The sequence below is a fragment of the Nomascus leucogenys genome, chromosome 22a (genome assembly GCF_006542625.1).
Source record: "Nomascus leucogenys isolate Asia chromosome 22a, Asia_NLE_v1, whole genome shotgun sequence".
Classification (NCBI taxonomy): domain Eukaryota; kingdom Metazoa; phylum Chordata; class Mammalia; order Primates; family Hylobatidae; genus Nomascus; species Nomascus leucogenys.
In genome coordinates, this window is record NC_044402.1 from 116,255,281 (window position 1) to 116,327,369 (window position 72,089).

General features: G+C 40.1%; 1 long non-coding RNA gene and 1 pseudogene across 1 annotated transcript; one reads left to right on the forward strand and one right to left on the reverse strand.

Annotated features, from left to right (window-relative positions):
- The first annotated feature begins 26,343 nt into the window (after positions 1 to 26,343).
- On the forward strand, positions 26,344 to 29,225 carry LOC115832435. Its single transcript, XR_004027936.1, has 2 exons — positions 26,344 to 26,563; positions 27,277 to 29,225. It is a non-coding gene; the product is annotated as an uncharacterized LOC115832435 (long non-coding RNA).
- Positions 29,226 to 40,726: 11,501 nt separating this feature from the next.
- Positions 40,727 to 40,799, reverse strand: LOC115832599 (annotated as a pseudogene).
- Positions 40,800 to 72,089: the final 31,290 nt, after the last annotated feature.

The window sequence follows — 72,089 nt, forward strand, 5'->3', positions numbered from 1 at the left end:
CAAATTGTAAAGACCATCGAGGCTAGGAAGAAACTGCATCAACTAATGAGCAAAATAACCAACTAACATCATAATGACAGGATCAAATTCACACATAACAATATTAACTTTAAATGTAAATGGACTAAATGCTCCAATTAAAAGACACAGACTGGCAAATTGGATAAGGAGTCAAGACCCATCAGTGTGCTATATTCAGGAAACCCATCTCACGTGCAGAGACACACATAAACTCAAAATAAAGGGATGGAGGAAGATCTACCAAGCAAATGGAAAACAAAAAAAGGCAGGGGTTGCAATCCTAGTCTCTGATAAAATAGACTTTAAACCAACAAAGATCAAAAGAGACAAAGAAGGCCATTATATAATGGTAAAGGGATCAATTCAACAAGAAGAGCTAACTACCCTAAATATATATGCACCCAACGCAGGAGCACCCAGATTCATAAAGCAAGTTTTGAGTGATCTACAAAGAGACTTAAACTCCCACACAATAATAATGGGAGATTTTAACACCCCAATGTCAACATTAGACAGATCAACGAGAGAGAAAGTTAACAAGGATATCCAGGAATTGAACTCAGCTCTGCACAAAGTGGACCTAATAGACATCTAGAGAACTCTCCAACCGAAAGCAACAGAATGTACATTTTTTTCAGCACCACACCACACCTATTCCAAAACTGACCACATAGTTGGAAGTAAAGCTCTCCTCAGCAAATGTAAAAGAACAGAAATTATAACAAACTGTCTCTCAGACCACAGTGCAATCAAACTAGAACTCAGGATCAAGAAACTCACTCAAAACCGCTCAACTACATGGAAACTGAACAACCTGCTCCTGAATGACTACTGGGTACCTAACGAAATGAAGGCAGAAATAAAGATGTTCTTTGAAACCAATGAGAACAAAGACACAACATACCAGAATCTCTGGGACACATTCAAAGCAGTGTGTAGAGGGAAATTTATAGCACTAAATGCCCTCAAGAGAAAGCAGGAAAGATCCAAAATTGACACCCTAACATCACAATTAAAAGAACTAGAAAAGCAAGAACAAACACATTCAAAAACTAGCAGAAGGCAAGAAATAACTAAAATCAGAGCAGAACTGAAGGAAATAGAGACACAAAAAACCCTTCAAAAAATTAATGAATCCAGGAGCTGTTTTTTTCAAAAGATCAACAAAATTGATAGACCACTAGCAAGACTAATAAAGAAGAAAAGAGAGAAGAATCAAATAGATGCAATAAAAAATGATAAAGGGGATATCACCACCAATCCCACAGAAATACAATCTACCATCAGAGAATACTACAAACACCTCTACGCAAATAAACTAGAAAATCTAGAAGAAATGGATAAATTCCTCGACAAATACACCCTCCCAAGACTAAACCAGGAAGAAGTTGATCTCTTAATAGACCAATAACAGGCTCTGAAATTGTGGCAATAATCAATAGCTTACCAATCAAAAAGAGTCCAGGACCTGATGGATTCACAGCCGAATTCTACCAGAGGTACAAGGAGGAACTGGTACCATTCCTTCTGAAACTATTCCAATCAATAGAAAAAGAGGGAATCCTCCCTAACACATTTTATGAGGCCAGCATCATCCTGATACCAAAGCCTGGCAGAGACACAACCAAAAAAGAGAATTTCAGACCAATATCCTTGATGAACATTGATGCAAAAATCCTCAATAAAATACTGGCAAACCAAATCCAGCAACACATCAAAAAGCTTATCCACCATGATCAAGTGGGCTTCATCCCTGGGATGCAAGGCTGGTTCAACATACACAAAGCAATAAATGTAATCCAGCATATACACAGAACCAAAGACAAAAACCACATGATTATCTCAATAGATGCAGAAAAGGCCTTTGACAAAATTCAACAACCCTTCATGCTAAAAACTCTCAATAAATTAGGTATTGATGGGACATATCTCAAAATAATAAGAGCTATCTATGACAAACCCACAGCCAATATCATACTGAATGGGCAAAAACTGGAAGCATTCCCTTTGAAAACTGGCACAAGACAGGGATGCCCTCTCTCACCACTTCTATTCAACATAGTGCTGGAAGTTCTGGCCAGGGCAATCAGGCAGGAGAAGGAAATAAAGGTTATTCAATTAGGAAAAGAGGAAGTCAAATTGTCCCTGTTTGCAGATGATGATTGTATATCTAGAAAACCCCATTGTCTCAGCCCAAAATCTCCTTAAGCTGATAAGCAACTTCAGCAAAGTCTTAGGATACAAAATCAATGTACAAAAATCACAAGCATTCTTGTCCACCAGAGAGCCAAATCATGAGTGAACTCCCATTCACAATTGCTTCAAAGAGAATCAAATACCTAGGAATCCAACTTACAAGGGACGTGAAGGACCTCTGCAAGGAGAACTACAAACCACTGCTCAATGAAATAAAAGAGGACACAAACAAATGGAAGAACATTCCATGCTCATGGGTTGGAAGAATCAATATCGTGAAAATGGCCATACTGCCCAAGGTACTTCATAGATTCAATGCCATCCCCATCAAGCTACCAATGACTTTCTTCACAGAATTGGAAAAAACTACTTTAAAGTTCATATGGAACCAAAAAAGAGCCCTCATCACCAAGTCAATCCTAAGCCAAAAGAACAAAGCTGGAGGCATCATGCTACCTGACTTCAAACTATACTACAAGGCTACAGTAAGCAAAACAGCATGGTACTGGTACCACAACAGAGACATAGATGAATGGATCAGAACAGAGCCCTCAGAAATAACGCCGCATATCTACAACTATCTGATCTTTGACAAACCTGACAAAAACAAGCAATGAGGAAAGGATTCCCTATTTAATAAATGGTGCTGGGAAAACTGGCTAGCCATATGTAGAAAGCTGAAACTGGATCCCTTCCTTACACCTTATACAAAAATTAATTCAAGATGGATTAAAGACTTACATGTTAGACCTAAAACCATAAAAACCCTAAAAGAAAACCTAGGCAATACCATTCAGGACATAGGCATGGGCAAGGACGTCATGTCTAAAACACCAAAAGCAATGGCAACAAAAGCCAAAATTGACAAATGGGATCTAATTAAACTAAAGAGCTTCTGCACAGCAAAAGAAACTACCATCAGAGTCAACAGGCAACCTACAAAATGGGAGAAAATTTTCGCAACCTACTCATCTGACAAAGGGCTAATATCCACAATCTACAATGAACTCAAACAAATTTACAAGAAAAAAAACAAACAACCCCATCAAAAAGTGGGCAAAGGACATGAACAGACACTTCTCAAAAGAAGACATTTATGCAGCCAAAAAACACATGAAAAAATGCTCAACATCACTGGCCATCAGAGAAATGCAAATCAAAACCACAGTGAGATACCATCTCACACCAGTTAGAATGGCCATCATTAAAAAGTCAGGAAACAACAGGTGCTGGGAGGATATGGAGAAATAGGAACACTTTTACACTGTTGGTGGGACTTTAAACTAGTTCAACCATTGTGGAAGTCAGTGTGGCGATTCCTCAGGGATGTAAAACTAGAAATACCATTTGACCCAGCCATCCCATTACTGGGTATATACCCAAAGGACTATAAATCATGTTGCTATAAAGACACATGCACACATATGTTTACTGTGGCACTATTCACAATAGCAAAGACTTGGAACCAACCCAAATGCCCAACAACGATAGACTGGATTAAGAAAATGTGGCACATATACACCATGGAATACTATGCAGCCATAAAAAATGATGAGTTCATGTCCTTTGTAGGGACATGGATGAAACTGGAAACCATCATTCTCAGTAAACTATCGCAAGGACAAAAAACCAAACACCGCATGTTCTCACTCATAGGTGGGAATTGAACAATGAGAACACATAGACACAGGAAGGGGAACATCACACTCCGGGGACTGTTGTGGGGTTGGGGGAGTGGGGAGGGACAGCATTAGGAGATATACCTAATGCTAAATGACGAGTTAATGGGTGCAGCACACCAACATGGCACATGGATACATATGTAACAAACCTGCACATTGTGCACATGTACCCTAAAACTTAAAGTATAATAATAATAATAATAAAAAGAGGTGTGATTTCTACTAAAATTATTTTTATTTCCTTTTTGTCACTTGACAATATTATTTTTATTGTTATGTTGATTTGAGAGTCGGCCACATGGGATCTTGTGATTATTTGGCCTTTATATGGTAAAATTAAAAGAGATAAATTTGTCATTTTCTTTTCTTAAAATACATATATATATTTTACAGGTAGACAAGCTGCAAAGTTTCATAAAGTCTCAACAATGGCCATCATGGAAACTGGAAAAGTTAGAAGAAATAGACCAAGCCTGGAGAAATTTACTGAACTCTAGGGCTCCCTTCCAAGTATGGTGATCAGTAATCCAAATTAAACTCACTAAGGTGTCCTGAAAAACATGGGGTCAATAAAAGATAATGTCAATCTGGAACACACCCTCTGAATTGGGACTAAACCCCAAGCTAATGAACGGAGAATGAGCAACAAGTTATAGCTCCAGGGGCCTGGTAAGAGTGAAGAAGGGAAAAGTCTACAGAAAAAGTAATAGTTCAGGGAAGACTTTATATTAGCAGGAGCAGAAGAAGGGATGAAGTTAAATCCATCCACCGGGACTGGGCAGGCTTGCTGGTGATTAGAGGAGAAGACTGCTGTTCAGCCATTCTGCTGCTTTGTATAGAGGCTACTTACACAGCTTCAGACTTAGGATTGGGTTGCCAAGAAGGTGGGGACATGCAGACACCAAAATGTGCTGCGTCTCTCTCTGTATCCTCCTACCCACATGATGTCCACTGCCCTTTTTGCAGAACTGCATTCTGGTTTGGCAATATCCCATGTCTTGGACTTTTGCCAATTGTCTCTTCTTTGCCTCATTTAAAGCTTTCTCTCTCTCTCTGTTTGTTTTTTTTTTTTTTTTAGATGGAGCCTCTGTTGCCAGGCTGGAGTGCAGTGACATGATTTCCATGATCTCACTGCAACCTCTGCCTCCCAGGTTCAAGTGGTTCTCCTGCCTCAGCCTCCTGAGTAGCTGGGATTACAGGCGTGCACCACCACACCCAGCTAATTTTTTTATTTTAGTAGAGATGGGGTTTCACAATGTTTGCCAGGATGGTCTCGATCTCTTGACCTCGTGATCCACCCACCTCAGCCTCCCAAAGGCATTCTATCTTTATTCCCCAATATAGTCCCTCAATGTCTTGCCAAAGGCCTGGTTAGAAAGATAAAAAAAAAAAAAAAAAAAAAAAAAAAAAAAAAACAGAAAAGAAACGAGTGTGAAGGCTGATATCCCTGTGGGTTAATCCTCCTAGATAACACTGACATTTTAACAAATGCTTTTAGTGCTAAAGAGGAAATATGTGGGAAAGTTTTTAGGCATGGGCCAGGTGAATGGAATGCTGTTTATCAAAACATTTATTAGATGTGTGTATTTCTCAAATGATGCCATGCAGATTGTTGCCTAATTTGTAGATCTGTTCGTGCATCCTCCATCTCTCTCTCTCTCTATTGCTCTTTCTCTCTTTCTGTTTGTCCCTTTCTTTCTGTCTCTCTCTCTCTGCCTCTATAGCTCTATTGCCCTAACTCTCTCTTTTCAGTGAAATATACTTCTCCCCTGCCATACAAAAGTATTGTGTTACTGGATATTCTTCAGGATTCCCATATAGATTTTATGATAACAATTCTCTGAAATGTGTAGATTTGCTCAATTCTGTTATACAGTCAGATGTGTGTAACTATTTTATGCATGCGTAAAAAGAGTGAGTATTCTCCCAATTGTTGGGTGGAGTGCTTATTAAATCAAGTATATTAACTGTGTTTTCAAATCTTCTGTATCTTTTTGACTTTTTGTTCTTTGATATATGAATTGTGGATGGAGGCATGGTAAAATCTCTCACCACAACAGATTTTAAATTTTCTCCTTATATTTCTGTAAATTTTTGTTTTATATATCTTGAAGTTATATTATTCAGTGCATATAAGTTTATATCTGACATTTCTTTCGTGTGAACCAAAATCTCTTATCATTATATGTTAACACTATTTATTGGCAGTAATATTATTTTGTCTGATAATTATATAGTTACACCTGCTACATATTTATAGTATTTGCCTAATATATTCATTACTTATTGATACATAACAAATTGCCCTTAAGTAGTGGCTCAAAACAATAATTCACATTTATTATCCTCTCAGACACTGCGAGTTAATAATTCTGGAGAGACTTAGCTGGGCATTTCCAGCTTGGGGTTGGAGTTAAGGTGTTGGCCGAGAATAGTCATTTGAATGCCTGATTAGAGCCAGAGCATGTGCTTTCAACATGATTCACTCACATGACTGGCAAGTTGGTACTAGTTGTTGGCAAGAGGTTTCAGCGGCCTCTCCACAGGCTGCTTGAGTGTTCTTACAACATGGTGGTTAGATTCCTTTAGGCAAGTGATCCAAAACAGACAGTCAAGTGGAATATCTTTTTCATGATATCACTTTACCAGTTCCACCACTTTTTGTTAGAACGGTCAGACTCAAGGGGAGAGAAACTAGATGCTACTTTTTTTTTTTTTTTCTTTTTTCCTTAAAACAGGGTCTTGCTCTGTAGCCTAGGCTGAAGCACAGTGGTGCAATCACAGCTCACTGCAGCCTCGACCTCCCAGGCTCAAGTGATCCTCCCACCTCAGCCTCCTGAGTAGCTGTAACTACAGGCATGTGCCCCCACATCTGGCTAATTTTTGTACGTTTTGTAGAGAAGAGGTTTCACCAGGTTGCCCAGGTTGATCTCAAACTTCTGGGCTCAAGCGATCACCTGCCCCAGGCTCCCAAAGTGCTGGGATTACAGGCATGCGCCCTGGTGCCCAGCCCCTAGATGCTACCTTTTGAAAGGGAAAGTGTCAAATAATTTGCATATGTCTTTTGCAACTACCATAATGGTCTTTTGATATTCTTTTACTTTCCATCTTACTGTGTTCTTATGTTTTAGGTACACCTCTTGTAAATGAATATAGCTGGAATTTTATTCCAATGGAATAACTTTTATCTTTTAACTGGAAAATGTAGCCCATTTATATTATTTGTTGACTACTAATGAATTAGGATTTATTTTAACACTTTTTTCTTAAATGTTTTATTTTCTTCATATTTCCTGTATTTCTTTTTCTCTCTCCCTCCTTTCTTGCCACCTTTTGAAATTATTTTTCCCTACACTTAAAAATTTCCTCTCTGCTCATTTTGCAGCTATACATTCTATTTATATTCTCTTACTGGTTACTCTATGCAACTGAGCATGCATATTTAACTTCAAATTCTTAAGTAAATCAATATCTTCCTTATAAATTTATGTTCATTAGAACTTTGTCTGTAGGATTTAAGAACTTGGTTTTAAGCAAACTTTTCCAGAGATCTGTATTTGCTTCCTCCTTAAGGCAGCACCAATATAAGACCACTTTCAAGTTGGGGTTGGGGACCACGAATATAGTGTGAATTCAGCACAGAAATCTATTAAAGAGACTGTTGATTAGGAATTCTCAGAAGAGACATACTGTTTTCATTAGTACAAGTTTCTATATTTTTGTTTTTGCTTTTTTGCATTGTTGTTCTCTCTTGTTTTAGTTCATCCTTTAACTAAAGGTGTTCTTTGAGGGTCAGAGGTCTTATGTAAGAAGAAAAAACTTTCCAATCTGACTTCTCCGTAGTGTGAACATTGGTCTCAGCTGCCTCTTTCCTCCCCAAAATTGGCCCATTGAAATCTGTAGAATACCAAGGATTGCCATTGCTTATCTCTTTAGACTTGTGACTTCTTGCTTTTTTTTACTTTTAAAGACTTCCTTATTTTCTTGTCAGCTTAGCCATATGCTTAAAAGAATTTTTAAAACTATGTTAACTAGGGAAGTTTCAAAATACTTTGCAAATAGAACTAACATTGAAGCCATACTGACAAAAGGGTGGTAGAAACTTGCAGCCTGAATTTAACCAGGCTGATTGTTTGCTAAAACAAAAATATTGACATTCTTTATAGGATTCAAATAAGACCCAGGGCCTAAGAACATAATATTTAAAATTCCAAGGATACAATTCAAAATTACATGGTCTATGAAAAAACAAAACAAAATCTCAATTTACATGGGAAAACGACAGTCAACAGACATCAATCCTAAAATGACACAGATGTTGGAATTGTTTGAGAAAGACTTTAATCAACTACTATAAAATGCTCCAAAAAGTAAGGACAATACACACACTCCTCTGGCTGAGGAGATGTGCTGGGCCCTGCCCACTCCCACTGCATTGGGTAACTGTGATGACTCTTAGGAGCTCAGCTTACAAAGCCCAGGACAAGATTCCCTGTAAGACCATTTTCAGTTCTAAAGTTCAATGAACTAAATCTTAAAGGCATGAGAGTGGAAGGAATCATGCCATTCCTTCATGACTTACAGCAGAGGCATTCCTGGAGAAGAAGGAAAAAAGACCTCTCAACCACCATTCAACTGTGTCATAATTACTGTATAAAAATGTCTATATACCTCAGAAGGAAAGAAGACAAGGATGAATTATAAATTAGAGTCTGTATCAGTCAGGATACTTTCTACTGAAGTTAACAGGGGATTCCACTAGAAACGGCTAAAGAAATGGCAATTTGTTATTTCCTATAACAAGAAGGCAAAGATGAATCAGCGACTAACTGACCTTGTCAAGGACCTGGGTGCTTCCTCCTTTCCTTGCTCTGCCATCCTCAGCAGAGATAGTCTTATTTTGGCAGGCAGGCAAGTCTTATGTTATTGCAAGATGATTCAGTAATCTCTTGTGCAAAAATGATCACATCCAGTGAAGAAGAGGAGCACCGCTTTCCATGTGGCCTTTCTGGAAAAGAAAAAAAAAGGCTTTAAAGGAGAAGTTCCATGACTTCTACCATTTGCAATAAAAATGGGAACTGGGCTGGGCACGGTGGCTCGTGCCTGTAATCCCAGCACTTTGGGAGGCTGAGGCGGGTGGATCATGAGGTCAGGAGATTGAGACCATCCTGGCTAACACGGTGAAACCCCGTCTCTGCTAAAAAAATACAAAAAATTAGCCGGGCGTGGTGGCAGGCGCCTGTAGTCCCAGCTACTCAGGAGGCTGAGGCAGGAGAAGGGCGTGAACCCGGGAGGTGGAGCTTGCAGTGAGCCGAGATCGCACCACTGCACACCAGCCTGGGCAACAGAGAGAGATTCCGTCTCAAAGAAAAAAAAAAAGAGAACTGAAATCCAACTAAGCCCCCAGCTACCGACTAAATAGACACCTTAACTCCTGTCTTTTTAAGGTCCTGTCTTTGTAAAATATATCAGTCAGGGTCTCAGCAACAAACAGATGGCATATCAGATTAGGATAATCTGAGAAGAGTTTCACAAAGGAACAACTGTATTTTAAAAGATAGAAGCAGAGGCCGGGTGCAGTGGCTCACGCCTGTAATCCGAGCACTTCGGGAGGCTGAGGCGGGCAAATCACAAGGTCAAGAGATGAAGACCATCCTGGCCAACATGGTGAAACCCCGTCTCTACTAAAAATACAAAAATTCGCTGGGTGTGGTGGCACACGCCTACTAATCCCAGCTACTAGGGAGGCTGAGGCAGGAGAATCGCTTGAACCCGGGAGGCGGAGGTTGCAGTGAGCCAAGATCACGCAACAGCACTCCAGCCTGGCAACGGAGCAAGACTCCGTCTCAAAAACAAAAAAAAGATGAGCAGAAGGTTGGGAAAACACAGAATACAGTTCAATAGTCCAGGGCTTCCACAATTCTCTCCACTCCCACACACACACTTGAAGAGAAGAGAAAGGGATGGAGGGAAGATTACTAGAACTGGAAGGAGAGAGTCATAGAGCAGGAGTCAGCAAACTTTTTCTGTCAAGGACAAGAGAGTAAATATTTCAGTCTTTGCAGGCTTTGTTTCCCTCTCAATTGCTCAGCTCTGCCATGGTAACGCAAAAGCAGCCATAGACAATATGTAAACGTGTGAGTGTAAACTTTATTTACAGATACTGGAATTTGAATTTTATGCAATTTTCGTGTACCATGTGAGGTGGAGGTTGCAGTGAGTCGAGATTGCAACACTGTACTCCAGCCTGGGAGACAGAGCGAGACTCCGTCTCAAAAAATTAAAAAAAAAAATTAAAATTAAAATTAAACAATTTTTTTCAACCACTTAAAAATGTATGTAGTTGACAGGCCATGAAAAACATGGTGGGCTGGGTTTGGTTCATGGGTCATGATTTATCCATCTCTCCTGTCAAGAGGAGCTGTGAACATCAGCCAAGGGAAGCAGCCACCCTTAGGGACACTGTAGGGGAGACGCCACAGGAATAAATATGCTGACCTCATTCTCTTCTCATTAAAAAATTCAACCAGAAGCCAAACAGTAAGCAAACCCATTAATGTGCTCCATATAGGTTATCCTCCCAGGCAGAGAGCTGGGTGGAGAAGGGTAGAGAGAGCATCTGGAGGGTTGAACAGGAGACACCCGGCACAGCACTTTCCATGTTGCCAGTTTACTACTCTCTGTTTTCTTTAGTAGCTCATAAACTCGTAGAAGAAAACAGAGCAAAAGGGTGTTTGCTGTGCTTTATTCTTTGGGGGCAATAAGGCAGAGAGACAGGAGTAAGACTGTGTCCTATCCTGAAACCAGACAGGACAGCTCCAAGGGACAAGATAGGATGACATCAGCTCTAATGAGAAGTGGAAAACAAATCAAACCCTTGGCATCTCAAGCAAAGGGAAAAGGAAAGACAGGCACTGGATGGGGCCTGCTAGATGTTTCTGATGTTGAATAAGGGAGTGGGGGGAAGCTACATGTTGCTCCTGTATAAAATCGTTTCTTGATAACCCTTAATAACCCAGGTACCATCTACCTCTCCTTTGAAGCTCTACAGAATTAGGGGCCTATTTTATAGCAGATTTTGGGCTATAATTTTTTTTTTAGTATATATCTTATTTCACTATATTTATTAGAAGTTTCTTGCATGCAAGTGGTAGAATACAACTCAAATCAGCTTAAGTCTTAAAATGAAAATTAAAGGAAGGATTCTGAGTTATAGTCTAATGAAGGGTTGACTAGGCCAGGTGGGGGGCCCATGCCTATAATCCTAGCACTTTGGAAAGCTGAGGCAGAAGGATTCCTTGAGCCCAGGAGTTGGAGACCAACCTGGGCAACATAGTGAGACATCGTCTCTGGAAATAATTTTTTAAAATTATCTGGGCCTGGTGGCACACACCTGTAGTCCCAACTATTCAAGAGTCTGAGATGGGAGGTTGAGCCAGTGAGGTAAAGGCTGCAGTGAGCTGAGATCGCACAATTGCACTCCAGCCTGGATGACAGAACAAGACCTTGTCTCAAAAAAAAAAAAAAAGAAAAGAAAAGAAAAGAAAAGAAAAGAAAAAAAGAAACAAAAGAAAAAGTTGACTAAGCCTAGAATGGCAAGGAGCAGACAGCTCTCAAATTCCCGGAAAATGGGGATATGCACACTACCAAATCCTCTCTATCTCATCTGTGATTCTTTCTCTTTGTTAATATAATTTTCTCAGTGCAGAACAACTTTCTCTCTAAGGTATATAACCTGGATCCCAGTTTTACATCATGTAGCCAAAATTCTCAAGAAAAGGAATCTGCCCTCATTTGGATCACGTGATCATTCATGGACCAATCAACCATGGTTGAGTGGTAGCTGGGAGTTTATTAAAATATTTCTTTTTCTTTTTTTTTTTTTTTTTTTGAGACAGATTCCCGCTCTGTTACCCAGGCTGGAATGCAACTGCGCAATCTCAGTTCACTGTAACCTCTGCCTCCTGACTTCAAGAGATTCTCCTGCCTCAGCCTCCTGAATAAGTTGAGACTACAGGCACCCACCACCACGCCCGGCTAATTTTTGTATTTGTAGTAGAGACGGGGTTTGCCATGTTGGTCAGGCTGTTTTCAAACCCCTGACCTCAGGTGATCCACCCACCTCGGCCTCTCAAAGTGCTGGGATTACAGGCATCAACACCTGTCTCATAGGTGTCTGTTCCTCATATTTCTGCATGTGAGAACTTGAGGGCAGGACTTTTCCTATTTTGTCTCCACAGGACCCAGCACAATGACTTGCACATGGCCCTCCATCAGTATTTTTGGAATGAAAAAATTACTTTTGCCAGTGACATTTCCCTTAGATCAGTGGAAACTTACATGCTCTGGATAATATTTCAAAATTTTCGTATTAGTTAAGATTATCTCATAACTCTTCTCCTATTTTTAAAACTTTAAAAATCTTATTAATGCAGTTGACTATAATCATTAAAGCACAATTTTTGAAATAAAGCAAACTCTGATACCAAATTCTGGATCAAACCAAGACAAAAAGGAGAATAGCTATCATGTCAGATTACCCTCCGATTTGAGTGTTCATGATTTAATTACCAGATGGCTACCAACTGATTATTAAATCAGTTGGGTGGAGAAGGATTGGACTGGGTTTATACCTAGCCAAATCCTTTCACCTAACATGACAAGTAGAAGTAAAACTAAGATAACCCCAAAAACCTCAACTAGATTTTAAGTCTGTAGATTGGATTTATACCTATCCAAATCCTTTCAGTTAATGTGACAAATAGAAGTAAAACTAAGATAATACCCAAAACCTCAACCAGATTTCAAGTTCAATGTGTTTTCTCTGTAATCACCTTATTGTCTGCTTCAGTGGATTTTGTCTCATTGACCAAAATTCCTCTTTGGCCTCATCATGACTTCAGTGTCTCAGTTCTGATTCTATCTCTCACACTATTGGCCCCCTTCTCACTTAAATTGCCTTCTACGAAATGGAAGCCAGAGTCAGTCTTTTCAGTGTTTTCAGTGGGGACGTCTTACATTCCAGAATCCCTTCTATCTCTCCATTTTCCATCCATAACAATTTCCCTGATTCCAGTTCTACAACATTTTATGCCAAGCGTCCAAGCATTGTCAGAGAAAATTCTAAAATTGTTTTTATTTATTTATTTATTTATTTTTATTATTATACTTTAGGTTTTAGGGTACATGTGCACAATGTGCAGGAAGATCAACAAAATTGATAGACTGCTAGCAAGACTAATAAAGAAGAAAAGAGAGAAGAATCAAATAGACACAATAAAAAATGAAAAAGGGGATATCACCACCGATCCCACAGAAATACAATCTACCATCAGAGAATACTACAAACACCTCTACGCAAATAAACTAGAAAATCTAGAAGAAATGGATAAATTCCTCGACAAATACACCCTCCCAAGACTAAACCAGGAAGAAGTTGAATCTCTGAATAGACCAATAACATGCTCTGAAATTGTGGCAATAATCAATAGCTTACCAACCAAAAAGAGTCCAGGACCTGATGGATTCACAGCTGAATTCTACCAGAGGTACAAGGAGGAACTGTTACCATTCCTTCTGAAACTATTCCAATAGATAGAAAAAGAGGGAATCCTCCCTAACACATTTTATGAGGCCAGCATCGTCCTGATACTAAAATTGTTATGTACAAATGCATACCAAATAATTTGAATGTATACTTTTAAAAATTTTATTGCAGCCTGTTTTTTTTCCTCACCAAAATTTTTACCTACCCTGGTTTTAAATCTTTCTCCCCCGCCCCACCCCACCAAATAATCTGATTAAGTGGATTTTAGTCATCTAGGATTAACTTCCTCTTTTTAAAATCTTAACTTTAAAATTGCGCTTTCTCAAAGAATGATGTGCCTTTTGGTTTTACCAAAGACTACTGTTCTCTTTGTAATTCTATCCTGTTCTCCTAATCCAAGACTTTGTGTCTTAGCTCAGGCTGCCATAACAAATGCTGCAGACTAAATGGCTTACACTACAGAAATTTATTGTCTCACAATTCTGGAATCTGGAAGTCCAAGATCTAGGTACCTATAGCATTGGATTCCTCTGATGCTTCTCCCCTTGGCTTGCAGATGGCTTTCCTCTTGCTGTGACCTCACATGGTATTTACTCTGTGTCTCTGCACACTCCTGGTGTTTCTCTATATATCCTAATCTCCTCTTCTTGGACACCAGTCAGATTGGATTAGGGCCCACCCTCATGTCTTCATTTTAACTTAATCACCTCTTCAAAGGCCCAATCTCCAAATATAGTCACAGCCTAAGGTTCTGGAGGTTGGGGCCTCAACATATGAGAAAATGAAAAATTACTACTCGAAACTGCAATTTCTTCTGAAGGGATTAGCACCTATAAAAAGAAATGTCAGGACTTCTTCCAGGCCTTTGCTATTTACATAATAGAAACTTTGAGCAGATTTATGGGTTTTGGACATGAGCAAGCGGGCCAGGAACTGAGTTGTATTCATCTTCAACAAATATTTACTCAATGCCTATAACGTGGTGTCGGGAATTGAGAGGGGAAAGACCAAAATTGTTCTTCAATTATAGAGCCAAAAGAATTTGGAGTTCTTGAATGCAGCTTGGAAGGGAAAGAATGAGGAAGATGAAACGGAGCCAACATAGGATGGGAAAGTTCAGGATGCTGCCTAGGCCGGGAGTGCTGGTGATAACATCCCTAGAGGTAGAAAGGCCAGAAACTCTTTCTGAGCGGCAGCAATTTTAAGTTGCTTTCATTTTTAAGATATAAATGCTTCTATATCTGCAAACTTTAAGACTACTGCATTTGTGGGATCAGCATGTGTTTAAATCAAGGAAAAGTGCTGAATTTCAATTTCATGTCTCCACTGAGCCACTGTGGAGGGAAGACAACCCAATCAGCATGGTGGAAAGTTTTCTCACATAGCTCACATGCAGTAGAAGCAGAATGCTGGAACCAGAGGTAAGCATAAAAGCATAAGACACCTATGAATTCACAAAATTTTGAGGAAGGAATTGGGCATTCAAAAGTTTTATTAAAAAGCATTTAAGTCATGCAAAAAAAATAAAAGGATAAATACAATAAATTTCCTGGTACACACACCAGCCAGCCTAAGAAACACATTATCAATATGTTTGAAGCTCCCTGTGTTTCTTCAATATTGTTTCCCTCCCACTCCACTCTAGATATAACCCCCATCTTCAATTTGATGTTTGTCACCCCCAAAGGCATTGGATGCCCCACAAATAGCAAAATGAAGTTCAGTTCAATCTTGTCTATGTCTAAGACAATTCTGACATGTGGTTTATGAATACATAATTTGTGCATCCCTGATGCCAGGCAGCTACTTGGTATATAATATGTTCCAATCAGATAATAAATACACATCAACACATTTACACACACACACACACACGTATACCTTTACGTAAAGCATTTATACATAAAAACGTAGTTATAAATATAATATACTTAAATATCTTGACTATTTCAAGGTATTCAAGCTATCTGAGGTTTATTCAATTCTATTTCATTTTAACAACTAAACACAGATCAATACATTATCTGTTTTTATAAAAACAGTCTTCTTGGGGCTTAAAAAAATTTAAATATGTAATATACTCTGTGATTTCCCTGAAAGCCACAAACCAATTTTCTTCTCAGCACTAGGCACTCAATTACAACATTTAAAATTAAAAGTTCAAATTACTGTGGGTTTTCTGCTCAGTTGCAATTAATTTTGAAACTTACGTTTAGAAGGACACGTTTTTCTCAAATCTCAACGTTTTCTCAAAAACAATGAATAATTGTATAAGCACGATTATTCATTGTTTGAGATAATCTAAGACACCATTTTTCTTTGTGAACATTGAATCGTTTTATTAGAAGATATCACATTTAGAATATTGGGCTGAAGGACAGGAAACATGCGAAATTCATGTATTCTCAAGTTTGTCCAGCGTGTTTGGAGAAAAGTACTTAATTCTCTTTCTTTTAAAAGATAATACCAGCAACCAATGAACTATATCTTTAAACACTAAAGCGGGAAATAAGCTATGTCCTTATCTGAGGAACGTGTGTTGCGTGATTGCTGATAAACACAGTGCTGTTTCTGGAGGCGATTTGCAAAGTCAGAGCTATATGCACCCATAAAGCATCACTGCATCCAAAGGAATCTGAACAGCCAAGCTCCAAAATGAAGGGCAACTTCATCCCTGCTGTCTCTGCTGCAACATGGTAGAGCAGTAAAGTCTTACAAACTCACCCCAGTTAGGAAACTGATGAACACTTGAGGGACTACGGAACGTTCGGTACTGCACTAGGGATGCTGAGAACCACAGACATATTAAGCAGGCATGATCTTTCCATAAGACACTCATAGGGCCATTGGAGGAATAAGGCACCTGTAAAGGAGGGAGCCATCTTTGAGGTTGGAATGGACAGGCAAGGCGTAGGCTTTAGGGTCTGTTTTAGTCTGTTCCTGTTCTCAAATATTTTATTATAGTAGCGGGACCAGACTGAGACAAACTCCAAACCCAAAGAACATAAATTTGGCCTGACACAGTGGCTCACACCTGCATTCTGAACACTTTGGGAGACCAAGGAGGGAGGATCTTTTGAGCCCAGGAGTTCGAGGCTACAGTGAGCTGTGATTGTGCCATTGCACACCAGCCTAGGCGACAGAGCAAGACCCTGTCTATAAATAAATAAATAAACAAACAGAAATGTATTACCCACAGTTCTGAAGGCTGGGAAGTCTAAAATCAAGGCACTAGTAGATCTGGTGTCTAGTGAGGACTCATTATCTACTTCATAGATGGCTCCTTCTTGCTGGGACCTCACACGACAGAAAGGGTGAACAAGTTCCACTGAGTTTCTTTGATAAGTGCACTCATCCCATTCTTGAGTTCATGACCTAATCACCTCCTAAAGACTCCATCTCTTTAATACTGTTGCACTGGAAATTAGGTTTCAACATATAAATTTTGAACCAATATTCAGACCATAACAGGTTTTCCAAAATATTAAGGGAGAAAATAGGACACTAATGTAGGATTTCAGGGTGGATTACTTTTAGGTAGAGATAAGAATCACTATATACAAAAGCATGATGTTTGTGTCAGGAGAGGATAAATAGATTTGCCTGGCTGGAATAAAGGATTCTTGCAGGGCAGTAGAGAAAAACAGGTAGAATGGGAAAAGTATGTTGGAGCCAGAACATAGGGTCTTCAAGGCCAAATCAAAAGTAAACAATAGGGAATCTTCCCTGACCCCATTTTTTTTCTTTTTTTGGGTGAAGAGAGGAACATGATTTTTTTTTTTAATTAAGGCATTGTATACAGAAAAGCCACAGTAGAATGAAGATGTGTAAATCCTATTTTTCAGGTTTCTTATTTTTCTTATGTTCTACTCCTGGATAGTGTTGTCACCTCCTTTTGATACTTTGAGACCCGAAACTAAATCATCTTCAGCTTCTCACTTTAACTTCTACTCCATGCCAAGTCCTCATAATCTAGTTTTCAGGTATTTTGCACAGTATACAGCACCTAGCATAATCATCTCTTAGTAAGTGCATGTTGAATCAACACCTGAGTTGGACAATGGGCTATGTTTCTGATCTCCTTTCCCTCCTTTCCTTCTCTCTACTGCTTACTCTGTTCTGGCCCTTCTATTTGGACTTTTGTACTTGTTTCTCTCCTCTCCGAACCATCCTGCATATGGCAACCAATGTGATTGTTCTCCATCATATGTCAATCACATCACTACCTTGTTAATAAAACAAAACCCAAAATACAAAAAGTCAATTGATTCTTACAGGAAGAAAAAGTACAGGATCTATAAGAGGACAAGTTATTCTGGGATATGGTTCCATCCCATCTTTCTCACCTCACTGCTTAATATACTCCCCTGCCTCTTCTATGTCCAATCCAATTAGTGTCTTCCCTAATTACAATGAAAGTTTTGTCATTGATTTTCATGAAAGTTAAGTAAGTTTAAACATATAAATTGCTTACATCTGTCCCCAGCACATAGTAAGTTCTCAATAAGTATAAATGGTTGTTATTATTAAGTCTGAGTATTTTCCTGCCTGGTTTCCTAAGTACTCTCATCTTTGCCAACTATTTACCAACTTAACTCTTTCCGATAAAATTCTACTTCTTCTTAAGGCCCTATTCCAATACTGTCCTCAAAGGCTAAGAAAACTTTCCTAATTGCCTAGTCCGAATCTCTCTTTATTTCACCTACCCATAGCTGTATAAAGCTCATGTAACACTTAAAGCAGTCTACTGAACAGTGGCAGGATAAACTTACACACACACACACACACACACACACACACAAACACACTTTCTATGGAGCAAAGATCATGAAGTATCTATATAAAGCAGATGTCACTGGTTCAAATGGCCATAAAGACCATTCTGAGAATGTGGGTTCATCCCTATAATGTGAGCAGAAAGGAGCAAGAAGAGAATTAGAAAAATAATAGCAGAAATATTATTTCATAAGAAATAAGGCTGAAGTTATCTTAAGGGTAAGGAAAAGCTTTGCTCGCTTGCAACTAACCTGTATTATCCTCAGAAAGAAAAATACTCAACTGTGGTGAGGTTATGCATGCTCTTCTGTAATTCATTAGGAAATCAGATGAATCCTAATTTTCCACCACACTGATGCAAACATTGAGCTGCCTTCTTCCTTCATCCCACCAGGAGATCTCAGCTCATCCACCGGCCCTTTGGAATGAGCAAAACCGAGGTAGAGCCAACTAGCTTTTGCCCCAAATCTGAAGTGTAGAGTTTTATAAACCAAAAGAAATAATTTCCTTCATGTTGGAAAATGAGAGGCAGGTGAGGGGGAGAGAGAGGTGGGACACAGAACTACAAGATGAAGAAGATGGGAAGAGGGAAAAGTCAGAAATAAGATGAATTTAGAACCCTTCAAGCTCCATGGCCCTCCTCAGTGTGGTACAAGGGACAAGTCAATCAGATGAAATAAAAATTCCCAGCCCTGATCTGCATTGCTCCACAGTGTCCACTCAATCTTTAAGCAAAACAGTTTTATGAATCTTCCTTTAGTTCACTTTGTGTCCAGTCTGAGGAGGGACACAATAAGTGAATGATACTCAGTCTCCGACCAACATACAGAGTGCCTGCAAAGTTGGGTTAAGCAGCCCCATGGTCTACCTTGCTGTGAATTTTGAAGTGCATCCATGTGCTGCAGAGGAAGAACCACAAACAAGAGGCCTTCTGGGCTTCCTGCTCTGGAGAGCCTTCCCTGGCAGCAGTGGGAATAAAGGATCTCTACAGCTGAAAAGTCTTTCTTTTATTTTATTTTATTTTTTTTTGAGAGAAGGCCTTGTTCTGTTGCCCAGGCTGGAGTGCAATGGCATGATCATGGCTCTCTGCAGCCTTGACCTCCCGGACTCAAGCCATCCCCCCCACCTCAGCCTCCCTAGTTGTTAAGACTACAGGTGTGCACCACCATGCCCAGCTAGTTTGTTTTATATTTTTTATAGAGACAGGGCTTTGCCATGTTGCCCAGGCTGGTCTCTGGCTCCTGGGAAATATTATCTTTTTAATCTTTGATGTTCCACACCCATGCATATCATGGGTCTCAGGACCTTCCCCAGTAAATGTTATTTTCATTGAACTGATTCTGAGAAGGTCCCCGGGAGATAAAGAGCAGGGTTAAGGTGGGCTTGGTAGGGGGGAGGGAGCTTGTTAAACACAGACCCTAGAGACATGTCCATATACTATGAGATTACACCAAGTCAATATTATGAATCAGACTTTGCTTGTAAAGGCACAGCTTTGGAACTTGCAGTGTGGCTATTTGCGCTTTTCATTTCATCTTCTAACTCCAGAAGGAAAAGGAACTGTCTGTGTGGGTTTCCTGTTAGATGTATTACAATACCACATTCCTTTGGAATTGCCTCACATTCTTGACATAGTGGGAAATGGGAAATTCACCTCGTGAAGCAGAAACTCACATCTCCTAAAACTATCATCAAGGAGCCCTAAGTGCCCTTAGAATTCACTTCCAGAGTTTCCCCCATGTACTGGCCAGGGGTGTGCTTGACATGAAACCAGACACGGGAAGTTCTCTGAGGTCCTGCTTTGTTTCTGTCAGATTACAAATTCCTAGAAGACAAGAGCCATGTTTCTGCCTAAGTCTGTGTGCTTAGTAAATGCTTGATCACTTAGTTGGTGCTGTTAAGATTTTCTCAGACATTTGTCAAGCAAATACAGCCTTTCCTGCAGTCAGGTACTTGTTTATGTGATCTGACTTCAAAGGCCAGAAGGGGGAAAAAAACGATTGTTGAATAATTCTCAGTTGATGAGTAAGAAACTCCTCAGCCCCCTACCTTCCCATCCATGCAGCTATAAGACTTAAAATACAAACAATAGTCACTCTTTTCTTGTCTGTTAAATGTAAAATGTTTGCTTTGGAAGGTTGAGACTTCCCTAAATCACACAGAAAATAATTCTATTCAATTTGGATAATAAACATTTATTTATCCCTTTCTATTTGCAAGGCATGTACAAGGTTTTTGGGGTGATAGGGCCACCTACAAGTCTTGAGCTCATAGCCTAGAAAGCCTGAGGCTTGGTGGTGTGTATCCTGACTCAGCTGCTTCCTAGCTGTGTGACTTTAGGCAAATTAGTGAACCTCCCTGAGCCTGTCTGCCCAACATGTAATATGAGAATAATAATAATTCCCACTGGCAGGACTGCTGTGAGGATTGATTAGATAACATCTGGACTTTACACAGACATTTACCCACGGTCAGGACTTGATGATTGACACTATTATTACTATTTTTATTGTTCTGGTATTTGCATTTGTTCTCCGTACTGTAATGACTGTTGAAAAAGGTTTCCTGAGATATTAGCAGTGATTAATCCCCTGGGTCAAACTGCATTTGCAGAGTAGCTGCTCAGTCATCTGTCTGGGCTCCAAAGACAAAAGACAGAAATTTTTGGCACTAGGGTCTAAACCTGGGAGGAAGCACACCATGCTGAACAGTGCTGGTGAAGGGTCACAGCCATTGGATATTAGGAAGGCTCTGGGTGTTGGGGTAAAGAAAGTACTAGAAGTACTTTTTCACTCAGAAAGTACTAGAAGTCACTGAGGAGAGATCTATCAATATTGCCCCTTCGCTTCAGTCCAGCAAGAATCACTCTGGAACAAGGATTGTCAAATATAAGCACTTCCCCTACTCCTCTACTGAGTTCCGGATGTTTGAGAGAAGCACAAATAGTTGCTTTGTGTCGTTTCTGCCACTGCCTCCTTCCTTTTTCTTACTTACAGGGAATTCTGTAGGAGTGCAGTTTGAGGTCAAAATACATAAGCATTTAAGACATTGCTTTGCTTCAAATCCTTGAACAAATATTAACTTATTCATCATCTCATTACTCCTAAGAGTTGGGAAAGCAGAGCCCAAATAGAGGTTAGAATGTTATAATCCCATCAGTAAATTACAGTGCTTGTCATATTTACTAAATGAAAGCTTTAAGGTTTTAAGAAGCTTTTCTAAATGTGATCTCTCCATCCCTATCATAGGATTTGCTCAAAATGGATTTGCAAAGAGAAAAAAAATTCAATGTCACACTGCCATGATAAGCCAACCAACCATCTCATAGATCAAAGGAGAGAGGCAGAGAAAGAAAAGGAGGAGGAGGAAAAAGAAGAGGAGGGGGGAGGAGGAGGAGATGGAGGAGGAGGAGGAGGAGGAGGAGGAGGAGGAGGAGGAGGAGGAGGAGGAGGAGATGGAGGAGGAGGAGGAAAGGAAAACCAAGAGGAGGAGAAGCCCCTTCTTACTTTGGATTAATGTGAAACTAAATAGTTTACTACATTTTAAGTGGGAAAATGTTAGTTGAAAAGATATTTGTCAACCACAAACATTTGAAAGGGAAGCATTCCAAAGATTTTCACTGTTTATGTTCAAATTACAACATGTGCATAAAGTTGTGCAACTGAAAGTCCTTTCAAACAACAGCTACAAAAGAGATTGGTCAGTTAGGACAGGAATAGAAAGTGGAAACTTAGAAGACTGGCTACTCCTTGTGTATGATTGCTGGGGTGAGTCTGTGCCGAGAACTTTTTACAAAGGGTGTCCTTTGCAGATATGAAAGGGGGATGTCAAACTTTTGGGTCATCACTGTGGGTCCCCAGCTTAGGTATCTTCTCTGGCCCAAGATGGCACGCCTTGCTCTCTTTCCATGGGACACAAGGACCTTGCCATCCTTCCATCTTGTAAGCCTTCTGTCATGATTTTTACTTCATCCTAGATAGCCTTAATTTGGGCCAGGTCTCCAGGTTCCTCCACTTTCTTCTGTCCCATCCATACCCCTCACCCATCCTCTGTAAATTCCTTTCCAGGATTTTACAGAGAACTACAGAGGAACAGGCTGGGAATAACAAACATGGGGAGTTACATAGTTAACATACACTTTGACGTCACCTAGTCATTTTCCTGAGTATATAGATAACTCTGTTATTACTGGTTATAAGGTCCATGAGAAGCCTTTATCCTTTTCTGGAAACCAAGAAAGCACCTGCCCTCACTCAGTCCTAAGGGGAGAATCTTTATGGGTGTAACAATAAAATGGATAATGGGAAATTCTGATGTCCTCAAGCATACATTCAGATGTCCCCATTTAGCATCATTTGTATATCAAGGGAACTCCAGAGAGATGATCCACAACAGTGTATCTCTTTGGCCAGTAGAGAGGTCACCTTAGTCTGGAAATAACGATGATAATAATGTTAAAGAAAGCTAACTAAACAAGTCCTTTTTCTCTATCCCATGTAATCTTTTATATCTGACCTCATAGAGGACCAGCTTTACTGTTTTGTACTCTCTCTGCAGCTGGATAGGTAAACAGAAATTGAGGCTCCAGGCTGCCTGGTGGTTCACAATGATGGTGCTTTTCAAAGTCCTTTGGATGGACAGGGAACTGGTTTCCCCACCACCATTTCTGACTAGCACTTCCCCACCTTCCCTGAACAGATGATGCACTGAACCGAACCCTGTGAGGTTTCCAGCCTTCAGGAAACTGTTCCAAGGCCATTAAGGAATAGGGAGATGCAACTGGAACACTCTATATCCCAAGAAGATAGCCCTCCGAGAGTGACCACATGGTCCTCTCCCAACATCCTAACTCTCCCCTTTCACTCTTTCCACATCTTCTTTGCCTTTAGAGCTCTGCCTCATTTAGTATTTCTGATTCTATCTCCCTTCCCCTGGATGCCCAGTTGCTGGTTCCTTTCCTGTATATTTCAAATTCTGGAGGCTCAAGCTGAAAGCCAGTAGCTTTCACGTCTTCTCATAGAGAAGAATGGGATTTAGACTCAAAAGAAGAGTGGGTACGGGTGCAGTGGCTCACACCTGCAATCCCAGCACTTTGGGAAGCTGAGGCAGGCAGATCACCTGAGGTCAGGAGTTCAAGACCATCCTGGCCAACATGATTAAACCCCATCTCTACTAAAAATACCAAAAAATTAGCAGGGCATGGTGATGGGTGTCTGTAATCTCAGCTACTCGGAAGGCTGAGGCAGGAGAATCACTTGAACCCAAGAGGCGGAAGTTGCAGTGAGCCAAGATTTTGCCACTGCACTCCAGCCTGGGTGACAGAGCGAGACTTTGTCTCAAAAATAAGAAATAAGATAAAAAGTGAGCTCTGGTTCTGTAAACGAAAGAGAGTAACGGGGGCAATGCCCCAGGATGGGATCTCACCAAACCTACAATTATGCACAGTTCATAACCATAGGGAGTCATTTCCTAATGAAGATTATGTCATTAACTCCATCTGAAGAATCCGTATGCCTCCTATTCACAAGACTTTCACCCTGTTTGGGGAAAATGATCCTCAAGCCTTCTATTATGCTGAGTCTGAATTGAAGCCCTCCATGACTTGGTGTCTCCAATAAGTCTCCTCACATTCATGAAAAATGAATGCGCAAGCCCGAACCACATCTCTAATCCACAGCTTTCTCACTTGACATTAATTACCTTTTACTAGTCACAATTACAAGAATAAGAGCAAGCATGCATTATCTTGCTTCAGCCTCACAATAATTCCACAAGGAAGGTATCCCCATTTCTTGAGAAGGACATTGAACTTAGAGAGGTTATGTCACTTGCTCAAAGTCACACAGCTTTACCAGGGTGGATCTAATTAGAAGCCAGATCCATCTGACTGTGTTTTCTCTGGTATGTTCCACGGTGCCATTAACAATAATATGGCACAAGGGTACCACTTGCCCTGTCACACCTGAGACAGGCATTACAAGTTGATTATGACACTTCTCTCTGGAGCTAGTCTGTGTTTACCTGCAGAATGCTCATCAACAGCCCCTGTGGATGGATCAGAGTCGTTATGTTGGGTTGTTATGTAGTTTGCAATTTCTGTCTCAGGCCATTCCTCCACCAGATCACTTCAGCATCAATACCACCTTTTATCTCCTAATGGAGACACATCACCCCAGGACAATCATCACATGTCTCTGAGAGTGGCTTTCCTGGTCAAAAATCTATCATGATAGCTAAGAGGAACATTTGTCTGCGTCTTAGAAAAAGCCTTGGCTACCTCCTCAAAGATTTGGCAACAGGAGGTTTCTACTGAAGATAAAAAAAATGAAACTTGTAGCAGCTCAGCTGTCCTTGGTCACTACTTTTAGCTCTAAACACACACACACACACACATACACACACACACACACACACTCCATTGCTCCTGCTTCTGCTCACATCCTCCACATGAATTCAGAGGGCAGGTGAATCACATCACTCTTACTAAAATCCACTCCATGCCCAGAGTGTCATGACACTTTAAGAGACCTCAGTGAAGGCAGTAAATGTCCACCCCGTTAGTCTTTCCTTGCAGAAAGAATGACTGAGGCCCAGACAGGCAGGGGAGTTCCATATCACCACTCTCAGCTACTGACAGAGGCCATAGCAAAATGTAAGGCTCCCAGCATAGGGCCTTCTTTTTCCATAAAATGCACCACCTTGGACAGTCAAAAGAAGTAATTTAACTTCTACTTTTTCAAAAAACATGAAAACTCAACACTCCCATCGCTGATGCAGGGAACTACATAAAAACTTTGTCCTCTTCTGAACTGAAAGATATCATAGTAAAACTAATGCCCAATGTCCAAGATTTTGCTCCTTGATCTTTAAAGTTCATGGGTCATTCTAGCAAAATTGATGCCATATAATCTTGATTTGTATATTTTAAAATTTTACCACTGTGTTGCTTGCTCAACAATTACTTGACACTCAAGTTTTTTTTTTTTTCATTTTGCTTAAATAAGTATATGAAGCCTTTCCCCCTTAAAAATAGGAAGGCAAGCGAGGCCAGGACTAGGTGTCCTTGGACACCGAATGCTGGAACAGCCTCACACATAGATGGCAAATAGGGTTTCAGTATGGCAAAGTTGACTATTTCCACTTGTGTTCCAGCTGCCATGCCACACCACCTCACCTCTGCCCATCCGCCCCCAGATCTTTGGTGGTGGTGAGCGGGAAGAAGGCTGATCTCATGTGTCTACCAGAGATGTTACTCATAAATGCCCTCATAATTCCCAGATGCTCTCATACTTTCTATGGGATAATACACTATGTCTCTTTTGAGCCAACACCCTAATTCTGCAAATGATATTCACTGGTGCCTTGAGCAGGAACAAAGGGGCCCACAAAATTGTCTCATAAGACCAAGACATTAGGTCCAGGAGGAGCAAACCTGCCTTCCAGCCAAACACTCAGACCACCTCACACTCAGTAGAGTCTGAGAAGTCATCTTGAGGCACCCAGGTAGAAGACGCTTCCCTTGTTAAAAAATAAAGCACACAGAAAAACCTTCAAAACTCTTGTTAATATGATGTGGATCAAGATCTACAGCAGATGAATAAGAAAAGAACTGGCCTAGGGCTGCCAAATTCCTTCTAAAACTGGGATTCTTTTCAGTTCTGGGGCAGATAGAGTTGCATTGGAAGAGAATTTGACCCACTGAAAAATAACAGTTTTATGATGCTTTCCTATAAGTCTAGACTAGCAAATGGGCCAGTTCTAAAAATGTCCTTGTATTTATGTCTTGAGAGATACTTATCTACATTGTAGGGTTTTTGGAACAAAGAGAACGGTTTCCTTTTTCTATAAAGTTTGGCGTCATTATTATTTTGAAAGATAACCATGCTCACCCATTGCCAAATGACTGCTGAGTTATGCTCTGTCTATATTTTTTAAAGAATTTGCTTTTGAAAAGAAGGTGGTGGTGGCTGGGGAGGAGAGGGTAATCCACGTCCTGTCACTCACTCCCTTCCTGGCTGTGAGAAAGTTGTGGGCCTGGGAACTTACAGTTTGTTTTCTATAATTCCATCTGGTTTGAAACCAAAAAGGAGATATTTGTGGAGAACAGACCATAATGTGAGAGGGAGAAAGGCTGAGGGGGTAGCAGTATAAAAATCAGATAGCTCAGCACTTGGCTCCAAAGGAGCTGAAGGAGAGAGGATTCCACTGCGTGTATGTTTTCTCTTTCACGTCTCACTTTTGTTCTCTGCCATCAGGAAATGCAGTAGACATTTGTCACCAGCAGCTCTTTGGAGACTTCAATGTTACTTCCTCCCAGGATCCGAAAGGGGACTTCAGACACGTAAGAGTCGTATTTTGCAAACCAGCAGAATTTTTGTGCAATGTTTATCAGACAAGTGAGAGGCTGTGAAGGCAGACTTTGGGAAATAGTTTAAATAGTTCATAAATCAGATGTAATTGAAAAGGAGAAGATCTCCTTTCTGAGAGCCATGAAAACCTTTCTTTTATAATCTCCTTACTGGGGCAGAATTGTAATGTGTACAAGGGCAGGGGGTCTAATGAAGTCAGGTTGCCTTGGGTCACTCAAGGTAATTTGTTTTTTCTGGCCAAATCATGAAACAGAACTGCATTCTGCTCCCTGTTACATTTATATGATAGCATCTCTTTTGATATTGTCAAGTGTGTTATGCCAGGTTGCATAGCATCACTGATAACAAAACTCTTTGGAAATTTTTTTTTCATACACCAAATAGCAGCAGCTGAAATCAGTTGGAGTTCTTGGCTGGCCAGGAAGTAAAAAGTGCTTTTCATATAAAATTCCTAAGAAACCCTAGAAACATGATGCAAAGCATTTGTATCCCTTTTACTTTCAAATTGGTAGAATTTATGTGACTTTTAAAAATTATATTTGTTATACTGATAAAAATGCATTTCATATGAAGAGTAGGAGACCCTAAAGGGTCTTGCCTAAGATTTTCATTTGAATTTAGTACATTATCAGTTGTCACAGTATAAGAGGCAGGTTTGGAGGATTGATAGTGTTCTTAACTTCAGGGAGAATCTAAGACACCAGGAGCTCAGAAGAATGGAGTCTCAAGACATCAGGCAAATACCGAAGAGATCAGAGCCAAGTTCTAAAGTGCAGCCATTTCCCAAATGTCAACGAAGAGCAAAGCCAAGAGAATTATTATTTCCTGGCTGCACAATCACAGGAAAAGCCTGATCAAAGCTGGAGTGCAAGTTAAAAAGTGTAAGGTACTCAAGAGCCAGGGTCTGTGTCCAAGCCCAGTCAATTGATCATTAGTTGTTTTTAACTTCAACGTTTCTTTTGCAACAGCACCTCTTCCTTAAAGTAGCAGTCTTAGCAGACTGCCACCTTACATGATGCATCTTATTCTCCAAGGACAATGAAGACTCTGCACTATCAGACATTACCTAGGAAAGATGGGAATTGACATGCACATCACAACTGCATACACAACAGAAATTATTGAATCATGAGTTATACATTCCGGTGTGTGACACATTGGCACATGACATAATCTGGGTTCTTTATAGACTCAGTTGTTTTGGGTCGATCTAGATTATCAAGAGAAGAGACTTCATGCTTAGCTTTATTTTGCACCAACCACCAGGGGTCTTGCTTCTGAGCAGGAAGCAGCTGGGGAATAGGCTCTTTCTCTTAATGACTTCCAACACAGTTCTCTCAAACCTTACTCCTCCAGAAGGCCACCCTCACCTGGCTATGGCTACTTCAGAAAAAACTTGGCCTCTTCTATAATAGAACAGAATGATCACCTCACATTCTATTTCAAGCCAGATTCAGTATCTCAGAGGCTGGTTCTGTGATTTACTTGGCCCTTGGGAGCTCCTACTGAAAGTGCTGAAATGCTGTACTGACACTTCAGACTTATAGCTACCTAGACTCCAAGTAAGATTTATCTCCGACTGGAGGGTTTCTCCTATTAAAAACCAAATAGTATAGGGTGCCTTCACCTGCTAGGTAATCTTCTATGCCCTAATGGGAAGAATGGGAGCAGCAGACAAGTAAGTACAGGAAGGAGAACCAAAGCTGTGTCCCTGCCCTTAAGGAAAGAGAAATTGGACCAGACAAGTTCAGTGGAAACTTTCTAACGAATCCATCAACTTCATCTTGTCTAAGCAGAGTCATAGCTAGAAGTGTGACTGAAATAGGAGAACCACGTACAGGGGTTCAGGGGTGATTCCTCTGAAATCGCAGCTGGAAGCATTTCGTAATAGTTCTGGTACTGCACCCATAGATACTGTCACCTCTACTCTTTCTTCCAATCACCATTAGCAGATGCCACAGGATTCCTACTTCTGAAAGTTTTTGGGCCCCGCAGATGGAAGATCAGAGAATCCAATAAAGTTTTAGGCTACATTTTATTCCATCCACAAATTTGGTGAAGGAGGAAATGTTTACAATTCTGCCATGCCATGAATAGGAGTTTTCCACCGGGTGTACACTGCTGTTAACAAGGTGTAAATACTTATTCACTAAAAAGACCATACGGTACTGCTGATGGACTTCCCAATACAATGCCAGATGCGAAAACTTCCTTGGTGATTGCTTTTGATAACACTGAGTGGCTAAAGGTCTTCTTTCACATCTTTCCCCACCTCAAATCCTGAAGGCAAGGTCTCTGGAATTTGAGGCTGTGCCCTCACGTGCCTCCAAGGCACCAACAAAGCAAAATGAAGAGTCTGCACTGCTCATCAGTTGACCCAACACTCAGCCCACATTGGAGGGGAAGGCGTGGTGGGCTGAGGATGTCTTCTTCCTGTCCAGGATGCAATATGGTCAAGGATGAAAGGAAAGAGATGCTGGGAGCAAGTCTGCATTGAAGACGTATTTCTGTTGCTTTACTACCAACCCTGGTTATAAATGATGAAACTACAATAGGTCTGTAATAGCTACTTTCCCATATAGCTCTTGTCTGTACTTACATAAAATTAAAAATAATAGAATACTTCCATTACTACCTTGTGGTGACAAGCATTCTTCATTTACAATTTTTATTCCAAAAACATGATTTAACATTTTAAAAACCAAGATCTGTTCGGTAAATCAGATAATAGGGTAAACTATAGTTTACCCTATCTTACAGCCAGTTAGATAAATGATTATCGTGAAAGGAAAATTGTTAGCATTGTAAATAACGCTTCTTATATGAATGCTAAACAGTCTATCGGAAAACACCATGGTTGTTGGTTTAGAATCAGCTTCTTTGGCTAGGCACCGTGGCTCACATCTGTAATCCCAACACTTTGAGAGGCCAAGGCGGGTGGATCATCTGAGGTCAGGAGTTCGAGACCAGCCTGACCAACATGGTGAAACCCTGTCTCTACTAAAAATACAAAATTAGCCACGCCTGGTGTCACATGCCTCTAATCCCAGCTACTCAGGAGGCTGAGGCCGGAGAATCGCTTGAACCTGGGAGGCGGAGGTTGCAGATCACACCATTGCACTCCAGCCTGGGCAACAAGAGTGATACTCCATCTCAAATATATATATATATATATATATATAGTGTATTTATATATATATATATATAGTGTATTTATATATAGTGTATTTATATATATACATAGTGTATTTATATATAGTTTATTTATATATATACATAGTGTATTTATATATATAGTGTATTTATATATATATAGTGTGTGTATATATATATATATATATATATACACACACACACACACAATAGCAAAGACTTGCAACCAACCTAAAAATGCCCATCAATGATAGACTGGATAAAGAAAATGTGGCACACATAGACCATGGAATACTATGCAGCCATAAAAAAAGAATGAGTTCATGTCCTTTGCAGGGACATGGATGAAGCCAGAAGCTATCATTCTTAGCAAACTAACACAGGAACAGAAAAGCAAACACTGCATGTTCTCACTCATAAGTGGGAGTTGAACAAGAGAACACATGGAAACATGGAGAGGAACATCACACACTGGGGCCTGTCAGGGAGTCGGGGGAGGGAGAGCATTAGGGCAAATATCTAATGCATGCAGGGCTTAAAACCTAGATGACGGGTTGATAGGTGCAGCGAACAACCATGGCACGTGTGTACCTATGTAACAAACCTGCATGTTCTGCGCATGTATCCCAGAACTTAAAGTAAAATAAAAATTTTTAAAAATAAAAATAAAAAATAATAATAATAGAATCAGCTTTTTCAAATCCATAATATTTGGATTTTTTTTTTTTGCCTGAAACTTTCTTAGTCAATAATAATTCAGTCTCTACCATGCTTTAAAAGGGAATCCATTACAAACTCTCTTAGAGTCTTCCTTATGCCTTACATGGCATAGTGAGTCAGAGATTTTTTTTTTCTTCCATGGCATTAGAGAAGAGGCTAAGGGAAAGTATCTGTAACTTTTCACAACAGCATCTTTAACCTTCCGCTAAATCCTGGGCTGCCAGCTGGCAAGGCCTAGTACTCTTCAGTCCTGCAAAGAATCACGTATGTGTAGCTGAAGGTAGACATAAGTTCTTCTGTTTTAACCTGAATCATCTGCAGAAACAAACAGCAAAGTGCATCACCCCTGTTAAAGGGGCTGGCAGTACGAGCCACAAGGTAAAAATTATGAAGAAGTGTCCCTCTTTGTCCCTTCACCGAGAACATAGTGTCCAATGCTGTTTCCAAAGCTCCTTAGCCACCTCCACTTCTGTCCCCTTTCAAAGGATCTTCCAAACCACCCCCAACCCAGCTCTGGATTTAGATCTGCTCTTTCTGTACAGCAGCTCATGTTCCAAACCAGTAATTCATAGATATGATTCATCTGATTACAACCTTCACTATTTTTACCCGTAATACTTCTACTATTATTTCCTAATATAATATCTTAATATCACTACCATAATTAAAATTGTAATATAACTTTTCATAATTAAAAGGTAACCATACAAATAAACAGAATAAAAAATAATGCCATTAAAATTTAACCAGATACTATTACCTGCTAAAAGCCCTGAGCCTAAGGCCTGTTTCTTTTTTTTTTTTAAAGGGTTGTTAATATGTGCTACATTAAAGATGCACTCACATCAAACTGAGACTTCTCTTAATCTATTCAGAAGGACTGAAAGAGAAGGCAAAAGAAAATCTCTCATCTTATGTGATTCCATTTTATTTAACACCACATTGGTTGTATTTAACCCCACTCAAGATCATCCTGGATTTAGAATCATCTTGTGAGTCCTAGTCTATGGGAAACAAGATAAGGCAGTGTTTCTCAAAATGTGGGTTTTGGACAGTCTGCAAGAGATAACCTAGCACCAGATTAACATGCAAATCCCCTGGCTTCTGAGACTTCTGAGATAGGTCTTAGGAAATCCATATTTTTAACGCATTTCTCAGGTATTACTTATACACACAAATATTTGAAAATCATTAGTCCAGATTTGTTGTTTTCAAACATTTATTAGCCAAGGGATCCTTTCTTCCAATAAAATCCTTCACAAAAACTAAGATAAAAAGCAGATAAGAATAGAGTCCTCTAGTTGAATCAAGAAGGTGGGGCAGAGAGCAGAGTTGTGATTTCACCTTCTCATGACCCATGGTGGCATATGGACATTTCACATGGTAAAATAAAATAGTTAATTAACATACTAGAAAATGTTCAGCCTCATAATAATCAAATGCAAACAAAAGATAAGATCTTATTTTTTACTCATAAATTAGCAAAGGTATTTTGAATGATAGTGTAAATAAGGACTAACTAGAATGTTATAACCAATATTCTTATACTCAGAAAAGCAAATGAGTACCACCTTTCTGGAAGTACTTTAAAATATTTATTTTTTCTTTTAATGCAATACTCTACTCTCTATGAATTTATTATGCAGAAATGGTGTGAAATTCAGGCAGATTTATGCACATTTCCGGAACTAGATAGTGGTGATATTTGCATAACATTGTGAATATACTTAATGCCACGGAATTGAACAGTTTCAAATGGTTACAATGGTAAATTTTATGTTGTATATTTTACCACAGTATACACAAAGCATTATGCAAAAATATGCATTTCATTATTATTTACGATAAGAAATTAAAACTGTCAGGGCGCGATGGCTCAGGCCTGTAATCCCAGCACTTTAGGAGGCCAAGGCAGGCAGATCACCTGAGGTTGGGAGATCGAGACCAGCCTGACCAACATGAAGAAACCCCGTCTCTACTAAAAATACAAAACTAGCCAGACGTGGTGGTGCATGCCTGTAATCCAAGCTACTCGGGGAGGCTGAAGCAGGAGAATCTCTCGAACCCAGGATGCAGAGGTTGCAACGAGCTGAGATTGCGCCATTGCACTCCAGCCTGGGCAACAAGAGGAAAACTCTGTCTCCAAAAAAAAAAAAAAAAGAATTTAAAACTGCTCAATACCCAACATTAGTCATTGCCACATTATGGTGTTTTTGGAAAATTCTTGTGATATACACTTACTTATGTGAAAAAAAAAAAAAACCAGGATGTGAAACTATACACACAATATTACCTCAGCCATTTCTTTAAAAATAATCTGGATAGAAATATGTCCAAATATTACCTGTAATGGAGCCTAGAAGAGTAGTAGAATTATTAACACCTCTTCCTTTCTCTTATACTTTGAAAAGCTTTCCAAAATTTGCTAAAATTAGCACTTTCTTAAAACATGAGATTTTTGTGTGTGTGATTTTTAAATTTTAGCTTATTAGCCATCGTTAGTGTTAGTGTATTTGCTGTATGACCCAAGACGATTCTTCTTCTTCTAGTGTAGCCCAGGAAACCCTAAAGATTGGACAACCCTGCTCTACTACCTCTTAAAAAAATAGAAAAAAAAAAAAAGAAGAAAGGAAGAAAGTGCACTTGTTTCTTATTACTGCTTTATTTTTTTTCCTTAAGTTATTGGGGTACAGGTGGTATTTGGTTACACGAGTAAGTTCTTTAGTGGTCATTTGTGAGATCCTGGTGCACCCATCACCAGAGCAGTATATACTGCACCATATATGTTGTCTTTTATCCCTTGCCCCTCTCCCACTCTTCCCCCCAAGTTCCCAAAGTCCATCATATCCTTCTTATGCCTTTGTGTCCTCATAGCTTAGCTCCACATATCAGTGAGAACATACAATGTTTGGTTTTCCATTCCTGAGTTACTTAACTTAGAATAATAGTCTCCAATCTCATCCAGGTCATTGCAAATACTGTTAATTCATTCCTTGTTATGGCTGTGTAGTATTCCATTGTATAGATATGCCATAGTTTCTTTCTCCGCTCATTGATTGATGGGCATCTGGGTTAGTAACCATTTTGCAATTGTGAATTGTGCTGCTATAAACATGTGTGTGCAAGTATCTTTTTCAAATCATGACTTCTTTTCCTCTGGGTAGACACCCAGCAGTGGGATTGCTGGATCAAATGGGAGTTCTACTTTTAGTTCTTTAAAAGATCTCCATACTGTTTTCCATAGCAGCTGCACTAGTTTGCATTCCCCACAGCAGTGTAGAAATGTTCCCTGATAGCTGCATCCATGGAAACATCTATTGTTTTTTTATTTTTTGATTATGGTCATTCTTGCAGGAGTAAGGTGGTATCTCATTGTGGTTTTAATTTGCTTTTCCCTGATCATTAGTGATGTTGAGCATTTTTTCATGTTTGTTGGACATTTTGAGAATTGTCTATTCATGTCCTTAGCCCACTTTTTGATGAGATTGTTCCTATTGCTGCTTTAACTTATTTCCACAACATTAGTGCCTTAAAACAACACGCATTTATTATATACAGTCCTAGAGGTCAGAATTCCAAAATCTACATATAAGGCTGCATTTCTTCTTCTTGGAGACTCCAGGGGAGAACCTATTTCTTTACCTTGTTAAGTTTACAAGGTGCTGCACATATTCCCCTGGCCCCTTCCTCCACCTTCAAAACCAGCAGTGTAGTATCTTTTCTCCTCTCTGACCTCTGCCTCTGTTCATACATCTTCTCCGTATCTTCTCACCCTCTTGCCTGCTGTTATGAGAATCCTACGATTACATTAGTCCACCTGATAATGCAAGATAATCTCCACATCTCGAGACCTTTAGTTTAATCACATCTACAAAATCCTTTTTACTTTGGAAGGTAACATATTTGCAGGTTCCAGGTATTAGGACATAAACATCCTCAGGGCCATTTATTCATTCTACCACAAGAATGAAGAAATTAAAAAAAAAAAAAGAAAGAAAGGTGGGGATGGGGGGGAGGGAGAGAGGGAGGGAGGGAGGGAAGGAAGGAAGGGAGGGAGGAAGGAAGGAAGGGAGGGAGAGAGGGAGGGAAGGAAGGGAGGGAGGGAGGGAGGGAAGGGAGGGAAGGAAGGGAGAGAGGGAGGGAGGAGGGAGGAAGGAAGGAAGGAAGGAAGGAAGGAAGGAAGGAAGGAAGGAAGGAAAAATGTCTCTCAGCTCCAGTTTTTATTCATGTGTAACCATTGAATTCACCTCTCAATGGGAAGAATAACAAAAATGTTGAAGCTCTTTAATCTCCTATGCTTTTTAAGTATAAAATTTCAGCTAACGAGGAGTGCACGATGAAAGCCATCTATAATAGAAATGGAGGGAAGGGGTAGCTCCAACCTTGTCAAATACCCAGAGAACATTCTAATGTGTTTAGATCAGTCTGGGAAATCATTTATAAATCATTCTGGTTTTAAACATTTTGAATCTTTCTTAGATATGTATTTTTAAAAGTCTTTCCTCTACCATTTTTCTGTGTCAAAGTCTATGGAAATAACCACTAAGATAAAGAATCATAAAAACTCACTAGCTTATGTTTTCATGTGTTTTATGTATAAGGATATGTTTTAGGTTCTACATAAAGCATATTAAGATATGCCCAGAAAATAAAATCATGTCCCCCACACTTTGTTGAGAAACAATGACGGTTAGGTTATAGCCAAATTTTTTTGCTCATTACAAAGTCTGAAATACAGCTTTTGATTTCCTTTGCCTGAGTAGAATGTATAACCTTTCTAAATTTATTTTTATTTTCCGACATATTATTTGCCTTGATACTGATGTATGTGGTATACTTGTAAAGATAAATCTTTCTTCTTTCCTTTCCTAATTTGTTCAAACCTTTGATTTATGAGAAGAATCAATATTGTAAAGAACGCTGATGGCTTCATAAATATTTTTATCATTGAATGTCAAAAAAGTACATACAATAGTTACATAACTCTTATTCCCATTCATGTGTCATCTTTGGAGTCTATGGTTAATAATAATAATAATAATACTAAAAACAATGGATTTAGATTGAGTAGGTACCTGTACATGGGTGAATTCATTGATTCATTAAATATTTACTACTACTTCAAAGAGAGTAAACAGCCTGGTGGGCACAGTGACATGCTGAAGCTGGCTCAAGCTGGCTCTCATTGGCTCCCAAGAGCCAATTCTCTACATCTCTTCTCAATTCCACTTCATTGACATCAAGTTAGTAGCTTGAAATCAGTCATGGTGAGAGTGAGAGTATTTACACCACAGAAATTGGCAAACACTATAAATTTGGGCTTTTTGTTAGACATTTACCAGGCACCACTGCAATACATAGATGTGGCTAACAATGTGATGTGTTAAGAAACAAGAGCGATAATAAAAGCGCCAAGAAGGGGTGCTGAACACAGAAGGATCAATAAAACCTTCGCTTTTGGGGCTAACCTCCAATGTCACCTCCTCTGAGAGGCCTTTCAATACAAGCTTCCTGAAAAAACCCTGCTCCCAGGCACGCTGTCATACTACACTGTGCATTTATTTCAGAAAATCTGCCACAGTTGATGATTATCTTACTTATTTTTACTTGTTTATCTGTCTCCCTTCCTGGGATGTAAACTCTTCAATGCAGGTTCTTATCTGCCTTGTCTCCCTGGCTACTAAAAGGCACTCAAAGTACTTTTTAAAGTTAGTGGTAGAGTAGCAGTAGGGTCTCAAAGGATGAGCAGAATTTGGCTAGGCAAAGAACTAAAGGTAGAACATTCTGAGCAGACAGAAATACAAAGGGTGTGGTGGCCAGAGAAAGATAGGGTGTGCATAAAACTTAAAGTAAGGAGTGGCCTCTACACTGGATCATGTGAGCCACAGGGACCCATGAAGGCCACTCTTCAAACTCTTATTTACCCAGAGATGAGCAGGAGCATGGCTAACTCCAAATTGGCACAGATGTGGTTTTAAGTCAGGAAAAAAGAAAACTAATGAAACATCTCTCTCCTATCTGATTGGTAAATTGAAGTTCTTTTTCCTCAGTAAAAGGGATTTATCCCTAAAAAGCATTGCTGAATCTCCCCAGTTCAGAGTGTTCAAAGTGTAAAGCATTTGATAGCATTTAAATTGAAACAAATAAACAAGGCAATGAGGATATGTTGGTTTCCCCCATGTGCATTATTGAAGTCCTTCTGTAAATAATTGTGGTCTCTTGACAATGCTGCATGTATTAGATCATCTGAGAAATGTACTAAAGCGGTTTTCTGTTCGGTGAGGGAGCAGGGTATTCAGTACCTAAGGAGAAAAGCTAATTTGACTACAGGTATTGAGTCTGCATAAAGCACTGAGCCAATGCCCTCTCCCACTTCTGCAACATGCTCACAATCTATTAGATGAGGTGACAGGATTTTCAATGGGATGAAGAAAGGATAAAATGATGGAATGACTAATGCTGCTGGGTGAAATTCAGCAAGGTTTCAGGGGAAGGTAATGTTTGGTTTGGCCTTAGAAGATGAGTAGAACTTGAGCAGGCAAAGTCGCAGTGGAGGGGGCACTTCGACGGCAAGAACATGCTGATCCAAACCACAGAGGCCAGAAGTCAGGGGGTAGATATATTTGAAGGCTCATGGAACTGCCACACATAGAGCAACTTACACAACTCTGAGGAGAACAACTGCCAATGTGCTTTTGCAAAACAACATTCTAATTTTACTTTGGTTTTCATAATGGCAAAGTGATTCATTAGTTCCTATTACACATTGCGATTTCAAAATGATAAAACACTGAGAGTCCTTTCTTAATTATGAAAGTTCAGAAAAGGGAACTTAAGCCAAATCTGCTGTTTCCACTCAGCAAATGTGTGGCCACAAGAGGTGCTTGACCAGCCTGCACACAACTCCTATTAAGTCTTGTCCATACAAGCTTAATAATAAGATAATAACTTTGCTTTATACACACAGTGGAGCCTCATATGCATACCATAATTGACTATGCAGGGTTAGAGAGGCCCCGAGTCAAGCTATGTCACAGCCACGGCATAATCGACTATATTCATTAAAAGCACAATCACGCCAGGCTCACACCTGTAATCTCAGCACTTTGGGAGGCCAAAGAGAGTGGATCACCTGAGGCCAGCCTGGCCAACTTGGTGAAACCCTATCTCTACTAAAAATACAAAAATTTATGGGGCATGATGGTACTTGTTTGTAATCCCAGCTACTTGAGAGGCTGAGGCATGAGAATTGCTTGAACCCAGGAGGTGGAGGTTGCAGTAAGCTGAGATTGCGCCCCTGCACTCCAGCCTGGGTGACAGAGTGAGGCTCCATCTCGATAAATGAATAAATAAATAAATAAATAAGTAAGTAAATGCACAATTCAGGTAAAACTCACTTGAAGACAACTTAAAATGTGAAAATAACTGATTTCCAAAATGGACGTACAAAGGTGATTGTTTTACACTTATTTCACCATTGGTTTCACTTAAATAGTGAGTTTTAAAATGACAATTTATCAAAAGCTATTTTCATCAGAAATATATTTTGTGTGTAAATAAAAGCACCCCAAGGGCTGCTTGGTGACCAAGAACAGAGACTGATTCTGGCTGGCTTAAGTTAAAACAGAAATTCTTGTATCTATATTATCAGAGAAAGATAGTGTGTGCATAAAACCTAAAGTCTAAATTAAGGAGTGGCCTCTAGACCACTAAATAAAGCTGGAAATAGAGCTCATAAAAATCTGTGCCTCCCACAACCCAGAAAAAGAGGGCAGCTCTTGGAATCCAGATAGAACTGATAGAAAGTGCCTATTTGATCATTTTTCTGATCTTTTTCACTCAGCTCAAGCTTCAAATTCCCAGGATAAAAGGACCAATCTGGAATTATCCAGAGACAATCACACCCCTTCAATTACAGTCTCACGGAAGCTACACAGGTTCGTGGAGAATGGTTTCCTCAAAGGAAATTGGTGCTTTTATCAAAGAGGGTAGAATGGGTTGGGCATAGTGGTTCATGCCAGTAATCCCAGCACTTTGGGAGGCCAAGGTAAAAGGATACCTTGAGGCCAGGAATTCCAGACCAGCCTGGGCAACATAACAAGATCCTGTCTCTAGAATTTAAAAAAAAAAAAAAAAAATAGCTGAGCGTGGTGACACATGCCCATAGTCTTAGCTACTCGGGAGGCTGAGACAAAAGGATCACTTGAGCCCTGGGCAACAGAGCAAGACCCTGTCTAGAAAAGACAAAAAAAAAAAAAGAGAGAGAGAGTAAGAAGGTGGAATGAATACCCAGTAGCCAGAAGATGAGGAATAGCCATTCTAACCCCTAAGCTGAGGGTGTTCTGCCTGTGATTAGTCCTGACTCACTATACCAGTGTGATACAGTTGAGAATTTTGTCTTTCTCCTTATCCAGCCTTTCCCTGACCCTTTTTGTTCTGAAGAGGTCGTAGCAACTTCTAGAATCTGTTTGTGGAGGGAATTTTACAATACACACCTGTTGGTTAGTCGGTGTTTCCATGTGATACTTTTTACACACTCAACAATTTACCTATCCCTCCATATACAGCAATATGAGTGTTATCTAACCACTAGGAATTTTTCTCCATTAAGTCTATAGTCACATGCTAGTGAGATAATTTAAATATATCCACAGAATACAGAATATTTTTCAAATAAGTTTTTAGAAGCTTAAAAGGAAAAAGGCTAATTTAAAAAAAGACTTTAGGTCTTTTGTACCAAACATTCTATTAAGCAGATATTTTTTGTGTAAGTTACTTAATTACACAGTTGAGCACTGTGTAAACACATCTCAACTCTCTATATAAACTTATGTAGCTGTTAAATAAAAAACCTATAGTATGTACAATATGTTGCATTTTTCCATAGAAAAAAAAATGAGTTCTGTCAACATGTCCAGCCAAGCTAAAGTAGAATGACTTCAGCTACAAATATCTAGAAATGCTGAGTAAAACAGGATAAAAAAGAATTTGTTTTTAAATGCCCAGCTAAGCTCATGAGAAATAATGAAGAATTCCACGAATATGGAAATGACCAGGTTCCAGAAAGGCAGAGGATGTCCAAATGGATGCAGCAGTGACTTTGGGATGGGAGAAGCAGAGGGGCCCAGATGATGCTGGGAAATAGGCCCTCCCATCTACACTAGGACAAGATACAAGGGTGGGCCATGCAAAGAGGACAGTGGCGGCTGAGACCTCTACATCAAGCTAGAGTCCTACAGCGCTACAACCTCAGTATAAAGGAACTGGACAAAGTCCACCTACCCACCAGGGAAACAGCAAAGAGGCTTGCCTCAGCCTTAAGAGCAGGGTGGGAAAGGAAAGTTTCCCACGAGAAAATGAAGCCCCATGCCCATGCCAATCCTAGGCTTGGAGGCTGAATTTGCACTTTCCTTGTGATATGGGATTTCCCCAGTTTGAAACTGACACAGATGCTGCTCCTGGGCTGGTTGCCCAGGGCTCCTTGAAGAAGAAAATCCAAAACATCTCTAGAAGGATATTCCACAGGAAATGCCACGGGGATTACCACAGAGGAAAAAAATTTGCTAAAGATCAGGTTATATATATATTTTTAATTATATAGTATATGAGGTAAAGATCCAACATGAGTGAGGATCCAAAGCTCTCTCAGGATCCAAAGGTCTCTGCCATAGAAAAGCAGATACCATTTCCAAATTATTTTATTTATTCTATTTTTACTATATTTTTAGAGATGGAGTCTCACTCTGTTACCCAGGCTGGAAGTACAGTGGTGCAACCATAGCCCACTTCAGCCTTGACTTCCTGAGCCCAAGGAATCGTCCCACCTCAGCTCCCAAGTAGCTGAGAGTACAGGTACATGCCACCATGTCCAGTTTCAAATAATTTCATATTATCTGGAAGCTAGTATAAACGAAATATTAAAATGACTAAAGAGATTAAAGGAGGAATAAAATTCATAATGAAAGAATAAGACATTATGACAAAAGAACACACATAATTTTTAAAAGAACCGAATGGAAATCTGCAAAAAAGATAAAATCTGAAAAATTAATGGATTTGTTAAATAACAGATTGGACTCTGATGAAGAGAAAATTAGCTAACTGGAAAAAAAATCCTAGCACATTACTTTGAATGTAGCATGGAGAGACTTTTTTAAATGTAAAAAACATAAAAGGTGGAAAGTAAGCAAGATGAAAGATGGTGTGCATAGGAGCCAAGAGAAAACTTCCCTTTAGAAGTTTTGCTGAAAAATCAACTAGAAAAAGGCAGATTATTTATTTTACTTTATTTATTTATTTGCCTGCTAGACAAATTCTAAAAGAGCTTTAACTCTGCCAAAAGGCAGGTTAATAGGAGAAAGGCATACAAGTGTATTAGCATGCACAGGAGACGTACGGAGATTTGAAAAGCAGGATGCTTCATGCTTTTTTGAAGTTACAGAAATAACAGGGGCTCAGAGAATGGCCCAAACCAGGTTTTGATGGTAAATCAGGTTATGATGGCAAGATCAGGTTATGGGAGGAATAGAGAGGAAGCCTGGCTAGTAAAGGTGGTCTTGTTATGTAGAGGAAACCTCACAGGTGGCAGACCTCAGAGAGAATAGGTAGTAAGTGTTTCTTTCAGGCCCTTAACTGTGTCAAACTCTCAGTTAATTTTTCCTAAACTGGACAAGGGAGAGCCTCAGAGAAAGCCTAGCTTTGTCAATGCAGACTTTCTCTACAGAAGCAAATCTCCCTACAAAAGACAGCTTTTCAGCTATTCTTATAGTTCCAGGCCTTCTGCACAGCCATCTTGAAATATATAAAAGAAGTATATTTGGGGGGTGAAATATTTTAGTTTCCTTCAAGTGAAAGGTCCAAGATACATCTGTTTAATAGGATTTCTAGAAAGGGTTATAGAGAAAATAAAGAAAATTCAAAGAGGTGATGTCTGGAATTGACACAAATCCTCACATCGAAGAGGGTGTGCAAAGAGGCCAGAAAGGGAAAAATAGAAATAAATCTGCACTTAAATACATCAAAGCAAAACTGTGTAGTGTCAAAAAGAGAATATCTTAAAATCAGTGGAAAATAAAAAACGGAATAATTGGACTTACAGCAGACTTCTCAAAAGCAACAACAGAGGCCAGAGGAAAATGAAATCACATCTTCAAGTATAATTTCAACCTAGAATCCTTTATCAAGCTAAGTTATTATTCAAGAATGAAAGCAAAGTAAAAATAAATGTTGAAATCAACAAAGTATAAGAAATACCAATCACAGGCCCTCGTAAGATAAAAGGAAATTAAATTGAAGAAAGAATGGCAACAAAAGGACTATTAAACAAAAAAGTTGGTAAATATGTTCGGGCATGGTGGTGTGCACCTATAGTCCCAGCTACTTTGGAAGCTGAGGCAGGACAACTTTAGCCCAGAAGTTCAAGGCTGCAGTGAGCTATGATTGAGTTACTGCACTCCAGCACTCCAGCCTGGGCAACTGAGTGAGACCTCACTTGAAAAAAAAAGTGTAAATAAAAATAAACATTGAATGTAAAAAACTTCTAATATTTCATTTGAAGAGTTTAAAAATAAGGTAGAGCTGAAATGTCAGTGTGAAAAATATGATTGCTTACAATCAAAATGTACTAAGGTCTTTTTCTTGTTCAGAAGGATTCACTTTACACTGTGTAAGTCAAGTACATGTGTCAAAATTGTACAGGTAATCACTAAAAAAAATAGGCTGCAAAAGAATGTAAAACTTCTAAATCAGTACTAAAAACATAAAATTTGATCAATTCAAAGAAAGGAGAGAAAAGGAAATAAAAACGTAAGATATATATACACACATATATATACACACACACACATATATATATCCATAGGTTATTGGGGAACAGGTAGTGTTTCGTTACATAAGTAAGTTATTTAGTGGTGATTTGTGAGATTTTGGTGCACCCATCACCTGAGCAGTGTACATTGCACCCTATTTGTAGTATTTTATCCCTCATCCCCTTCCCACCCTTGCCCCCCGAGTCTCCAAAGTCCATTGTGTCATTCTTATGCCTTTGCATCTTCATAGCTTAATTCCCACTTATGAGTGAGAACATACGATGTTTGGTTTTTCATTCCTGAATTACTTCACTTAGAATAATAGTCTCCAATCTCATCCAGATTGCTGCAAATGCTATTAATTCATTCCTTTTTATGGCTGAGTAGTATTCCATTGTGTGTATGTGTGTCAAAGTGTACAGGTAATCACTAAAAAAAAATAGACCGCAGAAGAATATAAAACTTCTAAATCAGTACTAAAAACATAGATATATATATCACAGTTTCTTTCTCCACTCATTGATTGATGGGCATTTGGGTTGGTTCCACATTTTTGCAATTGCAAATTGTGCTGCTATAAACATGCATGTGCAAATATCTTTTTCATATAATGATTTCTTTTCCTCTGGATAGCTACCCAGTAGTGAGATTGCTGGATAAAATGGTAGTACTACTTTTAGTTCTTTAAGGAGTCTCCACACTGTTTTCCATAGTGGTTGTACTAGTTTACATTCCCACCAGCAGTGTAGAAGTGTTCCCTGTTCACTGCATCCATGCCAACATCTACTATTTTTTATTTGTTGATTATGGCTATTCTAGCAGGAGTAAGGTGATATCACCTTGTGATTTTGATTTGCATTTCCCTGTTCATTGGTGACACTGAGCATTATTTCATATGTTTGTTGGCCATTTGTATATCTTAAGAATTGTGTATTCATGTCCTTAGCCCACTTTTTGATGGGATTGTTTTTTTTCTTGTTGATTTGTTTGAGTTCATTGTAGATTCTGGATATTAGTCCTTTGTCAGACGTATAGATTGTAAAAATTTTCTCTCATTCTGTGGGTTCTCTGTTTACTCTGCTGACTGTTCCTTTTGCCATGCAAAAGCTCTTTAGTTTAATTAAGTCCCAGCAATTTATCTTTGAAAAACATAAGATAAGTTATAAGATCAAATATGTAATATAGTCTGAGTAGTGTTTAGAATTACACCTATACATTAGTATAATTTCATTTTCAGAAAAAATGAGATCATAAAATACATTATGTAAATAATCATAAAAAAGTAATACAACTACCTACTAAATCACAGAGCCTCTCTGATTAGATTAAAAATAAACAGACAAAATAATAATCCACGTGAATGCTTCTTACAGGAGACCCACCTAGAACACAATGACACTGAAAGGCAGAAAAAATGAAAAAATATATATATATATAGATGGTCCCTGAGTTACAATGGTTCAACTTATGATTATTTGACTTTACTATGGCATGAAAGCAATACATATTCATTAGGCAGTCCATTTAGTAGAAATTGTACTTCAAGTACTCATGCAACCATTTTGTTTTCCACTTTCAGTATAGTATTTAATAAATTACATGAGATATTCAACACTTTACCATAAAGTAGGCTTTGCATTAGATAATTTTGCTAAACTGTAGGCTAATATAAGTGTTCTGAGCATGTTTAAGGTAGGCTAGGCTAAGCAATGATGTTCATTAGGTTAGGTATATTAAATACATTTTTGACATGATGTTTTCAACTTATGATAGGTTCATCAGAATGTAACCCCATTGTAAGTCAAGGAGCATCTGAATACCAGGTAAATTATAAACAAATGAAAGCTTGTACATTGGCATACATAGTAGATAAAACAGACTTCAAGTGTTTTGCAGAATAATAAAGGCTATTACCTAAAACTAAAAGGAAAATTCTCCAGGAAAATAGCATAATCCTATGCCTTTTTTTCCCCCACAACATTATATCTCCAAAACACACAAAACAAAAATTAAAATACAAGAAGAAATTGACAAATACACACCCACAGTGGAATATTTTAATGTTTCTTTCTCAGAAATTGATATATCAGAGATAAAAAATTAATAAGCATATAGATAATTTGAACAATGCAATGAATATGATTAAGCTAATGAAAATATATGGAACCTTATCCCAACAATTTGATTATAAATATTGATTTTCAAGCACAAATAAAAGTAAAAAAATTACCTAGGCAACAAATAAAATCTCAGGAAATACCAGAGAACTGGTATCACGTGGACTGTATTCTCCGACCAACATCAACCCAAAACACAGCCCAAAAGTTCCCAGTCTTCTGGAAAATTTTTAATTTCCAAAATAATTCATGAGTCAAAGAAGAATTCTAATGGAAAATTAAATTTTAAAGAAATGGTCAATAATAAACATTAAGCTTTGGTTATATCTGAAATTTTTTTTAAGAAAGAGAGGGAGAGTTCTGAAATGAATATCATAAAACATAGTTTTTAAAGCTGGATGCTATATATAAAAAATGCTATTATATTATTTTCTGTGTACTTCAAATAGTTTATAATTATTTTGAGTTTAAAAATGAAGTTACTTATTCTGCTTTATATAAATGTTATTTGTATCTCAATCATTGGAGGAATGGGTAAGGATTTGTTTTGTATTTGTTTTCCATATGGGATAGACAGGAATTTAGACAAAATGCTTCTATCAGTGAACACAAGGCTTCACCCAATATGTGGCAACTGATTTTCCTTACTCTCTATGTCCCATTGTACTAGAGGCTAAAGGCGAGATGTTCCCAGTCTGGCCTCTAGGGTCACCTTCAGGTCTGTCAAAAATACCTCCTGCTGGTGACCAGAAAGGCTGCAAAGCCAGTCATTTTTAAAAAGAACATATTGCAGATCACCCATGTAGAAAATCAACCTTGGGGGCAAGCCTCATGGTTGACAACATTTATATTGACCCCACTTAAAATATTTTATTACATACTTCTGATAAAAAAGCAAAGTCTGCCTATGAGTTGGAGTTTTAGTAAACATCCTCCCTTTTTGAAGTGTGTCTTTAAAATAGTCATCGTAAGCAAAACTGAGGACTCCTACCCTCTGTGACTCAAGTCTTAGGCAATCCTCAGATTCTCTTTCCCAGTTCTCCCAGTTAAGTCCTGGGTGATTCCTGCTATCAGAATTTTATGTCATTATTGTCAAACTTGTGTAATGTATACCCTCTTTTTGGAGGAAACATATTCTCCTGAGCCCCTAATATTGACAAATTACTTTCATTAGAATGTTACTTTAAAAATATATACAAATGTAAAACTAGATATAAACTCATTATGCTAAACAACTATAATACCAAAACAAATTTACAAATTAGAAACAAAACTACCAAACCAATACAGTTCAAATTAACAAGATTAATTTAATGTGACAATTAGTATTGTTTTGCTAAAATTGTATTGCAGTTAGAAACTATTGGCTTCCTATTAGGTTCAGGCTTAGAGACGTATTGGAGGGCTGGGGAAAGGAAGAGTCAGGATATTTGCTCCCTCCCTTTTCTGGTTCTAGTCTAGCAAAGAAGCTCCTCCCTCCCTGATGCCACCTGGCTCCAGAAGGCAGCTTTTGCCATGGTTACTGACTGCATCCAGAAGCCCTGGTTTCTTGCCTCTGCTCACACTATCTCCTCCCCAGATGCCTCCTGGTACTGATCTGCTGCTGCCACTAACCTCTGTTTTGCCCCTGCATTCCCTGTTTGGTTTCTTCCTCTCTTCCAATACCATTGTGATATGGTTTGGATTTGTGCCCCTGCCCAAATTTCATGTCGAATTATAATCCCCAGTGTTGGAGGAGGGGCCTGGTGAGAGGTGTTTGGATCATGGGCGGGGGCACGGGGGATTTCCCCCTGCTGTTCTCATGATAGTGAGTGAGTTCTCATGAGATCTAGTTGTTTAAAAGTGTGCAACACCTCTCCCTGCTCTCTCTTCCTCCCGCTCCAGGCATGTAGGATGTGCCAGCTTCCCCTTTGCCTTCCGCCATGGCTGTAAATTTCCCGAGGCCTCTTCCAGTCGTGTTATCTCTAGAGCCTGCAGAACCATGAGCCAATCAAACCTCTTTTCTTTACAGATTACCTAGTCGCAGGTAATTCTTTATAGCAATGCAAGAACAGACTAATACGCATTGTTTTTTACTAGTTTCCAATAATAAATCCCCTTTATTAAACTACTATTCTTATCATACTCTCTTTTCCTGACTGACCCCAGGGATACACAGGTTATATGTAAGAGTGGAAAGAGTTGGAGAGCAATCAGATTTCTTCCTTCATCCATGTGTATTTATGCCAATTGTTGTACTTTTAACTTCCCTCTTTTTTACGCTTCAAAGTGCCAAGAATAAACCAAAAAGAGGAATCTCCACAAAAGTGTATACAATTGTTTTATGTAGAAACCATTTTTATTCCCTAAATTTCCTGTGGCTCCATATGTCATCAGAAGGGATTCAACAGGAAAGCATCTGTACCACAAAGGGGAAGCACACCCAAACAATGGATGAGTTCTGTCTGCAGATTTCAGTTTGAGAGGAATGGCTGAGCAACCTTAGATATATCATCCCCAAAGCAACTAATAACTTAAAAGGGAAATCTGAATATTCATTTCCCTTGAAAAACTGGTGAATGAATTGAGGTAACCAATTCTTTTTTTTTCTTCCTAGAGTTCTTTTAACATTACATGATTTTTCAACATTTTTCTTTACTGAGTTGCACCACCAGATAGACAAGGAAGAAGTTAATGTCCACACTTGAATATGAAAAAGGGAGAAGGGAATTTTAAATCAGGAAGCATGTCTTTAAAGGAACAGCATGAGAGTAAATAATTTATGATAGAACGACCAATATTTCTTCTATCAGATGCCAAGTTTCTTACTTTCTCTAATGTAGCTTTTACGTTATATAGGTACCAGCTCCTACTTTTATCAATTCTCAAGGCCATGAATATTTGATGGGTTGGGAAAAGTATGGCTCCTCCTAAGAGTCTGAGAGAAACAGAGCCAGCATGTTTAATGTTTGTTACAGAAATTAACTGATGGCAGGACATTCCTTGCAGGTCTTCAAACCAGCAAAACATGGGAGGTTAAGTTGATGCCAGGCTCCACTCCAGACAATTAAGACAGAATCTCTGGTGGGAATCTCTGGGGGTGGGTTTCAGGCATTAGAATTTTAAAAAATTTTCCCACATTATTCTAACGAAGCCACTAGCCTCAGCCACAAATTAAAAGTTACCTTGGATACTACCTTTTTTATTGGATTCCATTTTTTTCCTCATAAGAGTTTGTCCATTTCTCCCCCTCATTCGTTATTATTTTGAATGACATTGACATAAGTGATACTAGAGCTATAATCAACTTGAGATTTTGTTTTACCCGCCATTTGATAAAAGAAAACAGAGAAGGGAAAATACGAGTCCTTTCAGGGGTAGGGGGTGGTTGCTTATAGTGATGCCTGCCAGAATCCTCAGATAGCTGAACTGTGTGACTTTCACCTCAAAAGTCACTATCAAGGGACCATGTATCAAATCCACTGTCCATTGGTCATTCATTTTGTGTAGTCCTTTTTCTCAATATCTTCAGGCTGTTAGCACATGGTATCAAACACAACCTGTCAATCCTCGTCATATTAGAAATGTCCCAGTTCACATTCTCCAGAGTCTATGGCTCTTATAGAGTTGAAATCTTAGCACTCATTATAGCAACACCACATTGTATATATATCTATATGTCCTAAGACAAACACCTCACAAAGAATAAACAATGGCTTAGCCTGGGGATCCCCTAAACATGCTTGATAGTACACCTAATAGAAGTTTAAATAAGAGTTTAACATTTTCCCCATGATCCAATGGATCATCTTGCACCTCCCCTGAGATGCTCACACCTCACTCCAGAGAGCACTGAGCCAGTCTACTGGATAATGCTGCCTGACAAACATTTATTACTGTTGTGCTTTGAGTTGTCCCTGAATCTAAATATTATAGCAGAAATTGTGAATGAGAGTTGTTCAACAATGCAAATAAGGTAAATAGAAAATTCTTCATCATCACCCATGAGTTACTTGATGAAAAATTCGAACGGAATTTTGTGTTAATACCAAATGTTTCCTGTTACCATCAGGGCTAGGCCTCTAGGATTTCCCAGGCTCCAGTCCGATCCTCTGAACAATTTTACTCAAATCACTTTTTGAACTGTTTATAGCTATTTTCATCATTGTTTCAGTGGTCACTCTAAACCAAAAACGACCTCTAGGGTTTTTTGCTCAAGTGCTACATCCTTCAAAAGAACGCACTAGGAAAGTTCTGGCCATAATTTCAAAGCAGATTTTCTCTCTACAATAAATAGGTGTGTTTAAAATATAAAATGTTCTCAATGAGGCATACTTTATGAAAAAATGCAGTATAGCAAGGACTTTGGCAAGTGGATGATTCTGAAAAAATAAAAAGAGGCACAGGAAAATTTCTTAAAGGTCACTGAAAGGGGGGAAATGAGCTGAAATGAGCAAGTACAGAGATTTGAGTCATGACAATTAAATAATCACAGAGTTTGATTCTGGTTTTGTAGCAGAGGAAACTGATCTGCCCAAGGTCATGCTCTAGTTTAATGGCAGAACCGAAAACATCTGCAGACTCCTAGCTCCCTGTCCCTTCTTTTGGTCTATAATATAATTACTTCCTTAATTACTTATCTTCCATTCTCTTTTCTATCAGCCTTAGATAAGAAGGCCAAGACATTTCTTTGGTTGCCTTGTAAATCATCCTTACTTCACAAAGACCCACGCCTCCCCCTTGGGTGTTTCTTTTTCCTGTGGTCTTCCCATAGGAGAAGGCTCTGTATTCCCAACTGCAGGGTTCCTGTCTGCCTCATTGGAGAGTCCTTTCATCACTGCAGTGCGTGGGCTGCCTGTCTCTAAAAATAAGATTCCATTTATTTGTTTGGTACAAGGAAAATCAATTATGATACAGTTCTCACTGTGGAGATATTCTCAGACAATATTTTAACTGACTCCCAAGTTCTATTTTAAAAGCATCGTAACCACAGAAGGACAGAATTCTGGAGATTAATAAGTCTGCAGAGTTCATCTAATGTGGTTCCTTACCATTTGGGGGTCATAAAACCCTTTGAAAATATGATGATGGCTACAAAAACTCTCCCCAGAAAAAAAAAATATATATATATATACAAAGATATATATGAAGACATATATACAAAATTCATACAAAAGCATGCAATGTTTTTCACTGGCCAGGAGGCTAGACCCTGGATCCCTGGGTTTAAGACCCCTTTGTTGACTGAGAAGGAACCTAAACCCCTACAAGGAAAATTAATTTACTGAGCACAGAGCTAGTTAGTGGAAGAAATAGTACTAGAACACAGGTCACTTCTTCCCAGTCTGGAGGTACACTATACAATGACAAACATGACCATGTGATTTATCATCTAAACCAGGACACTTTAGAAAATGAAAAGGTGGGCTATTGATGATAAAGACAACAGGTGTAAACTGAAACCCTTTGGGACAAATCAGGACATATGGTCACTTCAGTCACACCAAAAACGGATAACCTCTTAGACCTGACACTTCTCTTTGTGCCAGAAAGCCAAAACCTCCCAAGAAAATAAGAAAATGTGAACTTGCAATACAACCTCTGAATCTTTATTCTACATTGCTTTAAAGAGACCAAGCTTCTACCCTCTTGTGTGAGTTCTCATTAAATGCATATCACACATCTCATGAACATAACATACAAAGGAGATTATTATAACACTTTATAGCAACAGGGTTTAAGTTTCCTTGAGACCTGCCAAGGGGCATCTCAATCAATTTTAGGTTTTATCAGCAACACGGTAGTGAACATCAGAACTTTCTCTTTGCTGCTGTTGGTAAAGTCAGTTTCACTCCAGAGGTTTGACCATTTCAATCTGACTATGCAAAGAAAAGATAAGAAAAATTGATTCCATTGTAAAGAATCTCCCTAAAGGTCTAAATAATTCATATCAGTCTCAACCTTCAGACATTATCTCAAGCAGTAAGCATATTCCAAAAGGCCCCAAACTTCCAGTACTTTCCCTTGTCAAAGCCACACTCATGCCCTTCACTCATCGGCTGGCCTTTCCTCTAAAGGGTCAAGCGACTGTGTCCATGCATCATGTTCTTAGAATGTTATTATAATATCAAGACTTCAAAAGAGAGTCTGTTTCTCAGCTTAGTGATATTTAACTATCCTAGCAAATCCTCCATTTCTGAACTATATTACTGTGGTCTACTTTGGGGCCCCAGATCAGCCACTCTCACTGGCTATATGTTAAAATTATATAGAGAACTTTCAAAAAAAACTCTCACACTTGGGTTCCACCCCTGGAGATTCTGATTCATTGGCTACAGGTTGGGCCTCAGCATAATCATCTTTTCCAAAATTTTCCCAGGTGATTCTAACTTGCAGCCAGAGTTAAGAACTACTGCCTTAAAGAAAAACCAATGGGCATTCCATAGGTAGTATCTACTGGCTTTTTCCTTTTCCCTTAAAGTTAGGGGGATGCAATGGGACATGATCTGGCACATATTGGAGATGAGCTGGTGGGAAGGGGAAGAGGGCTTAAAGAGCTAACGTACAGTCCTAGTAGACAGTGGTCTAGTAAATAGGCACAGCTGTACACAAACCTTCTGCAACGACCCAAGTGGGTCTTCGGCATTAACAGCAAAGATCCTCAGAAGAAATCTCCTTGGCACTCAGGTACAAGAAATATCACATTCCTTCATTTTCTAAATTAATATGTAATTGGCTCACCCCACACCTTCCAGTTGGTGGAGAATCCAGCTACAATCATTTTTCCAGACAACCCTTCTCTATTTTTACCTATACTCCCTCAACCATATCTACACATCATAAGCCTCAAGGATTATGTGGCTCAAGAAAATGGAACAAAGGCCCCTTTTCTTCTTGCCTACTCCCATGTAATCGCTGTCATCTTGATGCTTATTCATAATGCCACTGGTGTGTGGCATTCTCCCCTAGGGAGAATTGCGACTCCATATTGATCCAGGAGACATCAGAAGGGCAGTGGCAAAGAACAGGCTGCTACTCTATGCCTTACTACTGAAGGAGAAAAGCCCTGCAAATTCTGGGGCACTTCCTTAGAAAACAGTTCTGTTTCCTGAGATAATAGCAAAATCTCTTTCTCATCTTTCTGTTTCTAACAATAAGTACTTCCTCAAAAGGCTACACCTCCTCTTCTCTTCTTCCCACCATCACCATGAAATCCGGAATGATCCAGCTTGACTCCTTTCATGCACCTTCTTAAACTATTTAAGTTACTATCTACTGTGAGTAGACACCACTATAGCTAATCCTTCTAAAGAAAGAATGTGTCAACAAAAAGGTAATGGCAACATAGAAAACCCAGGTGCTAAGAAGCAAACTTAGCAATGTGTGTCCAACTAAGTTGGACATACAAAGATATATATGAAGACATATGTACAAAACTCATACAAAGATCTGCATGCAATATTGTTAACTGACCAGGAGGCCAGTACACCCAAAAAACAGAAATTCTGAATCAGGGCACTGAGGTGTGCTTGCCCTTAGAGAGGTATTCTCGGCTGAGAGGCAAGAGTATTTCAGAAGGTCTCCCCATGGTCTGGATGAAATCTTACTCCAGATAGTTTAATTACCAAGGAAACTTAGATATACTCACCCAGCTTCCCAGGTATCTTGACATAGAGAAAGTAATGGTGGTGGTGGAAACCATCAGGAACTGAGATGCAAATACTCTGGTCTCTTGGAATGCATCCTGTCCCGTAAGTTAATAAAATAGTAGTCTGTTTTTCCATTAGTTGCATGCAAATTTAATTATGCAAATGTCTCTGCAAGTCTGATCTTTTCTATATATCCTCATATTTTATATTTGTGCTTGCAAGAATTAAGCTTAAATAACCTTGTGAGGACTTTTCAGAGTCAACCATTTGGCCTTCCTTCCCTTGGAAGCACCTCCTCCCCTCCTCAGTGTCTGCAGAGCTATTTCCAATGGAGTCACCTTAGGCTTTGTCCGTTTCTTAGAACTTGCGAACAGATGAAGGGGACCCCTAACATGGCAACAACAACAACCTGGAAGTGGAGAGTGCAAAAAATGACAAATCTGCTTTTTACAGCAGAGGCACTCAGGTGCTGGACCCTACAGTGTGCAATAACCATGGGGATCATGGATACTTTGCATTGCAACCATAGGAAGTCTCAATATGCTGTGTGTGTCCTCTAGTGCCTGGCACATGGCAGACACTCCACATTATTGTATCTTGTGCACATTCTTTCCCTGAATGGGCATCCCAATATCTCAGGCTTAAAAACAGCCCAGCAATATCAATGTGCTACAAAACCAATGGATAAATAGACCTAAATAAAATACTCATTCACAGATAGTGCCCGAGGCCTCAACATTTTGCATTATATGGACGGGGCCTGAGCTTACACTTAACTGGCAAAGGAAGTTTGCTTGCAAAGCAATGTTTGACCCATTGAACAAAGAGTGCCCCAGGCAGAAACTAAAATGCTATAATCCAGTTTTAGAGAATTGCTTAAGCCACGTAGGTCTTTGGACCTGAGGTTTAGCCCAACTCCACGACTGGCTGACCCACTGTTCTCTACTATATTTGTCTCTTGATCTTTGACTTCACTTTTATTAGTAATGCGATCATTCTAACTCTAATTACTTAGAGCAAATCATTGACTTTGGCCATCAATGTTTTTTTACCAGCAAATTTTTAAACTACAACATTTTTATTTCTGTATCTAAAGATTAAGGTAGACTCATTCTCTGCTATTGTGCTACTTTTTAATTTTTTTAAGAGATAAGGTCTTGCTCTGTCATCCATGCTGGAGTGCGGTGGCACGGTCATAGCTCACAGTAACCTAGAACTCCTAAGCTCAAGGGATCCTCCTGCCTTGGCTTCTCAAAGTGCTGGGATTATAGGCGTGAGCCACTGCACCTGGTCAGAACTTTCTTTTTAAAACTAATTACTATGCACAAGCCCTTTGCTATACATGTAATCTCATGTAATCCTTTGGATATAGTATCTCATACTCCCATAAATCCTATGAGGACTCGTTACTTCAATTTACAGACAAAGAAACAAAGAAACAAAGAAACGGAGGCTCCAGGACATTTGGGTACGGGGTCCATGAAAAACCAGGCATCCATAGCTCCAAGCATATGCTTTGCTCCTTTGTGTGACTGCAGAAAAATATAATTTTGTAGTCGAGATTCCCAAAGGGAACAAAAAAGCCACATTCACTTCACCTATTATAGTCCTTGAAGACAGAAACAAATCAATTATCACCTCATTTCTGACAAAGAATCATAGAGTGTGTCTCTAGATATGTTGGTCTGACGCTGACTGATTTATGCTGTGTGGGATTGGGCAGGGCACAAGCAAAAGGTACCATGACTCTGGGGAAGTGGTGGGTGGAGAAAGAAAGGGCACATTGCAAGATAGCTGATACGGAATACTCCGAAAAGTTGTGTTTTGGTTTCCTGTGAATTTGTCTCATTTTTTTCAGTAAGCATTCTTCCCTAAACTGTACTGTCTAAATGTCATAGGTAGAATTTGTTCAGCTATGAGGGCATCCCTTCTAGTAAAAGTTTGGAGATATGTTAGTTATCTAGAGCTGAAAAAAGAACCACCCCAAAATGAAATGTGTTAAAATAACATTTATTCTTTCATGGTTTCTATAGACCAGGAATCCAGACATGGCTTAGCTGGGTTCCCTGCTTTAGGATCCAACAGGTTATAATTAAGATGTCAACCAGGGTCGCAGTCATCTCAAGGCTCAACAGACAGGAAAGAACTCGCCTCCAAACTCACCCACATGGCTATTAGCAGGACGAAGTTCCTCACCAGCTGTTGGGCTCAGGGCCTCTGCTCCTTGCTGGCTGTTGGCTGGAAGCTACCTCAGTTCCTTGCTACGTGGGGCTCTCTAGAGGACAGCCCACAGCGTGGCAGCTTGCTTCAGCAGAGCAAGCAAGCAGAGAGGACCAGAGAGAGTGCGAGCAAGACAGAAGAAGTCATGGAAGATTTTTGAAACCTGTGATGGCTAATTTTGTGTGTCAGCTTACTTGGCCGCCCAGATATTTGGTTAAGATATTTGTGAGGATGAAATGAACATTTAAATTGGTAGGCTGAGTAGAGTAGTTTGCCCTCCTCAACATGGGTGGACCTCATCCAATCAGTTGAAAACTTGAATAGAAGAAAAGGACTGACCCTCACTCGACCCAGAAGGAGCTCCTCCTGCCTGACTGCCTTTGAACTGGGATATCAGCTGTTTCCTCCTTTTGGTCTCACACTGAAACACTAGATGTTCCTGGGTCTCGAGCCTGCCGGCGTTTGGATGAAAGCTACACCATCAGCTTCGGGGTCTCCAGCTTGTAGACTCCACCTGCAGATCTTGGGGATCTTGAGACTTGCCGACCTCTATAATTGCATGCTGTACATTACATGTTCTGTTTCTCTGGAAGACCCTGACTAGTACCTAATCTAACCTTGGAGGGGACAGCCCATCACGTTTGCCATAGTCTGTTAGTTAGAAGTGAGGTCACTTGGTCTAGTCAACACTCAAGGAGAGAGGAAGATGACACATGTTGTGGGGTACCAGGAGGTGTGGGGTACCATGTTAGAAACAGGCCTACTGCAGTGCATTCCCTGCCAAGTTGGAACCAAGAATGGAGATAACTGGAGGTGTGCGGAGCCGGCAGCAGGAGAGGAAACAGAAGAGGAGTTTGCATGTGGCCTTGGAAGTTACCCAGGGAGGTCACCTTTTAGTGCTTTCTCTCTGACTGGTTAGGGATTTGCAACCCAAACCTAGGATTTCATAGTGAAACAAAAGCATGAACCATAATCAGCATCTGGATCTGGCACATAGCAGAATTTGGCAAGTCTCAAAGCCTGTGGAGATTCAGGCACAGCAGAAAAAGCATAGATTTGGACTCAGAGGACCCAGATCAGAGTTCCACAGAGCCACGCAATGAACTTGGCCAAGCTGTACGAGGACTCTGAGATGGGGCTCTGTCTTCCCATCTGTGAAATGAGACTAATGGCACCTTCTTCACAGAAATGCTGGGAACATTAAATTAAATTCTCATTTCCTTAAAAGTGTTCCATTGAAAGCTAGTTCAACAAAAATATGACTAGACAGAAAAGGATTACACTAATCACTCAATGTGAGAAATTCTGGGTTAAAAGGTGAACCAATCCTCTTCCTACATTGTTTGAGGGTCATTAAGAGGTACTGAGTATTCTGGGCCTACAAAAGAAAGGCAGATGAGTCAGTGTTAACCAAACAGATTTGGCTACCACACTTTTTCCAAGAGAATTTTATGTGACTTGTGTTACATAATGAATTAAATAACACAGGTATAAATGCCTACCCTTGGAGCCTGGCAGATCACCCACATGTAGTCAGTGTATGTTGACTCTGAATCAGATTATAACGCAGTACTCATGGCAATAAGCCACATTGAGATGACCAGGACTGAAATCACAGATGTCCTAGCATTTGGGTAATAGAATAAATCAATCTCCTGCTACTAGATGTGACTATCCTGTGGATAAATAGCGGGCCTACTAGGTTGGGCTTACTAGGTAGTGCTCTGATAGATTCTCTCTCTCTCTTACGCTCTCTCTCTGTATATATATATAAAATATGTTTTCAAAGGCTGCCTGGAGCTTTTTTTTTTTTATTTTTCGGAGACAGAGTCTAGCTCTGTCATCCAGGCTGGAATGGAATGGTGCAATCACAGATCCCTGCAGCCTTGAACTCCTGGGCTCACACAATCCTCCCACCTTAGCCTCCCAAGTAGCTGGGACTACAGCCACGTGCCACCACACCTAGCTAATTTTTTTTTATTTTTGTTGAGACAGGATCTCCATATGTTGCCCAGACTGGTCTCAAACTCCTGGGCTCAAGCAATCTTCCCGCTTCATCCTCCCAGAGCGCTGTGATTATAGATGTGAGCCGCCCCACCCGGCCCTGATAGAGTATTTTTTTTTTTTTTTTTTTTTTTTTTTTGGAGAACATCAGGCCAGACCATACTCCTGTAGAGAGGGAAGAGGTTTACTCCTGAAAAGAAAGGCTAGTCCCAGTGTCATGCTTATCTGAGGAGGAGGCAGGAAAATGGCACTCTGAAAGCAGGCCTTAGCCAGATAGGACAGAATTCCTAGCCTTTCTTTCTATCTCCCTCTGAACTTTGAGTTGGCTCAGTTGGCTTGGGAGCAAAGCTTAAAGATGGCTTTGGACACACAAACCCAGTCCTGAAGAAGGCAAGAAGGCATCCGGCAAGATATCTCAAGCTGAAGACTAACACATCTTACTTTACAAAGTGTATTTCTCATTTTATGTTCCTCTTTTACTTGATGTTTTTGTTAAAAATCTAGCCTTCTGTGAGAGCCTTTAAAAATGCTTCAGCTATGCTGGAGGAACTAAGGTCATGCTGGGCTGGCATGCTAGGGGAGGCGTGTCATCTGAGGCCAGCATGATCGTGTCTGGTGTGACTCTTGGAGTGAACTTCTCAGTTCACATCCTTGGCCCCTTCCCAGGGACTTGCCCCAATTCACTGAGGTGAGTTCCAGAGGTCGTGTCTTTACTTGGTGACATAAGCCAGGGCTACTTTCTTCAGGACTGAATGCCTAAATGAAGCCAGACTAATCACATTGTCTCTACTGGAAATGTGGAGATTTGTGTTCAGAGGATCGGCACCTGAGGGGCCTGGAGCTGAGCCACAGAACATCCTAAAGGGAAAGTCCAGATATTCCCACAGTTAAGGTCTGTGGAGCCTTCCCTACTTCTTACCCTGCTGAGGTTTGGTTTTTAAACTCAGATCTTTTCAATAAATTTTTCTTTTTACTTAAACTGGACAAAGTCTGTTTCTCCCCCTTTAATCAAATGAATCTCAATTAATACATAGCAGCGGCAGTCAACTTTTTTTTTTTTAAAGAAATCTCCAAAGGCAAGGTAAGTAGTGGCATATAGGAATAGTAGGCTTGAAGCTCTACCATTCAGTGGTAACCCTGGAGAATCCTAAGTAAAATAGAGGTACAGTTACCAAATAATCAGGGTAAATCCCACGGGTCAAAATCTGGGGAGAGTTAGCCTCAGGGAAGCGGAACCATGATGGACCAGCAGCTGAGCACCAAGGAGAAAACAGAACACAAAGCATTAAACAGGCTGCCCAGTGGATGGTCAAAATAGGGGACAGGTGTGAGCAGAGTTTAGCTAAGGAGCTAAAGTTCAGAAGAATGACCTCAGGCTTAGACAAACTGAAACTCAGGGCAGGGACACAAGTCAGGGTGACAAAACACTACCCAGTGGGATCATAGGTCAAAGCAGAAGCCCAGTTACCAGAACTGGAGCACGAGGTCAGAGCAGGGCAGCTCATCAGTGTGTGACCCATGCTGCTGGATTCCTCAGTTTCCTGACAAGGGACAGGTCTGGTCCCACAGTCTGGAGCAGGGCTAAGGCTGCAGGCAGGGGTGAAGAACAAGGCAGCCAAGGTGTCGGGACAGGGAGTCAGTGCTCACACTGCGATCTCGCAGGCTTCTTCTCCACAGTGACACAGCCCTGGGGCCTCTGCTCAGCCCCTGAGCTTCCAAGCAGAAAGGGCTGTAGGAGAGGATGAAGTAAGTCAGGGAAACAGAGCCACCGTCATCAGCCTGGAGCCCTTGTCCTGCATGGAGTGGCGCGTGGGGGCGGAGGAGAGGGAGAGCTGCTTTTGTTTGTTTATTTCCTCATAGCAACTCACAAACTTAGCCAAATACAGATAAAAATGAAGTACATGAAAACTTTCCTAACTTCCTGACTCAGAATCATTACTAAATATATGGATCAGATGTAGGTGGACGTAGGCAGAATTGTAGGTTCCACCTAACAGTCCTCAAACACTGCTGCCCCGTGCCCCTCCACGTGGAAAGAGCTCCCAAAGGTCACCAGGATGTGCTTGCCATTTTGCTCAGTATTTTCTAAAATAATCAAAATGGAAACTGAAAATTCACCTTCCTCATGTCTCCTAACCTCAGAGGAGCCAAGCACAACTGGAGAGGCTTAGTAGAAATTGATGATTGATTGATCAGTTATCCTCTCTTTAGTGCTCTCCCTCACCTTACTCCTCATTTACTCCTGTGACAGGGCATGACGGGGGCTCACGGGACTGGAGATATGGCTACAGTTCCCATGGGGTGCGGGTGATTCCAGCAGGCTGAGACCAAGGTTCAGCACAGAGGGCATGGATGAGTTGGCGTTTCTATGAGAGGAAGGATTGGATGGGTCACGCATTCTGAAACAGATTTGCAAGGGTCTTTAGAAGTTATCTGGCTCCAGTGTGCATCATCTGATGAAACTGGTTTATCTAACAGTTGGCAAAGGGTAGGATTAGGTGTATCAATATGTTCATTCCTAGATTTCAGCTGTCCTTGAAGAAACTAGCTGGGAAGGGAGAGGGAGTGGAGGCAATTGTAGAATAGAGAGGATCATATCAGACCATGTCATGGAAGTACTGTAAGGCTCAAAAGAATTTGTCACCAAGCTCCACAAAAGAAATAAAAACTTTTCCCTTCTTCCTTTTGTAATCTACCTTTACTGAATTTGGACTGCATAAATTCATTTGTTTTCAATTTAATCTCTATGTGATTAGTGGGGTAGGTTGCCAGAATATGCAGAAAAGAAAATAAAAATACTGTAAATCAAGTTTCCCCATTCTTCACCCCTGCCGCCTTTGCATTTGGGGAACTTCAAAGCTCCTGGGATGATGTGGCTTTGACTCTGGGTTTTCTCATGTACGGCCCTTAGAAGAGTGCTTGGCACATAACAAATGCTGTGTAAGCATTTGTGATTAGTAGTAACATTTGTATTCACATTTATACCTTTCATGTAGAATTTCCTACCCTTAATCCAGCCAACTCCTACCTTCCCTGATAGACCACAGCCTTCATCACTGTCCAGGGCTTAGGCCTTACAGAGTTTAACCCCGAATACTTTGATTAAAATCATTGTTTCTACAGATGAGAAAGTTAAAAAGGACTCCCCACTTTATGCAGCTCTTGGAGAGGGAACTTGAAGATTAAGCTACTCTCAATTATTAATACTGAGAAAAAGAAAAATGTGCAGGCAGTCCTCACTGCCGTCCCCTCTTAAATTCCATCCATCTGCTGCCTGGATGGTGCTGACAAACCCCTATTTCACTTTTCAGTTCATTGATCCGCTCATTCAACAGTTTCCCTGCTGATTCATCCGTCTCAAAGTCAACTTGTTAACATTTTGCCTTACCAATTCAGGAACACCAGTGGGTGGAAAAAGAATGTAAGTACTCGTTACTCCATAGCAGGAGATGAATAGATGATTCATTCCTTACCATTCCTCTGCTTTCAATGACTTTTGTAAGAATGCCATGTAGCAAAAGCTGAGGCACACTGCATGCTGTCAAAAATGTATTTTTGCACCTTTTTGATTCATGGATCCATAGGATTCTACTAGACAGGTCCTCTCCCCTTTAGGATTGTCTGTTCTCAATATCATGGACTAAATACAAACAGCCGTGAAAGGCAGCTGTTCACAATGAAGCAGCCACAAAGCTAAGCACAAAGGTATTCTGCAATGGTTTTTGAGCTTCAGCTATCCAACTTGATTCATTCCCTGTAAGTCCAGTTTTCCCTAGCCTGCAAACATAAATAATGAAAGTTATTTTCCTATTATTTACAGCAACTTCAAGACTCTATTTATCAAATTAGCTGGGCCACAGTCCCCTTCCCCAGCAATCCTCAAAGGTGGTGGTATTTCATCTGCTTTCCTGAGTCAGTTAATCTCTGCTTCCATGGGCTCAGGCCATCAATCTCCACTCCGTCCACTGGCCACTTAGGCCAACTGCCAGTTGCCGTTTACTCCTTTAGAGCTGCTGACTTGCCTGTGGCGAATGCTGCTATTTCCATGCCACTCTTGGTTGAGGAGGGAAGGGAAAAGTGGAATGCATTCCCTCCCTGTTCCTTGCATGTCCAGTGTATAAGAGATATTTCCTTGACACAGCTGAAACCAGGCTGTAACTTTTGACAACACTTCATTTAAGGTCCTGAGATAACAGGGGGGAATAGTAACCTTGCAGCTCCAAATGTGGTTCATGCGCCAGCAGCCTCAGCATCACCTGGGAATTGGAGAGCAATTTGAAATCTCAGGTCCCATCCCAGTCTTCCTAAACAGTCTGCATTTTAACAAAACATTCAGGTAATTTTTATGCATGTTCAAGTTCGAGAAACATGAATTTCTTTTTTAAAAATATTTTTTATTATACTTTAAGTTCTGGGGTGCATGTGCAGAACATGCAGGTTTGTTACAAAGGTATACATGTGCCATGGTGGTTTGCTGCACCCATCAACCTGTCATCTATGAGAAACATGAATTTCAACACAGACGAACTTTCATCTGCATGCCACATATCCATCACTGGCCTCTCCACATTCACTCTCCACCCTTTTCCACCTTTGTTCTCTGCTTAGGATGTTGACCTCTCTTGACTGCATGGGTCAGGCCCTTCTTTCCCTATGGCTTCAGAGGATAGGAGGAAAATTGGGTTAGGTTGGCCTCAGGCTGGCTGCAACCCTCTGGATTGTGAATTGCCTTGAGGAAGCCCAACTCACTTCCTTGGTCTTAGACCTGCTACAGAGGGCCCCATTTCCTTATCCAGAAATCGCTTCCTTTCACACATGATTAGTAGCGTGAATGTCCACCCTTCTCAACCACTTTTATGGTTTCCTCCAGACCCAATACAACAATAACATTAAAACAGTCTGGGCAAGCGGCTCATGCCTGTCATCCCAGCACTTTGGGAGGCCTAGGTGGGTAGATCACCTGAGGTCAGGAGTTCAAGACCAGCCTGGCCAACATGGTCACAAACCCTGTCTCTACTAAAAAAATACAAAATTAGCTGGGCGTAGTGGCACATGTCTGTAATCCCAGCTACTTGGGAGGCTGAGGCAGGAGAATTACTTGAACCTGGGAGATGGAGGTGGCAGTGAGCCAAGATCGCACCATTGCACTCCAGCTTGGGCTAAACAGTGAAACTCCATCCAAAAAAAAAAAAAACCCAAAAAAACAAAAAACAGTGGCCCAATATTAGAACATTCTCTAACATCCACTTGTCTAGTCTTGGAGAGCAGTTCATCCAAGGCATCCATAGTCCTGCCCGGACCGATCAGTAAAAGCATAGTCTTCTGCTTTTGAACAATCTTTTCTCCGGTGTTAGGGCTGGATTTGCATGTCCTTCCAGCCAGCATATCCATCACAGCATGTAATATCCTGAGAAACAGCTCAAAGTGGAATAAACATATCTCCCCTTGAACCCATCACAGCGTTTGAAAGTTATAGTAGGGCCTCCACCCTTGCCCAATTATAATCCATTCTTCAATCAGGAACCAGGGTCCTCCTCCTAAATTGCAAATCAGATGTCACCCTTCTGCATAAAGCTTTATGCGGACTCAGTTTGTACATAAAACATAAACCATGGCATTGCAGTTCAGTTTTTCCAAGAAGCAGATCCTGACATGAAGGTCAGTATATAGGAGATTAATCGGGGAGTGTTCTCAGGGTCAACTCCTGTGGAGGACATGAAGGAGGCAGGATTGGACAGAGAAGGAAACAGTTGCAGCAAAAGCTGCCACCAGTCCCACAGAGCTTTGGAACCTGCACGACTATGCAGTGTCATCCTTATTTGAATCAAAAGGAGCCCAGCCTTTGTATCTTAGCATTGCCAGTCATTCCTGGGCTGCCTTCTGGAAAACAAGTGTGACCTTGGACCACCACCAGGCTCTCTTCAGCCAAGGGCAATTCCCAGTAGGACTTCAGCTTCAAACTGGCATTGCCCACACTCTTGGCAGCCGGGAAAAGGAATGCTCCATTCCAAAAAGTGGCACGCTGGAGTTGGACCGGATAGCAAAACATGGTCCATTACTCATGATCTGTAAAATTCTCCAGGATCTGGCCCAGTGTACCTATGTAACGTTGTCTTACCTGCTCACCACCCACTGGACTGGAGTCTCATTGGCCTCCATCTGGATTCCTCAAGGACTTTGTACTTACTGTCCTCTTACTCAGACTGCCCCCAACTGCATCTTTGTGTGGCTGGTGTCTTCTCCTTCAAGTCTTAGGTCAGAGATCACTGCCACAAAGACACCTTCTTTGACCACCTATTTAATGTAACTCTCACACTTCATGTGCTTGTGATGTCACATTGCTTATTTCTTTCATAGGCCTTATCACAAAATGGCATTATGTATTTTCTTCCTTGTTGAACTGCTGCTCAAAAGCTTCTTAAGGGCAGAGACTTTTTGTTGCTCTTCTTTATTCCTTTCCCCCAATGCCTAGGGTAGTGATTAAAACATAGCAGATGCTATAAATGAATGAATGAATGAATGAAGAGTGCGTTCTGAATTGGAGTTGTTTTTATACTTTCATGCTTTTAGAGGCATGGCTTCCTCTAAGTGGAGTGCATTGTCTTTCCTCCTAACAAATTCACACTTGGCTCAAATGTCAGCTTCTCTGTAAAACACTGTCATCTGCTCATATGACCCCCTTCCCTTTCTCATCTTGCACCCTCAGCTCTCTATGGCTAGCACAATGCCTACACAGAGGAAGCAGTGATAACACTGAATGCCCACTGTGTGCCCAGTATTGCTACGTGAACAAAACAGACAAAATCCTTGCCTTTGTGAAATTTATATTCTAGTTGGGGAAGACAGACATAAACAAAATAAATAATTTAACTATATACTTCTGCAGAAAACAGGGATAGAGAATACTAGGTGGTATTGCAAAAATTAAAAAGAGTAGCCAGAGAAGATCTCACTGAGTCCTGAGCTTCTTCAAGGAGCAGCAAGGGAACCAGTAGGACATGAGCAGTGAGTGAGGGAAAGAACAGCAGAAGAGATCAAAGATGTAATGGGGCCAGACCATGAGGAGTCTTGTAATCACTGTCAGTGAGAAGGGAACCATTGGAGGCTCTTTCTGAGCCGAGGAGTAACACAACCTGACTTAGGAGTTGAGGGTATGTGTATGTAGCTGGGCGCAGTGGTGGCACGTGTGGTCCCAGCTACTTGGGAGGCTGAGATGGGAGAATTGCTTGAGCCCAGGAGGTGGAGGTTGCAGTGAGCCAAGATCACACCACCGTACTCCAGCCTGGGTGACAGATCGAGACTCTTGTCTGAAAAAAAAAAGAGAGAGAGAGAGAGCAGGTGGTATGGAGGCAAGTGTGGAAATCAGGAGACCTCCTGGGGCCACTACAGTGGCCCAGGTAAACTTGGATTTCGCTGGTGTCACCGGAGGTGGTAAAAAGTAGACAGGTTCTGGATATATTTCTAAGATAGAGCAATCAAGATCTGTTTGTGGATTGGATGTGAAATGAGCCAGAGGAGTCAAAGACTACCCAGCATTTTCATCTAAGCGTGGAGTTTCCATTCACTGGATAGGTAAGATGGCAGGACAAGCAGGTTGCTGAGGTGGAGAGTAGAAATAAGGCATCGGGTATGATACGTTTGAGATGCCTAAATAGATACCCAAAATAGAGATAGTAACTTATTCACCAAATAGGAAGGAAACCTGGGATCCAAATGCAGAAAAGACTTTTCTGAGAATGAGTAACTGCAGCAAACCATGTGCTCGATGAAGAAGAAGCTTTATGAGAGCAATAAGAGAAGAATTCAGTTGCAATACCCAAAACATGGATTTCATAACAATATATTTTTGTACAATACTTTAAAATTCTAAACTATGCCTGGACTTTCATTATATTACACGACTGCTGCGTTGGAAATATCTTTGTGTGAGGGAAGATAAAAGAAGCCAACACTTAATGGTCTTTCTTTTCTGTTCCTTTTCTTTGTCTTTCTTTTGCCCCTCTCCCTTCATTCTCCCTCTCCTTCTCCCTCTTCCTCTCCACTTTCATATTTTCATGTCTCCTGCCAGTGGCCACCCAAGGCATTCTAGGCATTTGATTCTCTCCCCCAAAACCAAAATTCCTTCTTTAAGAGTTTTGTGAATATAATTAGAGGAAAATACTTAGCACCACTTTGCATTTCTTTTGGGAAGTACCAGTAATATGGTTAGGATATTTGTCCCCTCCAAATCACATGTTGAAATGTGATCTTCAGCACTGGAGGTAGAGCCTAGTTGGAGGTGTTTTCGTCATGGGAGTGGATCATAAGTGGCATGGTGACTTCCCATAGTAATAAGTGAGTTCTCATCCAGTTCACATGAGAGCTGGTTGTTTAAAGGAGTCTGGTACCTCCTCCCCTCTCTTGCTCCCTCCCTTACCATGTGACATGCTGGCTCTCCTTCACCTTCTGCCATGATTGAAAGTTCCCTAAGGCCCCCACCAGGAGCAGCTGCCAGCACCATGCTTCCTGTACAGCCTGCAGAACCATGAGCCAAAATAAACCTCTTTTCTTCATAAATTACCCAGTGTTAGCTATTTCTTTATAACAATGCAAATGAATTAATGAAACCAGGAAGCAGAAGAGAACACTTTACAATATACAATTAAAGTACAAAATTAGACTGGATCTCAGAAATACAAAAGGTCAAGGTTTTCATCATGAAATAAGAAAATGGATATATTTGAAATGGTAACTATATTGTTCTTGTATATTCATGGAGAAGGCAAAAAATGCATTACAACTTTTGTAAAACTCATTGTAGGAAAAATTATTTTCTTATATACTTTAATTAGTAATGGATACACAACAAGGTTTAAAATTACTTGGGCTTAAATTTTTTTAATTACCTCATTGCTTACCAGTACTTGTATTTGGTTTTAATCTTCAGTTGGAGCATTTCCTAATGTCACTGAAAAAACTAAATTCAATAAATTTTAAAATGAGTTATTACTTACCTGAGGTTATTTTTATAAAAATAAAGAAACATTGGGTCACACTGTAATTGGCAGCATTGTTTTCTCTTAAGGGTAGATAAGATAATAGTATGTTATATAATTAATGCTATCTTAAACTAGGTATATATACAAACACACACAAGCCTAAGTTTGTGCATATGTATAAAAATGTAGACATAAGCCCAGTCGCGGTGGCTCACGCCTGTAATCCCAGAACTTTGGGAGGCCAAGGCAGGTGGATCACGAGGTCAGGAGATCGAGACTATCCTGGCTAATACAGTGAAACCCCGTCTCTACTAAAAATGCAAAAAATTAGCCGGGCGCAGTGGCGGGAGCCTGTAGTCCCAGCTACTAGGGAGGCTGAGGCAGGAGAATTGCTTGAACGCGGGAGGCGGAGCTTGCAGTGAGCCAAGATCGCGCCACTACACTCCAGCCTGGGCGACAGAGTGAAACTCTGTCTCAAAAAAAAAAAAAAATTTAGACATAATGCCATTTAGATTAGTACCATAAATGGGTTAATAATTTAATATCAAGAATCATAGATATATTTGTAAATGGAGAATATTTATTTCTTCAACAAGTATTTTTCCAGAACATATTTGTTGAAGTATACGACATGGTTTGGATATTTCGTTTCTGCCAAATCTCATGTTAAAATTTGACCTCCAGTGTTGAAAGTGGGCCTAGTGAGAGGTGTTTGGATCACGGTAGCCATGGTGGTGGATCATTCATGAATGACTTGGTGCCAACTTTGCGGTAATGAATTAGTTCTCACTCTATGAGTTCACACAAGATCTCGTTCTTTAAAAGAGTCTGGGATCTCCCCTATCTCTTTCTCTTGCTCCCTGTCAACATGTGACGTGCCTGCTCCCACTTCACCTTCCACCATGAATAAAAGCTCCATGAGGCCTCACCAGAAGCTCTGCAGATGTCAGTGCCATGCTTCTTGTACAGTCTGGAGAACTGTGAGCCAATTAAACATCTTTTCTTTATAAATTACCCAGTCTCAGGTATTCCTTTATAGCAATGAAAACAGACTAATAAAGCATAGGTCAGTTGTGCTGGGTGCTAAGAATACTACAGTAAACAAAACACACATAGTGCCTATTCTTAGAAATTTCGGTTCACTTAGGGATATAGGCAATACAAGAAATAATTAAAGTGTCATAAATGTTTTAATAGAAGAAATTAGGTATGCATTATGGAAATAGAGCAGAGACACTTGAACCTATAAATTCTTGTTGAAGGAAGTGATATTTTGGACTTAATCTAAGAAAAAACTGAAGTTAGCCAGTAAATGTGAGATATGTGTCTGTATGTCAGGTGTGGTGATGCTGAGATATTTTTAATATCATATTTACTTGTGATTTACCAAGTCTCTTTTAGAAAACATATATTGCCATTCTTTCTTGGAAGGAGAAGCAGAAGAAATAAGTGTAGGCATTAATACTACCAACACTAAGTTCTGTCATCTGAGATATCTACACATTTTCCTACCAACGAAAAGTCATAGTCTATTCTGAGAAGCCAACATCCCTCATAGAAAGGTTAACCAAAATGGCAAAACCAACAGGTACTAAGTAGGATAAGTCAAATATTAGGTGCTGTCTGATCCTTAGTAGGAACAATATTCTAAGATGCAAATTTATTTTTATTCTGCAGTTTGACCATAACCTTTATGGCCATGGCCAGTTTCATCTGAAATGATTGGTCCAACTGATCTAAGTGAAAGGAAATGCTTTAGAGTTTTGCACAATGAACACTACCTCTCAGACAATGAGTTGGCCCATTCATGTGGTCTGCTGGCCAAGTCCACCTCGTTTTAGCCATATAATCATGCAAAGGATCTCTAGAGGCCCCACTCAGATGAGCCCAGAGAAAAGTGAAGAAGAGAGAGCCGGTCCTTAGCAGGCTCTGGCTGGAACCATTGGCTCAGACAGGCCTCTCAGGACTTCATATCACTGCACCATCGCCTGTGCCTTTAGATTTCATCACTCTACACTAATTTTCACAGCTGTACTGTAAAATCCATAGGAAAATCTCAGAAGCTACTGAAAAGGTAAGAAAAAATGAATCACAGTAGATATGTTTGGTGTAGTTATGAACTAGATTCAATTTTTTAGCATTTATTATGAATTATCTCCTCCAAATCAAAGGAAATTGGTAAACCTAAGCACTAATGTAGACACAGGGACAAAAGTCCATCAATAATGAGAAGTAAAATCATTTATGAATATTCTAGATGCATATCTCATAATGCACATAATTAAAAAACGAGTTTAAACAATTTCATGAGAATAAAACTAATAATCCAATCTGTCGCTGACAAGTGGACTTATGGTTTAAAGGCCAAAAAGCTAATTAAAACTACAATAAAAGAGAACTTGCTAGTGATTATTGGCAGGATACATGTGACTGGATTTTTTTTAAGTATACATATACAGGTATGGAAAGAAAAGGCAGAGGGAAGGAATGGGACAGAATACCACAATTTCTCTAGAATACAATCCCTTGGGTTTAATTAAGGGGAATAAAGAGAAGATAATGGAAGATGTGAGCCCTGTACAAGATTTGGACTCTCATCTAATTTAAAAGAATGTTTACAGAGGATGTCACATTGAGTGATGCCAAAACAAAGGAGAGAAATATGAGCCATAGCACAAGGTAGAATATGAGAAATAGAGAGAAACAAAGCAGAAACAGATGGGACAATGTTTAATCCTTGTGGACCAGGTGGAAGTGAGGAGGGAAGAATAGTCTACAAAGAGGGAAGTCTGCAGAAAGCATGGAGAGCGGCAACTAAGGGACGTGTTGAAAGAATATTAATCAATAATTATCATCAAGTGACAGGATCCCAAGCTGGAAAATAAAAAGGAAGAGCTCTGCTCAGAGATAAACTTCAAATGTAAACCAGTGTGTTTTTCTCATTGTTTGTACATGTGGATTTGCATTGAGCCACTCCATTTATATAGACACTTCCAAACAGTGTATGGTTAGCCCAATATGGCTGGCCAGGAGGTATTATTTGTCCTGCATAGTGATTTTGTATTTGTTTATGTTTTTATGCCAACATTTAAATATTGGCATCATTTGCTTTCTAAAAAATAAATTCCTAGCTTCTCTCTAAAAATTAGAAAATCTGGCAACACAGGGATCATTTGCCCGATTTGCTCCAATCAACACCAGCCCGTTTCATTTGTTATTGTTACTTGACCCTGCAGACATTTCAGTCTGTGACCTCCTCTTCTGTCCTTGTCATCAGCATCTGACATTTTCAAGACACCTAATCAGAGACAGAGGGAGCCTAAGAATGCACAAAATAACTAACTGAACCCATGGCTTATTCCTTACTAGCAGTACTTTATTATAGCAATTTTAAAATTCTGTCAAAGTTAGTTATTTTATGTCTTCCTACTAAATTCAGAAGTCAACTGGGGTGGCGAAGGGGAGCTATTTAAAAACAAAAACAAAAACAAAACCTCAACTAGAATCTTATCCATTATTTCCTTCCCAGAAGCTACTATATAACCAGTAAGTGATTAAGTGAATCTTGTAAGCCATAGAGACTCCCACAGTAACCAAGCACTGGACCAGCGGCCCAAAACACAAGCTGGGCGGACACCCGTGGAAACTGATGAGTCACTGGTATACAGTCCATCTGCTTTGTGGAAACTACCTGAGTCTGTTCCAGCCCACCTGATACATATAATTTGACAACTGGAAAGGAAAATGTGGGTCTGTTGATATGGGCAAGATACTTCTGGACCAAAAAAAGAGAACTCTAGGAGAAATGTAAGGGAACATTCAAATAAGCTATATATAGTAGAGGCCAGTTTTAGTCACTACAACACAAATGTTTGGGGGGTAGTGTTGGCAGCAGGGGTGGAGAAAAGGCAGTGTTCTTTCATTTCTGTAGGAATCTCTTATTCTCAAGCTCCCAGTCTTGATGATTCAGAGGTACAAACTTATTAATTAAAAAATGTTTTTAAGAATTTTTTTTAAACCACAGTCTCCTCTAATTTAAAGCAGGTAAGTTTTCAGTCCCATCAAAGTTCAAACACTTTAGTGAAGCTATTTCTGCCTTTACAAGCAGACTTCCTTCCCTCTCCTCCCTCTCAACACAGCATCTGTACGTCATAGAGGTAAGAGGGGCCTCGGGTCACAGGGCCTTCCTCTGAATCACCTGGGGATGATACTGATGACTTCTTACAAGGTGGCTGGTCCGATCTGGTCCTAGCTATACTGCGTTACATTGGATCCTACAATGTGGCTAATCCCACAAGTCCTTTTTGTTATGGGGTGGTTCGGCACTACAATTCATTCTGACACTAATCACTGCAGTTAGTGCCAGATTTCTCAGATTTTAGGGCACAATCTAAAGCAAAACTGCCCCACTTCAGATGCTAGTCACAAGTTTGGGGATCCTCAGGCCACTAGCACTTCTGACCAACTGGCTACAAATCCAGAAGGTCTCCATGACCTCCCTTAGGTTTGATAATTCACTAGAATGACTTACAGAACAACTTGCCGAACTCAGGGAAAGTGCCCTACTTACAATTACAGTTGTATTATAAAGGATACAAATCAGGGCCTGTCAAATGAAGAGACTCATAAGGAGAGGTCGAGGGAAAGGAGGTGGTCCCAAACATAGAACTTCCGTGCACTCTCCCCATAGAATTACATGTCACCCTTCCAGAAAATCAATGTGCTCACCAATCAGGAAGCTCCACTGAGCTTTTGTGTCCAGAGTTCTTATTGGAATTTTTTTTTGAGGCAGGGTCTTGCTCGGTCATCTGGGCTGGACTGCAGTGGTGTGATCATAGCTCGCTGCAGCCTCAACTTCTCAAGGTCAAGTGATCCTCTTGCTTCAGCCTCCTGAGTAGTTGGGACTACAGGTGTGCAGCACCACACCCAGCTGATTTAAAAATATATATATATTGTAGAGATAGGGTCTTGCTATGTTGTCCAGGCTGGTCTCAAACTCCTGGGCTCAAGTGATCCTCCTGCTTCAGCCTCCCAAAGTGCTGGGATTACAGGCATGAGCTACCAAGCCCGGCCTGGAATTTTATTATGTAGACATGATTAATTGAATCATGGCCACATGATTGAACTCAACCTCTAGCCTCCTTCCCTGTGCAGAGGTTGGGAAGGTAGGCTGATATCCTGTGGCTCAACCTTCTAATCACATGGTTGGTCTTTCTGGCCTGCCCTTATCCCAAGTCACCTCATTAGCATAAACTACCAGGGGCCATCATGAATGAAAAAAGATACTCCTCTCACTCAGGAAATTCCAAGGGTTTAGAAGTTCTCCCTGGAAACTAGAGAAAAAGACTAGACAAATTCTTTATTATATAATAAATAGACACCCGCCACTAAAGTTCAGGTCACAGCTATGATCTCCCATTTCAATGTCTCTGCATTCTATGACTTTCCAGTCTAGACTCCAGACCTCTTCCAGTCCACCTTCTCTCAGCATTTCTGCACCAGCGCCCACCTCGGGATGTGAAACTTCTGGTTGCTTTTCTGCAAACATCCCCCTATGCATGAGACCCACCAAGGCTTCAGGCACCTCCCTCAATTTGAAATGGAAACTGAAATCAACAAGAAAGAATGAAGATGTCTGGAAATGGAAAAAATATAAAACATGTATTAATTTTTTAGTGTCTTCAAATGATTAGCTTTTTAGGTTATTCGAAAGTTGGCTATGTAAAGCAAATATATATTGTGGGTTTTTATAGTGAGTTTTATAATATATGTAGAAGTATATTAAAATAGCAAAACATTTAGCAAGAGAGAAAATGTAAGTATGTTATTGCAAATTTCTTAGCTAAAGTACTATAATATTATTTTAAATGGGCTACAATAAGTTAAAGATACATGCTGTAAACCATAATGGGTTTAGTTAATATAGGCTTTGAAATAAGAAACAATGATTTTCAAAGCAGAGGGTATCTTTGTCAGTTCAAGTTGCTATAACAAAGTACCATAGTCTAGTCTTGATGGCTTAGAAACAACAGAAATTTATTTCTCACAGTTCTAAAGGCTGGAGGTCTGAGATCAGCATGCGGGCATGGTTTGCTTCTGGTGAGGTCCCGCTTCCAGTATTCAGATTGCTGTCTTCTTGTGGTATCCTTCCATGGTGCAAAGAGAGTGAGAGAGCTCTCTGGGGTTCTTTTTTTTTTTTTTTTTTTTTGAGGTGGAGTTTCACTCTTGTTGCCCAGGCTGGAGTGCAATGGTGCGATCTCGGCTCACTGAAACCTCCACCTCCCAGGTTCACACAATTCTCCTGACTCAGCCTACTGAGTAGCTGGGATTACAAGCATGCACCACCACGCCCAGCTAATTTTGTATTTTTAGTAGAGACGGGGTTTCTCCATGTTGGTCAGGCTGGTCTCAAACTCCCAACCTCAGTTGATCTGCCCACCTCGGCCTCCCAAAGTGCTGGGATTACAGGCATGAGCCACCGCGCCCAGCCAACAGAAAGAGTTCCACATGGCTGGGGAGATCTCACATCATGGCAGAAGGTGAAGGAAGAGCAAAGGGACATCTTATATGATGGCAGGCAATAGACCTTATGTAGGGGAACTCCCATTTATAAAATCATCAGATATTGTAAGACTTACTCACTACCACAAGAACAGTATGGGGGAAACCACCCTCATGATTCAATTTTCTCCACCTGGCCCCGCCCTTGACATTCGGGGATTATTAAAATTCAACATGAGATGTGGGTGGAGACACAGCCAAACCATATCAACACCTCACTTAAGGGAATGCTATTGGAGGGAGTGGAGGGGACAGAAAGACTTTTCCATTTATACTTCATACAAAACATTTTTGTATTTTCTTGTATTTG